Consider the following 70,019-nt stretch of genomic DNA (forward strand, 5'->3'; position numbering starts at 1 on the left):
TATTTCCTTTTCCATTTCTCTCACACAGGGCAGTTCAATTCTTCCATCAGAAAGCTTGCTAGCCACTTGCACCTCATTTCAAAACCATACAGATTTGAGAGTCCCTCTGCAAATCCTATTATTACTACTTGTGGGATTCTAGCATGAAGTATCTTTCTGCAATGTTATAAGATATTCAAAATATGGTCAGGTTTAGATTTTATGTCTTTGCTTAGTGCTTATTTAAGAATCTATCTGTGAAGGATAAGTTGTCAAACCTGTACAATGGAACTGAGGAAGTAGCTGAGGGGGTGATGAGATTTTGGAATATTGGTGATTTGAATATATTTCTGAGCTTTTGATCACCTTTGAACCCTGTAGCAAGAATCACCACATCTGTCTCTAATGGTTTTGATTCTCCATCAATGATTAAACCTTCTTTGCAGAACCTAAAGCCCTGTGATCTCTTTAGAATGATGCTTCCTTCTTCCACTTTGTCATAAAAATGTTGAGGAAGCATTCCAATCTGACATGAAGAAACATCTTGGAGAAAGCTTTGATTAGGTACCGATCGAAACTTATGCAGAGGTAGCTTCCATCTTAAGTTTGATTCAACAAACTTTGAGACTGCCTATCTCTGAAAATGCATAGAGGAATAATAAGCATTAAAATGATTGTTTGTGAGTATATCTGCATAGGGATATATGATGTTCTGGATTTACCAATGGTGAGAACAAAGCAGCCACAAGGCCAAGGAAAAATGATTCACCAGGCTTGTGAACTAAAAGCTCTGAGGAGCGATTGAAGTACAAGTAGCCAAGACTAATTCCCCAGATATTAGCATGTGGGAGCAACCAGTGTGCTGTCCTTTGAATCATTGTGCAGGGTTGTTCTATTCCTGCAAAGAAAGCATTGAAAGATATAAGTTTTATTCGTGATTTGTGAAAGCAAGGAGAAAACGGTATTAGTATTACCATTTGCAGATGCACACTCAGCTGTTATATCATAAGCAGATTTCTGAGAGCCTATTACTGTAACTCTCTTTGATTTGATCAATTTGGCAGCATCCTCATTTGCCATTGAAGAGAAGTCCATGGAGTGCATAACCTGGCCTTTGAACACTTCTGGGCCTTGTCCTGGAGAGAACTCAGGTATGTTTGGCAGACCATTATATTTTCCAATGCACAGAGCCACAAACTCAACTTCACACACCTGTACAAAATACCCAATATTGTAGGTAAACAGGACAACTCATTTTTCAGATTCTGTATTTGTTTGTAAATTACCTTACCTACCTTAATGGAAAGACTCTTGGTGTATTGCACTTGAAGAAGCCATTTTCCTTAGAGCCAAAGGGCTTGCCAGTTCCACCCCACAGATCCCAAGACTCGGTAATTTCTTCAGTAATCTCGCCAACATATTCAATATCAATGACTTTAGAGTTGAATCTGATGTAAGATAGGATCCCAAACTTTTTAGATAGGAATCCAGATACTGCAAAACCTGGATGCTACTTGGATACTCTTCTTTGACAGAAGAATCCCGTGGAAAACCAGAAAACCTGTAAGATTCTTTGCTGTTCTGAAGCTTGGTAGACACAATGGTGTGCCTCCAGAGTCCTCCTGTAGTCCTGTGCCATCTTGAGCTTCAAAGACGATGGGACGAAAGCCCTTCTCTGTTATGTATTTACAGGCAAGAAGACCACTGATTCCTGCTCCTATAATCCCCACTCTTCTTTCCATTCTTGGCTGTCAATACTTTGTTCTCTTTCTGATTTGAGCATAATAATAATAATAGTAAGCTTTAGATTTATTATATTGGTGCTTCAAAACGGTCAATACAAGTTGTTACTTTTTTCTTTGGGTTGTGTTTGTTTATCCTTATAACATAGAGCTTCGAGATTTCCGGGTCTTAGTTGAGCTTGATTTTTGGGAATTCATCATGACTATTTAATTGTTTTTGTATTGAAAGTTCAACTAGTGAGAATTTTAAACGGAAGTGACTCTTGTTATGAGCAGAACCTTTTTGGCCATTTTATTTTCGTTAACCAAACGTAATATTTTCGCTGATGAAAATCGAAACCAAATATTACTTGTCCAGTTTTAAATATAGGATCTATTTTGTAGGATAATTTACACTATAAAATAGATCTTATATTTATATTTAGAATCGAAGGAGTAGATGATTTGATAAATTGAACAATTTGAAAATGTATTAAAGTTAATTGTAATTGATTAAGCGCGTGTCTCTCTATATGTATGATTTGATGATGGTCCCGTTGATCATTTTGCTGATGGGTCAAATTATATTCTTTATTCACCTTAGGAGAATAATACATTATTCATAGAAAGTGAATTATATTTGGCAATATATTACAAATTTCAGGATATTTATAGACAAGTAAATCCAAAGATTTTAAGTATAAAAATATAATTACACCCACCCGAACTTATATATGTATTTTCTCTTTACCAGTCTTCATATGGTTACGGAAGGATATACATATTATATACATTAGTTGAACTTTAATTCAAAAATATTATGATTTCTTACACGTAAATCTGGTTAGATAAATATTTGAACATGTGAGCATCTATATAATGATTTTTTTAATATTTGCCTCACAATATTTAATATTTCTGAAGATCCAATAAAAATTTTAGTTTCGGTCAACCCTCCGTAATTAGGGAAAATTGAAAGGAAAAAAAGTCTCCTATTAAAAATTATATTGATGAGAATGACTCAATAAACCCTATAGGATTGATTTAACAGAACACCGATACTCTGATTAGATTATCTTTACGCATAAAATTTTTAATGGAGAATTTTTTTTCGCCCTATTTTTCTTTTTAATCAAGCAGGGTCTGTTTAGCTTTGAGTTTGGAAAAATAAATTTAGCACAACTGATTTATAAGATTGATTTTAATATTTGTACCAAAAAAAGATTGATTTTAATAAAATTAAAAAATAGAATTAAAAACCGTCCTTTTGGGTCTTAAAAAAGATTTAAGGTACATTTAAACAGGGACTAAAACTTTTTGTTTTGGAGGAAAAAATTGGACGGCAACGATGGCGGCAAGCCTGAGTTGAAAGAGCGGATAGAATCATTAAGAAACACAAGGCCCTGAGAAATTCATGGATAAAGAAAGAAACTGTATTAACTACTTCACTGCACTTTGAGAAGCTGCAACAATGGCGACTGCCATCAAACCTTGCCTTCCACTCTCTCCTTTACTCAAACGTAGCGTTTCCCCTCCACCTAATTCCTGGGTTTCCTGCAAGCCCAATTTCGACTCCCTCCAAGTCTCTCGCCTTGGCCATTATCATCGACCTCAATTCGCTGCCTCAGTTGCATTCAACCCTCAGGGGAATTTCGACATCTCTATGTTCGAAGAAGATGGTAACCGCTGAGCTTTTGCTCTCTCTTTTTTGTCTCTTCAATTATTTCTACCCTAATTGTTGTTGCGTTGTGTACCTTTCAAATGGGATTTTCTTCATACTTATTTACTGCTCGGAGCTGTCGTTGCAATTTGACTATCTATGCACTGATATGAAAATAATAAGAATTTCTTTACTTTTAGAGAAAACCGAGTTATTGTTTGACAGAAGTTTTTCCACCTGAAATAGACATAGGTAGAATCAGGATAACGCAGGGAGCTTGATGAAATCGTTTAGGACATGAAAAGAATTTTCTGGTCTTGGAGCTACGTATGAAATGTTGAATTGAGAATCCTAATGTGCACCACATGGTACAATTTGTTTGAACTTCCATAAGTTTGAAGGTTTTCACTACTGATCCAAAGTGTAATGTCAAGAATCCTATTGGGCCATACATGCTTAGGTGAGGAATGATCATTGATATGAGCTTGTGTGGGTGTGTGTGCGGTTTTCATTTCTTACCATTGTTGGCTTGCCATGAGATGATCCACACCTTTGGGTGCTATAGAGAAGCATGAAATTTCAGTAAATCACCTGCAGAGGATGCAGATAGTCTAGAAATTAATTTCCCCAGTTATCTATTTACACTATAATATCGTGAAGTTGTAGTGCTTGATATAGTTAATGGAATCTGTTAAACTATACTTCAACAGATTTTGGTTGACAGATACTGCTAAGGTTGAACCTCCTATGCCCCCAACTGAAGGAAGATTTGAAGTAGTTGTTGACAATAATGCTATTAGTAGCCTTGACTTGACCCCCTTTCAAGCTGCTACTGGCATGAAGTCTCCTTTATCGGGTATGATTCAGAAAACTTTGAAAGAAACCACAGATAGGCTATATACAAGTTGATACTTCATGATGGCAATTGGTTTTACAGTTAGTCCTAAAGAATATCTTGAACGAACAATTGGCTTTACCATCAACTACACTAGAGAAGATCCGGGCGATCCTCGGGAACTGTCGGAGTTTCCTGACAATAGACTCTGGTTTGTGAGGCTCGATGCTACTTATCCATGGCTGCCTGTCTTGCTGGATTGGAGAGCTGGAGAATTGGCCCGTTATGCTGCCATGTTGGTTCCTCATCAGGTGACTAAGAAACATTAATTTTGTGCTGTTATAGATCATAATAGAATTTGTCACATACATTCACTTCAACAATTTAATGTTTTGGTCATTTGACATTGTGGCGAATGGTCCAGATTCTTTTGACCCTCATCATTTCGTTTCTCTTTATTTTTCTTTAAATATATTAGACTACATACAGTCATTAATATAAAAGCTAGTTGACTGGTAGATTAAAGAAATTAGTTAAATCAATCATTTGTAATAAATAAATGTAGTCTTCCCTAAAATATCTTTTCTAATTACATATATTAGCTAGAACTATTATTTGATGAAACTTTAACATGTGCAAGTGTGCAACTACTAGGATTACTTTAGAAAAATATAGACAAATATGAGAGCCAAAGTGAATTAATATATTATGTTTATAACCTAATTGAATGTCAAACTAACTCTTTTATTAAAAACAGGAGGTAATATATACACTCACTTTTACGAATGTAGAAGATTTGAATGGTACACTTATATCTGGTATATATGCTACAGATGAATATGAGAATGGGAGTTGTGTTCAATCCCGAGGCACTGGAACTGTTTGTGATGAAGAAGGTGTTCATCGTGTACTCCTGGTTGAAGCATCACAACATTCCAAAACCAGAATTGAAGACAAATGACATGGCCAGGATGCTTGGATTTGGAATTGGGAATGAACTATATGACCTCATTGAGAGCCACCCACTTGATCTTTCATAAGAATTCATGACAAGCCCATATGGGTTTAGCTAAAGCGGCAGCTATGGATAATACCTCTCGCCTTTTAAAAAAAAAAAAAAAAACTTTACCCACACTTTTTGTGTTCTGCCATACTGCATATCAGTAGAGAGGAAGAAGATAAGGAGAGGCATCTATAAGAATTGACATATATAACGAGTTATTTTCATTGATCCAACAATGAAATAAAGGTAATTGTCTTGTTGATCTTGTATAATGTATACTACCTCCGATCTTAATTATAAAAGCTAGTTGACTGATTTGAGGAGATTAAAAAAATAAGTTGAGTTAGTTATTTGTAATAAATAGATGTTATCTTTTCTAAAATATCCTTACTAATCAAGTTTTTTGGCTAAAACTACCATTATGAAAAGACTATCTTAGAAAAAAAAATGGACAAATATAAAAGATAAAGTGGATTGAATATTATAATTAGGACTAAAATAAAAGTTAAATAAGGTCTTATATTAAAGAGAGCATGTAGTACGAATCTAAGTGGGGAAATGGGCAACAATAAGTATGTTATCAAACATTGATTAGTGTGTTTGCATTTGAAAAAGTTATCTTATTGATAAGTTGTGAATAGTACGGTTCATCTTAAGCTGAGGTTTATACAAATACACAGGCCTACTCTAGTTTGCGCATAGGATAACGATACTCTTATACATCTTAGAGCATGTCTGGGGGTGTCGGGCCCCCTTTGTTATTTTTGATTAAACAAAAACATAATCAAAACGGGATTGGTGGTGCAAAACGCACACCCCAAACGCACCGGGTGCAGTTTGGACCGAACAAGAGCAAGCCAATCTTATTGCCAAAACAGAGCACTGTTTTCTGTCACAGCCTATGCCCTTGGGTTGGGCTTATCTTCTTTTACGAAAATGAAAAATCCAAATCCTTTTCTTTGGGAAAGAAAATGATGGTAACGGACAGTTATTGAGAGCCCTTTTTTTTTGTTAATTTTGTCATCGACAATTGTAGACCTTAAACTTTGCTTCATTTAATTCATTATAATGTCAATCAATCTCTGTCATGATTATATCTATAAAACTTGTAAGAAGTCGCACCTTTCACACTCAGTAAATAGATCGAGTAACTTCACTTTTTTATAAATCCACGTAACATGAGACAACAAAATAATAAAGGAAACTCAACAAAAAAAATCTTTGAATTTCAAAATTCTAAATCAGTCTTGTTTATTACACTCTACTAACAATTAATAATATTTAAAAAGTAACTAACAACACATTTTATAATCATTTTGATTTGAAATTTTAAAATTTTAAAGGCATCATTTTGAGATTTTTCTAAACAATAATAAGAATATTGATCATTATTTTTTTTTTTAAAAAAGCTATAAGAAGAAGAAATCTTTAGGGAAACAAGCACGTATATATGTACTATAGCCATGTAGGTTGCCTTTTCAGACGACAAAGAAAGAAGAGCATTATTTCAAAGGACGTTTGTCCCAGCTAAGCTATATACACTATGCTTCATCACATGCAAATTTAAAACATCATGTGCGTTTTTAATAGAGAGAAAGCGAAGACTTTTGTGGAAAAGACACTTACCTAATTGATCCCAACGTCTTGTCTTTCACATGATGACAATAACAAACCCTGCATGCATGCACAGGCTTTTAATTTTTGGAACTTACTACATATTGCATGGAAAGAGCGAACCTTGAAGCAACGATAAGACTGATATCATGCGGTTTGAAATCACGGACTCAAATCTTGAAAATAATCTCTCCGCTTGTGAGGGTAACAATACGTACACCTATCTCTCCGCTTGTGAGCCTTATACACTGGGTTACCGTTAGAATTATATAGTTGCGTGTGTGTGTGTGTGTGTCATTTTTCAAGTCAATATATTCAAGGTAGAGCTAACTGATGAGTTTGATATAATTTGGTTAATTTCGTCCCCACAAGGAGACGAAAACCCTAATAAAAGAGCACCAAGGTCGACATTAAAATCTGAACCATATATTTTGTGGGGCTTCTTCGACATGGGAGGGTAGAGCCATTGTTCTAATTAATAACTTGCCATGTGATATATATATACTGAGAGACAAGTCCATGTGACGTTTTTAAAGGTCACTACTCTTAGGTATGGGGAAAGGCTATAAGAAGATGGATATATATATATATATATATATATATCCCTATGTATGGATGCAACTTATTCACGTCTTCCACAATTGATTTGTGTGTGTGTGTGTGTGGTGAGAAACATATATATGACATCACGTTCTTTTTCTGTTTACCCAAATGAGTAATAATGTTATTATGTTCCCTGAAAACGTACTGTGTTTAAGATAAAAACAAACCACTTTATGTAGCTCATGTATTTTATTTATTTTAACAATTTTATAATTTATTTATTCATTATACAAAAATAAGTAATTATATTAATTACTTTACTAAATGTTGTGTACTCTAATAATTCAGCTGAAGAGATACACACACACACACACACACACATTTTTTAAGAAAATCATTTTTAGGTATACATAGATAAAGACTGGTTCCTGTTGTTGGTTGACAAATGAACACTTGGGAGTAGGGTATGGCGTTGGGAAAAAATATATGCTTGGACAATGGACCCTATATATGTTTTTCTTTTTCAAATTTGTTTCTTTTTATTGATAGTTTCCCAAATTTGTTGAAGCAAAAATAGAGGCCTCTTCTACCCCACCAATAATGTTATATATAGACACACACATACACATAACTGTTTCATTGATGACATATTAACATGGTCTGCTTCATATATATTGACAAAAAGAAAATATGGTGTACGTTTCAATATGGATTTGGGGATCAATTTCTTCTTCTTTGAAGTTCCTTTTAACCCCCCCTTTTTTCTTGATATGCCATATATGGCTGAATTTTTTTCCAGAAAAAGATTTCCTTTTAATTAAGAATCATTTTATATTAAGAGGTCATGTAAATTTAGATAAGTACATATTAATACAAATTTTTAAAAAATAAAATAAAAATAAATTAGGGTGATTCAAATTTCAGTGCTGATCACTTTTAAGGAGCATCAAAACCATTTCCAGGTATCATCAATAGCTAATGAAGTTAGGCTTGATAATCTGATATACGAGAGTCTCGTCAAAAAAATAATCTACAAGTACTAGTCTCAAAGATTAAGATTACCATAACTCTGGTAATTAAATGTGGGACTTGTATAAATGTTTTTATACGGAAAATATTAATATTAATATATCCAAACCAAAAATCAAGGGAACAATATCACTAAGATAGTAATTATTTATCATGAATTGTAAACGATAATTAATAATTAGATGTTCCTAAACTGGGAAGTCCAGAGAAGCTAAGCCAAGCTGGAGTGTTTGGTTAGGAAGTGACAGATAATCCCAAAACAAGAACCCTAATTTTCTATATTGAAGAAAAAGTTAATGGTACACCTTTTAAGTGTTTTATTTTAGGGACTCCAAATTCTCACTTTGAGAAACATATGTCCCCATGTCGGACTCCTGTTCCTTATCGTAAATCCTAATTTTTTTCCTCTCATATATATATAATAATTAAAAGTTAGTAATAATTAACAACGTTTTATTATAATTTTAACTAGTGGTCATAAGAGTTCAAAATGATTGAGGGGGGGTGGCATAAATTATTAAAATAAGCGCACAATTAATTAAAATGAACTGTTGATCATCAAAACATGATGATGAGCCGATTCAGTGTTATTAGTTTATAAGGATTAATAATTTATTAATCTCGTGTTTAATTTCAATTTTTTTTAATTGATTGACCAGGCCATGATCCTTTTTTTCCTCATGAGTATTCTTTTGCTGGTACACCATTGTACAAACAGTATATGGTTGATGAGTTGTACGAAGATGATGATTAATTAGGTTATAAATAAATTATTTAGTATGAAAAGTGGTTAATTAATTAAGTGAAAGTATCGATTAATTAAGTGTGGCGTGTTCACTAGAACCAAAACGACAGTGTCCCCAAAAAACACATTCATAAAGCGCAATTCGTTTTGATAATGGCGACATATGCTCTGGACTTCCACCGGTTTCTAACTCTCGATCCCGATCTTTTCAACAGTGTACCAAACTACCAATACTGTTATGCATATTAATTAATTGTCATATTTAAATTTTAAAAAATGTATCAAAATTTTTCTCTATATACTTTCGAATATGTTGCAGAAAATATTTACAATATTTTATTTGGAAATAGAAATTTGATCGGTTAGCTTCATTGATCAAATATGAGATGTGAAACTTGCCAGGAAAATGGCAAAAAAAAAAAAAGACTGCCTAAATAGAAAAATTGCGTGCAGGAACCAGTTTATAAAAATTGCTATCAAAATTCGTATTCTTGTTGTCAAAACCCATATTAATATTATCACAAGTTTTTATTTGTAATTTTTCTACTTTGATGGTTTTTTTTTGTCATTTTTCTAATTTTTTATTAGCTACAACTTATGCAAAGAGCATATGCGTTGAAATGTAATTCAATACTACCCGGTCCTAATTATAAGACTTTGTTTGCTCAGGTCTTATAGTTAGGATTGGAGATAGTATAACATTTTCTAATGATTTTTCAAATATATAAATATATACTTGAAATATATACTTGCTTTCAAAATTCTTTTGGTTATTTAAATAATTGCAAACGAAAATTATTAGTATATGCATGCGTTTGCGTTTTAAACAAAAAGAAAGGAGCCTGAAGAATGAAGAATACCACATGACAGGTTCTGACAAAGTCGCCTCCCAGTGTTTCCCTGTTGCCCGGGGCGCTAGCATCCCTTGTGAAAGTGGCGGTGCCTACGTGTGCCTCTGTCTTCTTACATATACTATTCAATATTAATTCATGCACAAACCAAATTTTAAAACAATTAGTATCATTTTTTAAATTAATCCGAATTTAGTATTATCATTTAATCTAAAGTTAAATACTCCTTCCAAACTTTGATATAGGAGCTAGTTAGAAAAATGAGAGACACGTACACTAATACTCCCTCCGTTCCTTATTATAAGAGACATTTGATGCTTATAGCATGTTCCTAAATATAAGAGACACTTAAAAGTTGTCTCTAATTTTTTTGTTGATTTCCTATTTTACCCATATTTATTGTCTCCAACTCACACTCTCTCTCCTTCCCACTTCTCTTTCTTTTAAGAATTTACTATTGTTCTCTCTCATGCTCTCTCTCCTTATTAATGAGGGTATTTTTGGGGAAAAAATTATACTTTTTACACATTCATTGTCTTAACTAATTTTAACTGTTTTTTTATCAACGCAATCGGTTATTCGTCCCTATATAAGGAACAGAGGGAGTAACTTGAAGTTGAAAGTGGCGGCTTCATATTTACATGAGAACTTTCGTAACATCATCCTACTATGATGTCATTTATTTATATACTACCTCCGGTTCTAATTATAAGATCCAGTTGATTTATTGAAGAGATTAAGGAAGTAAGTTAAGTTAGTTATTTGTAATAAATAAGTATTGTCATTCCTAAAATATCCTTTGCTAATTAAGTGTATTGGCTAGAACTATCATTATTAGAAAGATTATTTTGGAAAAAATGCATAAATATAAGAGACAAAATGGATTGGGGTCTTATAATTAGGACAAACAAAAAGTCAAACGGGGTCTTATAATAAGGACCGGAGGTAGTATTATACTCCTCCGGTCCTATTATAAGACCCCATTGACTTTTATTTGGTCCTAATTATAAGACCCCAATCTATTTTGTCTCTTATATTTATGCATTTTTTCCCAAGATAATCCTTCTAATAATGATAGTTTTAGCCAATATACTTAATTAGCAAGGATATTTTAGGAATGACACCACTTATTTATTATAAATAACCAACTAACTTACTTCCTTAATCTCCTCAAATAAGTCAATTGGGTCTTATAATTAGGACCGGAGGAGTAATTTGCATGACTTAGTTTTAGAAGTTAATAATATAAATATAACTGCAAGATTATAAGGAAAATGCGGGCTGATAGTATGAGTATTAGACAAAAATTTCACCTTCACGGTTATGAAAAAAAGGAAATCTTTCATCATACTATCTCTTAACTTCGTTCTTAGTATAAGAATTAGATTAACATTCATTTAATTCTAAATATAAACCTCAATCAATTTTTTTATCATATTTATCCTTTTTTAAAAAAAATTCCTTATAGTAGTTGCAATTAAAGGTTTATTAAATGATAGTTTTAGCTAATATTTCCTCTATTTCTTATTATAAGATCCAATTTTTTTAATTAGTTTGTCCCTTTTTATAAGATCTCTTTTGGGTTTGTATAAACAATAAATGTATTTTTACCCACTTTACCCTTAGTTAATATACTCTCTCTTATTATCTTTTTCCAATACATTCTCTCCCATTTTTTTCTCATTCACACCTACCCACTTATAAATAAGGGCATATTCGGGAGAAAAAAGAGAGAGTACATTTTCAACATATTTATTACTTTTGATTAATTTTAAAAGTTTTTTAAAATCATAATATAGTTAAGTGGATCTTGTAATAAGGGATAGAGGGAGTAAACATGGTTAGTATGAGCATTTTAATAAAGACAACACCTATTTATTACAAATAACTAACTTAACTAATTTTTTTTAATCCCTTTAAATTAGTGAACAGGATCTTGTATTAAAAAAGATGGGAGCTAGCGTCTCATATTTTATAGATATGTTACCGTTTATATTATTTTCTCTCAGAAGCAACTAACGGACAAAATGACACGTAGGATGAAACGGCGATGCTCCTCCCATAAACGACGCCTTCCCCAATCAAAACGTTACCCATCGCCTTCACATTAACACCTCTCCTCTTCTACTCATTTCCCTTTCAATGAAGAAAATTATCCATAAATCCAGAAATTAAATACATATATACTCCTCCGGTCCTTAATATAGGACCCAATTTTTAAGTTGGTTTTGGTCCTAAATATAGGACCCATTTCTCATATTTATTAATTTTCTCTAAATTACCCCTATGGATACTCCCTCAACCATAATCAAGTAGAAGAAGGAGATGGAGTATTAAGAAAGATGATTGTGGTATTTTAGGAAAAATGTGTCACTTTTCTTATAATTAACTAACTTACCTAACTTCTTTAATCTAATCAAATTAATTAAATGGATCCTATATTAAGGACCAGAGGAGTATATCAAAAAATGATACTCCTCCAATCCTAATTATAAGACCCAATTGACTTATTTGAGGAGATTAAGGAAGTAAGTTAAGTTGGTTATTTATAATAAATAAGTGTTGTCATTCCTAAAATATCCTTACTAATTAAGTATATTGCTAAAACTATCATTATTAGAAGGATTATCTTGGAAAAAAATGCATAATATAAGAGACAAAATGGATTGGGTCTTATAATTAGGACCAAATAAAAGTCAAATTGGGTCTTATATAAGGACCGGAGGAGTATATTTGCAAGTTAAACTTATGTATATATAAGATAAACTTGCATGCTCACAATACATCTAAAATTTAATAATTTATGTTATAAATAAAATACTTTCATACTTTTAAGTGAAATAGTGTTATTTACCATTAAACTGGTAAAAAAAATGATTTTTTTGATCCCTCTCTAATGCTATATTCAACTTTCTTACATGAAACCTATGGATAATTTTCTCTTTCAATAATGCCGTGGAAGGCAAAACACAATACTACTTTCTCATCCCCTCTTCCTCTCTCTTCATAAATATGTTCGTTGAATCAATAATTCAGTTCTTCAAATCAGACAAATAAATAAGATAGAAGACCTAAGTATTTTCCTATTTAATACCCTTCCATGTCCAAAGAGATACTGCCACTTTTACATGAATAATATTTTTCTTTTTATACCAAAAAAAGTTTATTTCATTGATAGCAATAATAAATCTTTTTTGAGGTGATGAGAGTAAATTGGTAATAGTAGGCACCTCCCAACAAGATTTATTATGCGCGTAAGTATTAGAACGATTAGTGCCTTTTTTTCCCAAAAAAAAAATTGAATTGATCTAATGTTGCCGACTACCTGGTGATTCCTAAAAAACAATTGATTTGTAATTTATTATATTACTTGATGAAGTTACTATTACGGATCACAATTGTTTATTGTTCTTAAGAATGCAACAGAATTTAGATTTTATTCTCAGGGTTGTGCATGAGGATTGAGGATTGAGGATTGAGGAATGATCCAAAACTGGACTTATCATCAACCGGGCTCTCACAAGAGACATTTGTGTGAAACGAGGGAGGGAAAATTGGGAAAAAAAAAGACATGCTTTGTATTTTTGTTTCCCAAAAGTGAATGGGACAGAACATGAAGCTGGCATTATGGGAGCTTGCAAACACACGAACACATGTATTTGTGAAGAACAAAGCAAATCCACAGCCAAACTTACCGCCTAGGGTTCACAAAAAATTCTTCACTCCAAAACCCAAAAAAAGACTGCAATCAAACTTATCATTTCTCAAAACTTGATGTACCTCCCATGTTTCCTCTTCTTCTTGTACTTCCAGTTTTCCCAGCTTTCCTCTTGGCCTTTTCTGTCTTCACTTTCCAATAAAGAGAGCACCCTAATTGTAGTTTCTACACTAAACAAATTTCAATGCACAGTCTTCTTACTATTCTGTACCAGCTAAGCATGCACTTAAATGATGAGGAGTTCAAGTAAATTAGTAATTTAATTTCTATAGACATATAGTTGCACTTTAAGGAATGCCATAAGACAACAAACATAAACCCCATTCCCAGTTTAAGTTGAAGAATTTAAAATGTGGACCCCTCTGTCCTCTATATATATCTTCAGCGATCTATGCCCCTGCCAGTCAAGCTCTTCTTTGTGCCAAGATATATTCAAGCCACCACAAGAAAATCCTATCTATTTTCTTGCTATCCTTCAAACTGCTAGCTTCAAATGAGGCCTTCTTTCGTTTTTTTCTCTCCTGCTTGTGTCTCTCCTCCTTGCTAAGGTTCAAGGTAAATAATCACAAGATTCAGCAGTGAGAACTTCAGTTAAGACTTCTTTTTTCTGTTATTTAGCAGATGGGAGTTTCTGATTTTCCTTTATTTTTTCCATAGGGATTCGCTGGGACAGAGAGTCTCTAACAGTTCAGAAACAAGCACAACATGTAAGTTCTAATTACTTCTGAAGTTTGGTGCAGCTTTATGGGTCTGTTTCTTCATAAGTTTTAGCCTTCTTTTCAATCATACTTAAATGTAAAAGTTCACCTTTTCTGACTGCAGGATGAAGAAAGTACCTCGATGGAAAAAAGCAATGGAGAAGCTGAGGAGGTTATTCTCTGCAAAGACGACCAATGCACAGGTACCCTGAAGAGAAGACTCTCTAGAGTATCAAGAAAATCACTTAAATGGTTACCTCGAATTCATGAAGATTACTATGGACCCAGACACCATAGATCCAGACACCATTAGTTTTCTTTTTCTTTTCTTTTTCTTTTTATCCTTCGTCTTAACATAAGCATTCTTCATGACCTCAGAAACGATGCCTTGTAACTCTCGAGCAAAATTTGTCCCAACAAATCCTAATGACTTATTTTTTTTGGTTATACAGAACCATGCAAGACATTCTCGTTTCCTTCCCTTTTCCTGTCAAGCATCATTCAAGAAAATCAATTAGCACTAACCTGTACTCATGTATCTCATAATATTAAGCATCTTCTATATGTTCTTATTGCTGCAGGAAAGATAAAGAGTAGGAAACTTGTTACCACATCCATTTCATCTTCCAACGAACTTTCAAAGGTTGGTTTAGAGATGACAGAAGCTTTATTAACTTATTAGGCATTAACTCAGAATTAAAAAGATCCTCTTTATGATAGTATTACATGATCTATGGGCAGAATAAAGTGAAGAAGGAAGAGGATGAGGCTCACTCCTCTCTAAATGGCAATACTAGAAGGGTGAAACTTGATGGGGAACAAGAGGAAATAAAAGTTCAAACTTTGCCTACTTCAGAGCACCGGGGGCTCCATCATGAGCAGTATCCGGACCTTGTAGACATAACTGAGATGGACTATTCTCCAGCAAGGAGAAAGCCTCCAATACACAATTGAGTCTGGGGAAAAGGGAACAAGCAACTAGAGAAAGGGACAAAAGTTTTCAAGCTTAGCATATTAATAAAATATAGGCCAGAGAAGGTTGGACAGCATTACAGAAATGCTGCAGTTTTTCTAGGAATGATGACTTGTACATTATATAATATAATATTCTATTTTCATTATTGATTAATAATATCATTAGTATTTTAAGTGTTTGTCTATTTGATGATTAAGTTATCATGAGTATAATTAGGGTAGCTTTTCTTCTCTAGGTTCCTTAAACCCCGAGAAAGAAAGTGACATCAGTTTTCTTTCTTTATGCATCGTCAAAGCGTGCCTTTTGTCAGAACCTTCAAAGAACATAATCGGGGACCAAATTATTCAAAGATCTAAAAGTAAACATCTTTTAGTTTTGATCTTTGTTATACTATGAGAAGCCGAAAAGACACGTGCCCTTCTTTTGCTCCCTTAGAAAAAACTTTCCGCAACACACAGTTCATAAAGTAGATTTATATGACCCCTATTGAATATTTTCAAATGCACAATTAAATTCGGAGTGATCCATTTTCCCTTACTAGTTCATCATTCATTTCCAGTTTTATTTCATCTGATCTCAAATTATTTAATCAGCACGTCAGCCATCGAATCAGATAGAGCCCAGAGAGAAGCATATATGGCATATACAACGTGTATGTATTCTATTAAATAGGATATGTTTTTTCATGTTCAAAAAAGAATCATACAAGACGATGTGACTGTGTAAGACTCAACTCAACTCATTTTTACATTCATGTTTTTTTAATATAGCACATATTAAGAACAATATTAACATTTAGTTTAGATGCTTAGAGTTAAGGAAACACGAGACTAATTAAAAATGAATTAGTTGCGATTGTTTGAAGATTTGGTGGGAAATTAGCATGAACATTGCAAGGAAAGACCAAGTAGACAAAAACAGTCTCCGCTAAAAAACAAAAAGACATTTCCATGAAACAAGATTCAGTCATGGGATTTGAGGAGCACAAAGACAACCCATTGAGGCATTTTGTCAACCATGTGAAAGCCAAGAGTTAAAGGTATTAACATACATATTCTCATACCCTTTTAAGCTTCGGCAGAGGTAAGATTGAATTGGTTGATAAGCACAATCTCAGCATTAATTGTAGGAGCACCATGTGGGAAGAAAGAAGAAGCGGAGATGACTGGTGTGAAAACTTACCAAGACTCTCCCACAAAACTCCTCTCTGTGTGGGGGACCTATAGTCCATGAAAGAGAGATAATGAAGAAGGAAATTGGGAATAATGGAGCGAGAGAGATCAGGAAGAGAGAATGGCTTTGGGGTTGAAGAAAGTAGGTGGGGGTACATTAATTAAGTAATGGACTAATGTCTTGCTCCACAGAAACAAATGGGTCCACTATGTTTCAGCTATTGAATGCAACGACATGCATGAAAGGTCGTCGTTTTCATGTGTCAAAGGGGGCTCAAGTGGTGTGTGATGGGTCGTTTATACTGTTGGAGGTGGTCCATTTTGGTGGCCGAGATTGCGTTGGACCACATATTTTTCTTCTAAAAATGCATTTAGGTTGCTGCCATTGGGTTACTGTTGTCTGGTCACGATAACAAAACAATGGAATTCATTGTGCTTCACGTATGAGTCTATCCAGCAAAATAAAGATTGGTTTTTCAGGCTCAAAGTTTCAAAATTTTCATGCTGCATCTTATTGATTGTCGAAATCTGTTGTCGGGTAATTAGGATATTTTAATATCATAATTGAGTTATTGATCCCAATGGAAAAATGTTGTCCATTTAGGCCTTTTCTCTGGATATCGCATCAATTGCTGCGTCGCGGAGCTTATGAATATGCTTTTTGGACAGAAATGTTAATGTGTTGAGCTGGATAAGATCAATGGGGTGATTTCATGAACCCCATATCCTTGTTTTCGAACCGGCTTTCCGATTCTCTTGATGGTTCTCCAGTTGGTGATGGTATACATGACTCTTTTTTTCACTTGCTTTTTTTTTTTTTCCATACCACAAAAAAAGAAAAGTTCTTTTTTAATTAGAAGACTTAAAAGGCCAATGTATTGTTTCTAACTTTCTATATGCTTTTAATTTTTTACTACGTATTAGTCTTTTATTAAAAGAAATTTTATTCGAGATACTATTAAACATTAAATATAGACATATCTTTCAACATGAATTTAAGTTTTACTTTATTATGTTGTGAGAAACTAACCCTATACTTCTTTTTCATTAGAACCAATTCCCTTGGGAATACTCTTCTGCTCTTATTTATAAAGCGTTTCTAATATTTTTTACACGGACTAAGAAAAATCTTAAACTACATTAATTCTATTAAAATATAGTAACTTTCTAATTTTACCTCTATTTAATATATAAAAAAAGTAACTATTTATGTTATAATAAATGAAAGATAAAATAGTTCATTCATTGATTTATAAATAGAACAAAAAAATTTCTCTCTAACCTATAAATAAGACCAAAGGAGTATGTTTTTAATTTTAGACATGGCTAAAGTAGGGAAAAATATTTTATTTGCAGACGAAACTAACAAGCCAACCACCGCTCTTTGGTTCTCATGAGATCGTTAGAGGTTGCTTAGACCGGAGGAAGTATTCATTTTTGTACTCAAAGTTGTACACAAAAATACATTTTTAGCTCCTTGAGTTATGGTATTAAGAAAGGAACAAAAATATATATTTGGCCATGTTTTATGAGTTAAATGATTAGTTGGCAGGGAAAATTAAGAAGTTAAACGATTGAAAAAATAAACCTGAGATACCAAAACAAAACAGATTACACGTTCAAAGGATCAAAACTATACTTATTCCAAAGTATTTCTACCTCCAATCTTAATATAAGAGTTTGTTCAATAGTTGGATTTGATTGTAAATATAAAACCTCAATTCATTTTATTTTAAAAACTTATAATTTTTTTCTAAAAATTTTCTTTGATTGTAAAAATTTTCTAACAAATAATAGTTTTAACTTTCAATGCACATAATTAAATAAGATAGTTTAAAAACTCCACACATATTTATTATAAATAATTAATTTAATTAATTGCATTTAATATTTTTAAATTAATTATCTAAATCTTATACTAAGGAATGTAGGTAGTATTTAAATCAATTTTTTTTTCTTTAATTAGTGGACTAAATTCTATCTCTGTTTCTTTTTTTAACATAAATTCAAAGTTGTTCACTTTTTTAACCCTCCGCAAACATATCCGCTAAATGCGCTCTAGAAACTCAAGATAGACCCGAGCCCAGCACAGCTCAGCCCATTGGCCCACACATTGGTCCATCTCAATCCCATATTCGTGGGCTGCTGAAGCATAGCTGGATATTTGGGTTACACCAAAAGCAAGAAAAGAAACATAACGGTATAAATGGGAAGGTTCATGTTGGCGTTGTCATTTTAAAAAACTGATGTTTCTTATTCTTCTCGTATGAGACACCACTCCTTGTCTCCTCACGTTGTCTGGTTCTGTATATATGCAAAGTAGATACTCTTCCGGTCCTATATATAAAACCTAATTGTTGAGTTGGTTTTGATTTTAAATATAAGACATATTTCTCATATTTATTAATTTTCTCTAAATTACTCCTATGGATACTCCCTCAACCATAATCAAATAAAATAGGAAGATGGGGTATTAAGAAATATGATAATGGTATTTTAGGAAAAATGTGTCATATTTCTTACAATTAACTAACTTACCTAACTTTCTTAATTTAATTAAATTAGTTAAATGAATTTTATATTAAAGACCGGAGGAGTACTTTTTTTTTGCCCATCTTGTTCACATGTGATCCTTTTCTCCACAGTCCACAGAAGCAAACCAATAATTTCTCTTTATTAAAAAAAAAAAGCTGGGTCAGCATCTCTTGGAATCATTTAATTCATGTCCAAATGAACAGGGTTTATCAACAGAGATTGGATATAGTGAAATATGTTAATCTTTCACAATGTACTACTGTTAATAAATTAAAGTTTGGATTCTTATTAGAAAGTGTCCACATTTAGCATATATGGTTTTACAAAACTACCTCTCTACTCTAGATTTATAATCCCATTGTTAACTCCTCTCCCAATTTTTTTTTGGGTCCATGTTATCAAAACAATTTCTAAATTTTTTTTTTCTATTTATAAGACGTTTTGCCAAATCTAGGTTATGTTTGATATTTACTACTATTTTCTTTAAAAAACTGGCCCTAAAAAGTTCTTGAGGTTGCATTTGATTAATTAAGATAGAATGTGCGCGATTAAAAAATTGCAGTGAAAATAATTTGCGTAAAGATGCTGTCATTTTAGAAACAGTAATTGGTTTTTTTAATTTGTTACTACTAACTTTATTTTTTGGAATAGGGAAAAGCATGTTATTTAAGAACTAGTTGACTAATTTGAGTAGATTAACTAACTTATAATAAATAGGTGTTATCTTTCCTAAAATATTCTTACTAATTAAGTGTATTGGCTAGAACTAATATTATTGCAATGACTATTTTAAAAAAAATGGATAAATATGAAAGACAAAGTGAATTGAGATTTTATATTTAGAACCAAAATAAAAGTTAAATAAGCTCTTATATTAAGAATTGGAGGTAATAATTTTTTTAAAAATCTGTATGCATAAGTTTATTATACTTTTATTGTTGGCCCAAAAAACACTTATTGTACTTCTCTCTTATTTCAATTTTTAAGTAATTGCTTAATACTATCTCTCATCTTAAATATAAAAGATTGTAAAAATTTGATTTGGTACCAAAGATAAAATTTTAATTCATTTTCATGTCCCATATTTTTTTAAATTTTTTTTAGAGTAGTCTCTGATTATACATGTTGAATGGTTTTCATTTTACTACACATATGATTAACAAATATATTTTAAATAATACAACACTCATTTATTATAAATAACTAATTTAATTATTCATAAACTAATCATTTCATTTCATTATTATATTAACAATGAGAGATAATATTAAAGAACTACCACTCATTAGTTACTCACTAAAGGAAGACAACTAAAACAGTTAATTGAAACGAGTGAGAGTAATAAATAGTGTAATTTATCTTAAATAACGTGATCGAGCCATTTAATGCCGAATATTTTTTTTTGCCAGAAGAATAATTTGGGGATGATAAACTTTAACAGTTTAACTATCATGTTGGTCCCCTTTAAATCTTTGAAGTACGGAGTTGCTAGATACTCTTCTGGTCCTATTTATAGAGTAGAAAAAGAATTTTTTTGTTCTGTTTATAAGTTATTTTATTAAATTTTTAGTGTGAATGTACTATTTGTCCTTCATCTATTATAATGTAGGTAGCTATTTCTTTGAAAGTTACATGTATTAAATATGGGTAAAGTTAAAAAATTATTATATTTTAATAAAGAGTTAATACATTTTAAGATTTTTTTTGGTCCGTGTAAAATATATTAGAAGCAGTTTATAAATAGGATTAGAAAAGTAATCAATGAAGAAATATGCAATGATTGGTTAGGAAAAAACAACTGGTTGATACTACTAATTTATTATTAAGATTTTTTGATAAATTTTTTTGAAATCCCATAGTAAGTCTTCCTAATTATTTTTTTACGAAACTTTTTCCCAATTTTCTCTAAATATTACTTGCTCTGTCTATAAGTTTTAATTTTTTGAATGGATCTCATAATTTTTATAAGGTACATTTTTAAAATGTTTAAATATTTTATGTACTTTTTTATCTCTACTGATAATTAATCATATGTATCACTCATTTTTTTTCTTTTCATTCTCTTATGTATTTTTCCCCACCATTTTCTTTTCCACTCACATATTCATAAATTAGAATGTTTTTAAAAAATAAATTATATTTTTTGTATTTAGTATTTTTAATTAATTTTTTAATTTACATAACTTAGTTATTCTAAGCTAATAAAAATAACTGACAAACAGTTGTTTATAAAACAAGAACAAATGGAGAAACTATTGACAATTGATCAATCAAAATTTGAAAAAAAAAAAAGGAAAAAAATTGACGGCGACTGGGCCATAAGCATTTCATTATAGATTTGTTGTGGCGTGACTGTAATCATCAGTAAATGGTAGAAAGAGGAATGGGAGGGGCATATATAATCTAGCGTCCTCTAAAGTTGTATATTACCCCCCTGCGCTGTTGCGTGGCTTGATGCGCCCATTTCCTTTGGCCACTCTGGTGAATTTCTCTCCCCGAGCCCTGCAATAAAGCGCCAAGGTAAAGCTTCTACCTTGGCTCCATTTTTACCCCCTCTTCAATCCCGAATCCATCACCCACTTTCACTCCACCTCTCTGCGATACCACTCTGTATTCGTCCTCTGACGAAGCCTTTCAGGATACCCTTTGCTTTTGTTTCTAGGTAGTGTTCAAGTTTTCTCCGTTACTTTGGCCTTTGATTGCTAGCTTTGCGATTGATTTCGCTTCTAATCCCGTGATATGCCCTATGTGACCTATCATTCTCCTGGAATTTTCTTGGTGGTTGGTCTGTTGGAATTGTCTTGTTTCGATTAAGGGTTTAGGTATTGTGATTGAGTCTTCTCTTTTCACTTTTAATTTGCTAAACAGTAAGCCTCTGATTGTTGGGTATAGGTAATCGGCATCGGTGCTCTTATCAACGTTTTTTTTTTTGGATAAACAGATCAATGCATGCTGCGTAGATGTTTCAGTTATTGCAAGTTAGTGAAACAAAAACAAAAATTGTTATTTGCAAGTTCGTTTAATTTTATTCCCGTGAATTTGGCCTCTTCAGTTGTCATAGTTGGTCATAAAGAGGGGGGTACTCCAAATAATGTTGAAAGGTATTCAGAACATAATTGAAAAACAATAAACCACATTTGCTGATAGATACAGAGTACACACTAGAAATTCTTTCATCCATTGTTTAGAAAAGCCATCGTTACAATGGCAAAGAGGAGCCAAATTGATTTATTTTTATTATAATTATTTTTTTGTTCTTGTTTGTGCCTGAAGGTCTTCACGTGTTTAATTGCAGCCTGTTATTATTATACCATAGACTTGAAACACGAGCACAATGGACAATAAACACTGAGTTTACCTCTAAGTTTTGTCGAATTGTGATCTCTTCTTGTGGCTCGCAATGGTTACTTTTGGTATGCTTGGTTGCTGGTAACCATTAGTTACAATAGCAGGAAAGGTGGATACTGTGGTTTTCTTAATGCTGTCAATATAGGGTATTCGAGGGTGCGAATGAGCCAAAATTGTCTTTTGGCTGCATGTGCCAAATCATACGTGCATAGTTCCAATAATAGTATCTTTTTTGTGAAGTTATGGGAGCATATCATTATTTTCTACTTTCTTTATTTGGGACTAAACATACTCCTGGGTTGCGTCTTATGATTATGTTTATGCTGCATTCTATTGCCGGCATTTTCATTTGAAGCAATCGAGATTTAGTTCGTTGCAATTTTCTTTTTGCCATTATATCATTAAAATGACCAGCTCCATAAACACATACTGTTGTTGGAGTGTAATCAAAATCTTCATATTTCTATATTGTGGCCTCGTTTTCTCAATTGATTATAAGTTCTGATGTGGCTTTTTTCCCCCTATTTTTTTTAAGTCTTGGTTCAAGTGAGCCTCCAAAATGAGGCTATAGAAGGAGGAGGAGGGATGATTGAGGAATCGGACCAACCATGCATCAAGATCCCTCACTTGAGCCAAGGCTCGTGGGCTCCTTGCTAAAAATCCTTCTTAAACGAAAGTCGACTTAAATTTGTATTTGGGATACTCTGGACATGAACTAGGCTTGAAGTAAACGCATTGAACTCTTGTTCAGTTTGAGATGTTAGGTGTGCTTTCAAGTTAGCTTATTGTAATTTACTTAGGCATTGTATGCGTTACCATATTGGGTGGTGATAACTGTTTTTCTGTGAACTTCTATCTATTTTAGTATGTATTATGGCCTTAGACTGCGTATTGGTAATTTGGTATTGCATTCACATATACTGTCTATTGAGGTTGATGATCCAGTATTTCTGCTTGATTGTAAATTTTTTCAACCTTTTATAGATTTTTAAAAGGTTGAAATCTAGAGAGCATAGTGTCTGTGTACTTTTTCAAATTGGAGTATATATTTCTTTCTTTTTCTTTATGGGGTTAGCATGATTTGTTCAAAACCCTTCTGTCATTGAATGGAAGAAAAAGTAATAGTAAGGGACCACCAAGAGTTTCTGATATTTCCCTGTCTTTTCTCAGGTATCATTGTGGTCAGTGAGGGATGGCGAGTAATGGTACTGCAAAGATCCCTATCAATAATGATAATGAAGGTTCAGAAGCCGCCATTGAGATAAAGATTAAAACATTGGACTCACAAATTTATACTCTCAAAGTGGATAAACAGGTGGCTGTAAATCTTCACTCGTTTTGACTTTCTTTGTTATGCTTGTTGTAGAGTCTTGCACTTTGCTTCTCCGACTGTTGAAGTAAATATGTTTTTGGTGGTCAAAGAAATGAATTTGTTCAGATATTCAAATTTATGAACTCTTGGTGAAGAAATTTCCATTTCTAGAAAATGAACCATTCAAATCTTAAATTTAGTCAATTAAGGTCTGTACTTCAACCTTTTATATTGTTAATTTTCCTCCGTTTTAATATTTTTTGTTTTAAGTTGCTAAATCCTAATTCTGTTAATTTGTTTTTATGATAATGAGAGGCTTCCATCAATCCTATGTGTTATCTTTATCATCATTAAGCTAGCACGTAATGTTTAAAAAATGTGGTTGATATTTAACCATCTGACGCCACCTCTGTCTTCTCTGTTATGTAGATGCCAGTTCCTGCTTTGAAGGAACAAATTGCTTCTGTGACTGGAGTGTTGTCAGAGCGGCAGCGCTTAATTTGCCGAGGAAAAGTTTTGAAGGATGATCAACTCCTTTCTGCCTATCGTATCCCTTCTGTTTTCCTTTCTTCTGTGTTAAAGGAAATTTTAAAAAGAAAGACAGTGTGGCATTATGTTGATAATGGATTTGTAAACATGTGGAGTTTTTCTTTCTCAGACCTTATGTTACTATATCCACAGTATGCATGCCATGCATAAGGCTACCTCAAATGTAGTCGCCTATATATTGAACCATTTTTGTGATTGCACTAGTGGCCTATGTATTGAACCATTTAATCTGTTTGGTATTCTTACTGAATGCGTGGCTTGTCCTTCTACTTTGGTGGAGTTTCTCATATGTTTTAAGGGATTTGGAAGGACTTTAGTGACCAAATTATTGTGCCCGTGGGTAGTTGATGATATTCTCTGATTGCATGTGGCTGGGGCTGAATGCTTGCATGTTCAAGGGCGTTTTCTTCCCTGTATGGGTTATTAACCAGTTTTATAAACTTCTGATAAAATTTGCAGAGTGGAAACTTTTCAGAGGACTCATATCTTAATAGATAATAGATTCATATAGCTCTATTTTTGTGTTCTAATCCGCCTATTTTTTGTGGTTCTTTATTAATGTTAATCTAAAGAATGATGAGACCAACTCTATTTGTATTTATGTCTTGGGAAATAAGAAGCATGGAAAAATTGGTTCTGCCACCTAAATTCAATGGCATATTAGATAGTTTCTCCTCCTCTCATTTAATGCTGTTATAGCATGGTGAATTTGTGGCAGTTATTAAGTGATGGCTCATTGACTCTTTGGGCCTAGTTGACTGATAATGAGGGAAGATTGTCAAGGTTTCGTGCATTCTTTGCAGCTGGTCATTGTGCTAGAATTCAACGATCAAGCTAAATGTTTTAATTAGCAATAAATTATGGTTTCAGCAATACTCTTAGACGTGCTGAGCAGGGAACTTGTTTATTGCCAACGTAACACTTCTCAATTATGCCTCAGCTACAGTGAGATACTTTCAGCTTTTCTTTTCTCGCAGGATGCAGATCCTTAGAAATAATTGAGCATTTCAATATTTAACTGATTAACTAAAAATGAAGCTTTCTCTCTTATGGCTCAAGTTTTGCAAGTGAAAATCTTTCTATTAACACTGCAATGAAAATTAAATTCATATGCCATGACTTGTAACGGCTGACATTTGTTTGGCTGCCATTCTCAAGCTTTCTCACTGTACTTATTCCTTGTAATCATGTCCTTATTATTCCTTCAACATTGGTTTCTTTAAATGAGTATAGACGTTGAAGATGGTCATACCTTACATCTGGTTGTGAGGCAACCTGATCTACCTGGGAGTTTGCCCAATCAATCAGGTATGATTTAATAATGCATACTATCTTTTGTTTTGGTTATAATTAATGTGTTGCCAGCTTTTGCTTAACAGGATTTAATATAAAGCATGGTCCTATTTTCTTTTAGGAGCATACTTCTTTTTGGGTTTATGTTACTTGACCATTAGCAATGATCTTTTGTATCTTGCTGTTGACCCTTTATTATACTTGTCATTGCTTGATAAATGTGTGAGGCAAACTAGGGTGCTAGAGGGTCTTAAGAGACTTAGAGCCTATGCAAAAAGCTCAAACTTGAGCTTTTTTGTAATGTAAGGTTAATGTTGTAAAAAATATAAAAATAGGGTTTATGGTGCTTGAATATTGAAAATTAATGTAAGAATGATTTCCTCATATCTGTGTGTGTGGATTTGTGTTCATATGTGATCCAAAGATTTGGTCATCAATAGAGTACGTTGGCATTATGCAATCCTTGTAGCTCACTCCGCATAATGGGATAAGGATGCTTGTTGTTGCGTGGGGCATTAAGGCATAGCTTAATTAACAGAGACAGCATTATAACTACTTTCCAGTACTTTGTTTAATATGGTGTGATGTGTCATGTGTGTCACTTGTATGGCCCAGAAGTAATTTGATGTTGAATTAAACATGTATCACCACATAATGGCTGAAGTAACTCTAGCTGCCATGCAAATAAACACTTATAGCACTGAAGCTTGCTGGCTAATATATTCAAATTAACATCATCCGACATTGTCTGACAGAACTGTATGACAAGTTGGTACTAAGAGAATTAATTAATAACCTAATCACTTGTTGTCAGTAGGATACTAGCATGTATCATGTGCCACGAGAATTGGATGAGACAATCAGTTTTGTTCTTCACAATTGACAGATTTTACCTGGTAATAATATCTTATGAGTGGATCTAATTACTAAAATAAGGGTATCATTTAATTTATAATCTCATAATACACATGGTGCATTTAAAAGCATTTTTTTTTCCTGTGCTCAAAATTCTCTAGCGGGTCACTTTTTTTTTTTTTTTTTTTTTGTGGCTACTTAGTTCCCTCTAGAAGAAAATTTTTCTTCTCACTAGGAAGATATGGTATTTAGTATTTACTGCCGACTATCTTGTGTTGCAGCAACTGATCCACATTCAAGCACAAACAATAGTCACAGTAATCAAATAGCTCCTGGCGTTTTTATTGAAACTTTTAATGTGCCTGTTCAGGGAGATGGGGTTCCTCCAGAAGTTAATAGGGTAAGCTTATATTAGAAGAGACAAGGGGCATGCTTGAGCAGAGGGGATATTATTAATGTTGATTCATTATTGTGCATTCATAGTTTATCTTGTTTTATTCCTGCACAGATTATTTCTGCTATTCTAGGATCTATTGGAATTTCAAATTTTCCAAGTGGTGGTGAAGGGATTGATGTCAGGGTAATTTCAACCTATCTTGTTCTCCAATTTTTGATATCGTGGTACTATGGCATGTGATTTTGGCAAGCATGATAAATAGTAAAACCTCTCTCCCTCCCTTGTGGAATTTGGAGAATATACACCTGGTTTGCTTGACGCTCAAACTTAGTAAGGTTAAATTAAGGGAAATGAATATGTTCAATAATCTTAATCTTTGATCATAAAAGCGGCATTGATAAAAGACTACAAGAGGATTGGAGGGGAAGGAAGAAAGACAGACAGAAGAGATTGACGAATATTTTGCTTTTTCAAACATTTGTGAGTCTAGGAGATTTAAGCACTTTATAATGGTTGAAAAGTTCCTTCAATTCTGTAGATGTCTTGAAAACTTAACCACTTTGCCACATTTTGTTTCACCTTGTCTTATTGATTTTGTTTTCTATCAATGCTAAAGTCTATCTAGGAGTGTTTCTATATCATTATTCATTGAACATACTTCTGTCATGATGTCTCCATCCTATTCCAATATAAAACTTACATTATATGTTGTTGGGGTGCTGAATTGGCCAAAGGGACATGATTCCCGAGGGCTTGGGAGAACATCAGGTTCTAGTGGTATATCAGATTCATTTCATTCTCCACCTGAACAAGCTGGTTTGCGGAATTCATCTGATAGATTGCGTAATGCATTCGGACTTCCGACGGCAGCTTCCTCTTTGGGATCATTACAGCCTCCTGTATGTTTTAAGCTCTTGATTCCAAAATCTTTGACGATGTTTCTAGATTTGTGATTCGCTTTCCCTTAAACCTCTTTAGAATGTAAAGCATGTTTCTGTTTGGTGAGCAGAAAATAAGCATTTACTTCACTATTTATTTTTCTGATTTTGAAGGTCATTCCTGATTCTTTGACAACTTTATCTCAGTACGTGACTCATCTAAGGCATGAATTTGAAGCCATCGGTAAGTCAGCCATGTTAATTTTATACAACATGTTGGGTTCCAGCTATGTGCTAGTTCCTTGAGAATAATAGCACACCTTTTTATTGGCAGCGAGAGAAGGGGGAAATTGTGCCCAAGCAGCTGAAGCTCATAGGAATGAATCATCAATTTCTTCTTCACCTTCAGGTTCTACATCACAAGGGCTTTTGTCACCTGCGTACTTGGCAGAAGTGTTGCATTCTACCAGACGGATGTTCATTGAACAGGCTAATGAGTGCTTACTTGTAGGTTTTTCCTTTGCAGTGGATGTTGTGATCACTTAGCTGTACAAAAATGGAAAAAATTGTTCATTCTGGCTTTATCATGGTTTCCTTTCCCAAGTTTCTGTTTGTGAGCTATATTGTGCATGATAGAAAAATTAAACTTGATTCATTGTTGAATTTTACAGCAACTTGCAACACAACTTGAGAATCAAGCAAATGTAACTGATCCCCCGTTGCGGTCAAACACTCAGTCTAGGGCTTGGAGGACTGGAGTTCTGTTTTACAATCTTGGTGCGTTTTTACTCGAGCTTGGTCGTACGACCATGGCATTACGTTTGGGTCATGCACCGGTAGGCTTGGTTTCCAATCCTTGTTTCTCGATTAATTAATCTGCTTGTGCCACTGATTAACTTCCTTTGCAGTCTGAAGCTGTAGCTAATGGCGGACCAGCGGTTTTTATATCCTCATCTGGTCCTAACCATATTATGGTTCAGGTTGTTCTTTTCCTATTCTTTCACACATTTGCTTGCTGTGAGGACTATCCTTATGCTTATTGAAATGTTTGTATCCAGCCTCTTCCTTTTCAACCTGCGGCAAGCTTTGCCCCTGCCCCTGCCCCTGCCCCTGTTGGAGCCGTGCAGTCCCCTTCTGGTTTAGGTAGCGGACTTGGTTCAAGTTTCTACCCAAGGCGTATAGATATTCAAATACGGCGAGGTGATTCTCCATGTTCTAGGCTCATTTATTGTGCATTGTGTTCTCAAGTATCTTCTTTAACTTTCCTTTGTTTTTAGGTACATCAACATCCTCAGCTAATGTCAACAGAGAAGAAAATGGGGATGCACAATCTGCCACAGTACAAAGAAATCCTGTTGAAATTTCTGTTAATCAAACAAGCTCTAGACTTCCAGAGGATTTATCTTTTGGTGGGGAGTCAGGAGTACGGATAGTGCCAATTAGAACCATGGTTGCAGCAGTACCTAGCCACTTAGGTCGCAACCCTTCAGAATCTTCTGCTAATTCTATAGGTCTTTACTATCCTGTTATCGGGAGATTTCAGCATGCACCTTCTGGACATGGGAATAGTGACTCAGGATCTCAGTCTGCAGGTCAGCATCATGCTTCGGGTTTTCATGCAGTGCAACAGTCAACGCCTGAATCTACTGGGCAAAGGCAAAGCATGGATGATCCTGCAAGAAATGGTATCATAATGTATCTGACGTTTCAGCAATGATTGTTTCCTTGCATCTGCAGTTTGCAATTTGATCTTCCATCAACTTCCTGTCCTCTGTTGTTTGCGTGTTGTATATTTCCTGTCCTTCGTGGTATCTGTGAATTTACTTTAGTCTGGATGGTAAGTTTGTGGTCATGCTTTAGAAGCATTGTTTCTTTCCCCGTGTAAAAGGGCTGAAGTGAATGTGTCACTACATGCTGTAGACCTTATAAAGAAGTTACTTTAATAACTTCTTATAGATTTCAGCAGCATATAGACTTAGTCCTAATATCTTCAGGATATTTGACTTTTTTGTAATTTCTCATTGGACGATAATGCAGGATCTTCATCGATTCCTACCTTAAGACAGGAACCATCTAATACCCGCAGGGTGAACATCAATATTCTGACGGCTGGTGGACTCCAGAACAACCAAGAATCTGAGAGGCAGATACCCAATACTGTACTTCAATTTATAAGAACCCTTTTTCCTGGTGGTGAAGTTCATGTTGAAGATTCTAGTTCACAGGGAACGACTGGTGTTCCTACCTCAGATCATGCTGGACCATCAACAGGTGCTGCTCGTGCCCCAGAGTCAGAGCCCAGAGCTAGTGAGGAAGGCCTATTTTTGTCTAACTTGCTACGTGAGGTCATGCCTCTCATATCACAAGCAGGGTCTGGAACGCATGGAACTCCTCAAGGTGAAAATGCTTCAGACAATCAAACAGCTTCTGATTCTTCCACCCAGGTGAGCTTGCTTTATTGGCTGCCCTACTTATTTTAATGTTGCCAAATACATATGCAGCTGGCTTACTCTTATGCTTGTGGACTTTTACACTTAGTTTGAATTTCTCAATGGTTAGAATTGAATCCATGCTTTGCTTGTCCAAAAGTGATTACGATGGTTATGATGCTTGAATTTCTTGAAATGAACCCTAAAGGGACAAATAAGAAGCTGACAAGTGGATCTATTTGCAGGTTGGGATGTCACGCAGACAAAGTGATTCTGAGCCAAGCCCTCCAAATCCTAAACGCCAAAAGGTTAATTTCCTTCTGATTCAAAGACGATATTTGTTCTGTATAATTCTTTGAATTGATTGAACCCGGGAAGGGCTGAAGCTTCTCCGCCTCTTGGTTAGATTGTAGTGGCATGCCACGATACCCATAAAAAAGATCCAATGCTTTTTAAGATATGTTTACGTTGCATTTATAATGCAAGTCGTAAGATGTGGGGTATGCCTATCAGGGTTGCTAGAGAATTTTCTCATCCATTTCCAAAATATTGCAGAACTCTGGTTACCTCCTTAAGATGCATGGCTGCTCGCCCATTTTGGTGCCTGAAGTTATAAATTGCACCAACTGTTGTCTAGTTCTTAGTATTGGGTCCCAGTTAAATTATGGGATAACATTTTGAAGTAGATAATTTGTCAACAATTTTTAAATATATGCTAATTAAGTTTTACCAATCGTAAGGTGATTTCAACAAGTGCATCAGCTGGTTTTTTTTTTTTGCCCCCTTTCCACTGACTGACTATTTTGGATGACGGCATGGCTTCTTGATGCAGAGGGAGTGATATATATGATCAGTGATAAGGTGCAATCTGATTGTGGAAGATTTGGATCAAAGCAAGCAGGATTCATGGCTGATATATTAAATTGTCAAATTAAGATTATGTGCTTGTCCAGTTATTTCCTCAAGAATGATATGACTTTGTCCAGATGCAGGCAATCTTTAGGAAGTTTATGTTCCTTGATTGTGATGTCATCTTGTACAATATGGGGCATTGGATCTGAGCTTCACATAATTTTCTTTGAAAGCAATGGAATGTATAATTATGCTCAATCACACGAGTTTTCTGGGTCTGGCTGCTTATGCATATCCTTCAAATAATAAGGAAAACTTTAGATATCACTAGGTTAATTAAAAGGGACGAGAAATGTATTACTATTATTATATTTAAACAAGTATTCGGGCACTATATATTACACAAAAATGAGAATGTAGTATCAGAATTATCTTAATTTTAATTTCGATGAAGTTTTTATGATGCTAGTATGAAAATGCTATTAACCACGCGTGCTCCGCACCAAATGATCTGATTTTTGCGCTTAGTTTTATCCTATTTGTATAACAATATAGCAGCATCACATTTGACTTTCATTGGCATGGATTGGAGAGTCTAATAGCTATTATGTCGACAGCAAGTTGGCTCTCGGATGACTGAGAATACATATGTTGACCACAGCCACAGGTTCACTGATGTATTGATGCGTTTGAGACATAGGCATTATATTGGCTTAAGTGAGACCAAGCTCGCCCATTGATGTCACCCACTGTTTTCTTCAGAAACAACCTTGTTCATTGATATAGGTCCTAGGTTCAGGCTGGTCCAATAATGAAACTGTGAGCTACTGATTTTGTTTGCAAGTGGTAACTTAATGTTGTTGCCACATCATTGCGTGATGTATTGCGATCAAAAGATGCCAACAGCAGCACAAAGACAATGGCGCACCCTAAGTGTGCTTTAACTTTCTCATCCTTTGGGGGGAAAAGGTGAAATAGTTGCAGGAAATGTGATTCAGAGTGGGAAAACATGAAGGCAGCAAGGAGATCAGTTTGAAATTGGCTAAGCTGAATGCAGAGTACTAATATTTTGCCTTTTGCATTATACTATATAAATTTGTCTAGTATGCGAAAAAAAAAACAGAATAGAGTATCAAAAGTTTGCACATAGTTTCACGAACTTCAAAGATTCAACTTCTTATAGAATCAGAATTTTGAGAACCCCGTCATCCCCACAATTGTGAATTCGGGTGCTCTTCCTTACAGGTTGTGATTGCCCGGTTTCTATCCCTGTTTGGAATCTGGATCTTCAGAAGCTTGTACCATTGTTTGGCATTTAATTGAATGTATACTCATATTTCGTCTTTTCGGCCTAATGCATAAATTATTTGCAACAACTTTATAGCCCAGTAGCATAAAAACTTTACTATTAGTGGAAGGTCACATGCTTGGTTCCCGATTATTAGAAGTCACAGTTTAATCCCACTTATAACTTTAAATTATTAGTATATAAAGCACGTCTTTGGCATATAATTTCCCTATTTGGTAGAATCTGGATTAAGACAACCCCATCATCCACACCCCTTTGAACAGCTAAGGTTCCTTCATAAATAGGGATTGCCAAGTGCCAGTCCTTGTTTGGATCCATTCACTGTTATAAGGGACTCATTTTGCAGATATTACATGCTCCTCCGGTTCTTAATATCGGAGCTAATTAGAAAATTAATATTAGTCTTATATATAAGATTTATTTTATATATTTATCAATTTTTTTCTCAAATTAATCCTATTAATTTTTTCCTAACAATAATCAAGTAGAAGAATGAAAGAGGGAATTAAGAGAGATGCTTGGGATGTTTTACAACAAATATCATATTAATTAATTTAATTAGCATTTTTAATCTAGTCATATTAATTAACTAGGTTTTATATTAAACACGGGAGAACATAATGCTCAAGGAAAATGCACAGTTGCACTAATTAGAAGCCAAACACATGAATGGTGTTTGCTTTAAAGTACAACAATAACGATGTTGCAACTTCCACAAATTCTGGCAAATGTCAATGTGGGGGGAAATCTTTTGTTTTTGAGTGCTTTTATGATTCAACCAATTGGAACCTGTTTTGGTTGGTTATTGTGGCCAATAGAATGGAGAAGTGGGATGATGAAGCATCAAAGTGTGACCACATGTCCTTGTCGGAGACCATGAAAGGTCCTTTCTTTCTTAATGTGCTTCCATGTGATTCGTGTTAAGTCAGTCTCTGCCCATGTTTGTGATTCCAAGCGCTTAGCTTTTTGGTTGGTACAATTATGGTCTTTCCTTTGATGCGATATTTTTTCTTTCTCTTGTGGTACTCATTCGTTTTCTACTCTCTTCGTTTTTAAGCCATTCATTATTTCATCTCCTAAAGTCTATATTCCCTTTTTCTCTTTGACTCAATCTCCATTGTTCATCAACTTCATTCAAAGCTTACAAGACTAAGCAGATTCATCAGTTGTTGAGGAGGTCGATAGGTATTTAATTTTGATTATCTAAATTACTTTTTCCTTTTAAGAAAAAGTGTTCTTGAGGAGTTTTGCGGCTCTCTTATTGATCAATTTCAAAGTTAATTTAGTTGGTAGAGATATCGAATCACATCTATCCCATAATTATGTATATATTTGAATGTTACCATCGATATAATAACTTTGCAAATATTTTAAGAGTAAGCTACATGCAATACCCTGATTTTTTACGATGTATTCAACATCGTAATTTTATTTTTTAGTACATCTAACACCTTAAAGATTAGGATATTGTATGGAACTAAAAAAATAATATCAGAATACTGGATATATAACATAAAAAAAAAAGATAAAGTGTTAAACACTATAAAAAAAATTAGTGTTTTCATACACTTTAAAAATAAGATTAGGATGTTAGAAATATCTTTAACTGTATTTTTGTAATCGTTATTCTTTGAGAGTTGATGAATTTTCAAGAAAATGCAGATATGAAATCAAGTGTATGACAGCACTTAATAGGCAGAAACGTTGGAAAAACAGAGGCACAGGTGGATCCACCTCAGTTTGGTGCAATCTGTTATTTTTACCACTAAATCATACCAACATGTTGTGTCCTTGTCTCTCCATCATCCTTCCTTCTTTCTTTCTTCTTTCCTTCTTTGAAATGTCAATGTTGATGGGTCCCTAATCACTCTCTCAAATATCGGCGTGCATATGGCAAGCTCATAGATGCACATATACGCACATACAAAGGTGTGCGTAAAGTGCATGTATGTTTATATATATTTCTTGGTCCTATTATAAGACCGCTTTTAAAAAATCCTTATGAAAACACTTTGATAGTTTCAATAACTATTAAATATTTGTTTCATAGATGCTCATATTTAATACGGGTAATGACAGAATAGAAATTAATATGACATTAGAATTTATACGGTCAATGAAAGTAATACTACCTCCGGTCCTCAATATAAGACCCTGTTTGACTTTTATTTTGGTCCTAAATATAAGACCCCAATCCACTTTGTTTCTCATATTTATATACTCCTCTGATCCTTAATATAGGACCCAATTGTTAAGTTGGTTTTGGTCCTAAATATAAGACCCATTTCTCATATTTATCAATTTTCTCTAAATTACCCCTATAGATACTCCCTCAACCATATCAAGTAAAAGAGGAAAATAGAGTATTAAGAAAGATGATTGGTATTTTAGGAAAAACGTGTCACATTTCTTATAATAACTAATTTACCTAACTTCCTTAATCTAATCAAATTAGTTAAATGGGTCTTCTATTAAGGATCGGAGGAGTATTTTTTTCAAAGTAGCGCTTCTAACAATAATAGTTCTAGTCAATACATTTGATTAGCAAAAATATTTTAAGAAAGACAACACTTATTTAAGACAAATAACTAACTCAACTTACTTTCTTAATCTCCTCAAATTAGTCAACTGACTCTTATAATTAGGACCGGAAGTAGTATTAAAAATCACTTGAATTTTTTTAAAAATTTAATTTTTTTAATTTTTTATTGATATATACATAAATTAGTTGGAAGATTCTTATCATAAGAATAGGAGGGAAAGTGTGTGTGTGTATACATATATGTATGTATGAATATAGTGTTTGAGAGGGAAATGGAATGGAGAAGCATCATATCAAGCTTTATACATGTCTTTGTCAGACAATGCCATTCCAAGAGGTGTTGCCTATTGCAACGAAAAAATTGGGTGTAAACATACTTGATAAGTTTTGTTTTATCTCATTTATTTCTTTTCCATCCACCTCTCATTGCATTATACTAAATTGATAACATTTTCATGAAAGAGGTTTTATAATTGGGATTTTTTTGGGGGAAAATTCCAGAAAAGGTCCCTCGAATATATAAAATCCCAGATTGGGTCCTGGAATTTTCAAAATGACAGAAAGGGTCAGTGACCCAATCTGTCATTTGGCAAATCAAGAGGAATTGACAATTTTGCCCTCATTTGTATTCATTCACTACAATGATTTAAAGAATCACTATAAGGGTTTAAGCATTACCTAGATTCATGTAGCGAATAACTACTCGCTTTTTCATATTCAGGTGTCTTGTTATTAACTACAACTAATTTTGTAATCATTAGAACAATGTAAGTATTACATAGATTCGTGTAGAGAATAACTACTCACTTTTTTATAGTCAGGCACCTTATTATTAACTACAACTAATCTTGTAATTATTAATTACAACTAATCTTGTAATCACTAGAACAGTATAAGCATTATCTAGATTTGTGTAGAGAATAACTACTCACTTAGTCAGGAGTAAAATTGTCAATTGGTCTTAATTTCACAAATGACAGATTGGGTCACTGACTCTTTCTGTCATTTTAGAAATTCCAAGACCCAATCTGAGATTTCATATATTCAAGGGACCTTTTCTGAAATTTTTCCTTTTTTTGGGGCGTGAGATATTTAATAAAAAAAATTATTATAAGTGAAATATATTTATCTAGTTGAAATTTACCTATATTTAAAGAGGGAGGGGGTACTATAATATTAATATAGCATGTCGTTGAATATTTAAAAATAAAATAAAATAATACGCACGCACTTTATTGAGGGATTCTACAGGGTCAATAAAGTTAAGTGTGAGTCAGGCAAAAAAATAAAGTTGAGTGTGAGAACAGAACATTAATTCAACCAATAAGGCATCGACAAGATTCCTACATGTTAGGCCGTTCTCGCTGGTGGATTGACCATAAATAGCCGTCACCACTGCAATTTAATTATTGTCCTCATCGGAATCTTAATATGCATATAATTCTCAAATATATGATTGGAGGGATATAAATTTTATAAATTCTTATAAAATCATTTAAAAAATTTTAAATTTTCACTGTCAAGAATTTCATACATTTTTATCTAATTATTTAAAATCCAATACAATAATTTATCTAATTAGGTCAGATTATTGATTCATACTCGAATTTGCCTAAATTTAAATTGATTTTTTTTTCCTAGACGCGAGATAGAATTTAACTTACCTTTATTTGTATAGGTACAACAACAGCACATCGAAATAGAACATGAAAAGTGGTAAATAAAAGTTAGTTTTTAATTAAGATTGACTATTAGATATCAGATAATCATATAAAAAATAATTTGTGTGATCAAAATTAGGATTTGTGTTGGGTAAATAATAAGAATTTCATTGGATGAGAGAATTATAGAAAGGAGATTATATTTAGAAATATAGTTAGGATTGGCTTTTGAAAGATCCATAAAATAAAAAAGAGAAAGAAATCTAACATCATTATCCATTGAAAAGGTGCTTTCTTTTCGGCCCAATGAATCAAATTCATTCAAATCCCCCTGTACGCTCATTAATTATCCTTGCCAATAAAATAATTAAGTACAAAATCCCTCATAAATCAAATCAACTTGCCCTTTAATCTAATCACATCATCTTCCAATCCCTAATTTTTTTAATTAATTAAATCCTCCCACTTGCAATCAATGGTCACAATCCAAACAGTAAATTATTTGAAGCAACTTGAATTTGAAATGTGTGATATAACATGATATCATACGACAAAATAATAATTGAGACCCAAAAAGGTGAATGAATCCTCCCTTTTGTTTTGTATAATAACAACAATATGAACCTGTGAATGCCACGTTTCTCTATGATATTCCATTTTTTCATACATATGCGCAAAAATATCTTTTTGACTAATATATAAAGAATACATATTATTGCTGTATGAATCTCATGCCCTACCATCAATTTTCTTTTCCCTTTTTCTGTTTTCCTTTTTTAGATATGGATACTAACATGCTAGCCTGGTCATTACAAGTATTTCAAATTTATATTTATTAACAAGCTGTTAGTTAAGACAATAAGTAACCTCACCCACATAAAAAGAAAAACACAAATTAAAATTTTTGAAAGTGCACTTTGATGTGAGAAATAAAAGCCGAAAACTTTTTACGTTTATGCCTTAAAAAGGAATTAATCTCAAACTCAAAATATCTTGAAAGATACCTTTTTAAATTAAAAAAAATCAAATTCATATTTTACAAATAAAAAGTATCATGTTAGACCTAATATAGCTTTTAGAAATCAAATGACATTCATCAAAGACATTAGTTTTTTTTTTTCAAGAGAGCAGAGACTAAAAGGAAAACTTTGTAGCCGTTGTTACTCTTATGATAGATAGTACTCATTCGATTCTTAATATAAGACATAATTAACTAATTTAAATAAATTAAAAATATTAGTTAAATTAATTAATATGATATGTTTTTCTAAAACACTGTAAGCACTTTTTTAATTCCTTATCTCCTCCTCTTATTTGATTATTATTAAAAAAATATCAACAAGGTTAATTTTAAAAAATTTGATAAACATATGAAATAAATCTTATACATATAGTTAATGTCAACTCCATCGTCATGGAAGTCCTGCATTAAGCATAAGAAAAAGAATATTATGAAATGAAATTTTGTCTGTTATCTTAGATGCTAAAAAGACGATCTCTGGTCAAAAAAAAAAAGCTAAAAAGACGATAAACAGATAACGATGTAAATAATCCATTTCGCTGAGGGCATTAATGCAAATTAAAGGTTGTTCATGAGGGGGAGGATCACAAAATAAGAGTATCTGTCTATCTATCACTCTCTCTCCCTTGTTGTGTAATGCTGACGATCATTCTGAATTTTGATGAATGGGCTCAGATTCGCCTTCCCCCACCTGCAAGCAATCATTCAAAAGGCTCAAGTGAAACCAAGACAAAAAAACAAAAGATGACAATATTATTAATGATATGAAGATCATCTCCGAAACTTGCAAATGACAGAGAAGCAGAGTTTTTTTTTTTTTGCCCCAAATTTTTGTGGATGTCGCAAGCCGTGAGAATTAAGAGTCCCATCACCGAATTATTAGGATATGTCTAAAATTAGTCAAAATCAAGTTCATGACTTTCCCCGTCCTTCATGAAACTTCTCCATTGACAAGATGAGCCAACAAGAAGGAAGAGAAGACACAGTAGTTCAGGATCAAAATATCTGTCCTAAGATTTTCACGATAAAGTGTAAAGGGTTGTGATGAGAATATCTCGTAAGAATTTAGCCTTCGAATTTAATGCACACACATTAATTATTAATTCAAATTTAAATCTATTTTTTTCAGGGGAAAAAAACCATCATACGTGCACATTTTGCAAGATCGACCCTTCTCTGAGGATTTAAGTTCAGGTGAATTTCAAATTGAGATAATTAAAGCTGTTTTCCCTAATTATGATTTAATTATTTGTAAATAAATTAGAGTGATGCATGATTAATTAACACAAGGAAAGTTACAATTTTTCGAAAAAGAAATCCTGAAATGAGAGAATGAAAAGTAGAAGACGTGTATCGAACAAGTGTTTTGTTTCCTAACAGTACTGTGACTCAACTAACTAATTTTGAGCCACGCTTTCATAGAAAAATCTGGAACTTAACGGCTCCCGTTCTCCTCTCACTCTCTCCTCCATCCACTGACAAATAATACTATATTGACTATTTATATTTTATACTCAACGGCGTTTCATATCTTTCTTTCCAACATATTTTCAGAATCTTCTCTCTCTCCGCGAGCCACAAAATCCCATCAAAGTTTACTCTTTTGCGCCTCCAAGTTGCAGCTGAGCCGAGCCCCTACCCCCGTCACCGCCTGCTTGTTGCGTCACCATGTGTTTACAAGACGCCGAGCAACTTGGCGCCGATATGGAGAACCCAGACGATAGAAGGAGCTCTTGGCCTTTGCATTGTGACCTTCTTCATACCCACATGGAAAAGGAACCTCCTCTTAGAACTTGCGGCGATCAGAGTTTTGGTTTTGGGAATTCATTCCCGGTAAGTCGTGTTGGGTTTTCTTCTTTTATTTGCTGTGTAGAGACGGCTTCCTCTCAAGGTTTTCTTCATGTTTTTCCGTCCTACGAGGCCTGTTTCTTCTGCCTTTTACTGGTGTCTTCTTTGCCCTGAGCCTTCCTATCCTTGGGGATATTTTCTCTCTTCATTGTTTGTGTTTCTTCCTGTATTATTAAACGAGATTTTGTATCTACTCTGAAATTCGAAATTGTTCTGGATTCGCGGTCGTTATGACCCTGTAATCTTTGAACTTGGTCTCGAAATCATCTGCTGCTGCATCTTGGATGCAGAATTGTTCAGCTTTTGACACTTTACCGTTAGTTTGAATTGGACAGTGTGTATGGTGCTTTTCCTCGTCTTCAACAACATCCTTTTCATTAGCTTAGTTTTTTAGCTCCCTTTTTACGGGTCATGTTATAGACTATTTTCTAATTACTTTTTGAATTTTGCATTGCTTTTTTAACTCTGTTATATATTTCCGTCCATATATAGGACTATTCTTCCTAGTGGTTTATGCTTCTTTATGTCTCTTCCTTTAAAAATCCTTCCATGCAAATGAAATATGAATGAGTATCGTGATTTCTATCTTCTGCTTATAGTTCAAACGTCATAGAACTTTTGCAGTCTCCTATATTCGTGACAGAGTCATTTAATAATGGTTTGATCTAAGGCTTGTAGGGATCGTAAAAATCCTCAGATTTGATCGTCAAAGACTAGCTGATCCTATTGATTATTAATGATTAAAGCTAACTAGAGAAAGGTTGTTGAATGTGTTATTAATTCTTAATTGTTGGCATAATTTGTTGTTTCTCCTTGTAATTATGCCTTTTCGGAGAAGATTGATGCAAATTGCTTTTCAGCTGGAAAGCATAAGTGAGGACACGGTGATTGCAGACAAGAAACAGAACCACATAAACTTTGCCCCTGCTCTGCGATCTGGAGAGTGGTCAGATATCGGAGGTCGCCCTTATATGGAAGATACTCACATATGCATTGGAGACTTAGGAAAGAAGTTTGGTTATGATGTACTCAGTGAGGAAGTTATTTCCTTTTATGGGGTAAGCCATCTAACCCATTAGGCTTGTTTTCTGTTATGGCCATGAACTTCAATTTTAACTCTTCTGTTAATGTCCTGATTTTGTAACAAGTGTACGAAAAAGTTTCAACAATCCTTGATCCATCACTAAATATGGGACTGGCAAGCAAAACGGATCTTGCTTCAATTATGACTTGTGAAGGACTTTTTAAGTAATCAATAATGGAGTATTGAGTTGTAAAACGATATGTGCGTGTTAAATTTTATTGAGAAGAAATGTTTGTGATCACTGACCTTATATTGCCATTGTTAGTGGCTTATCTTGTGTGTTTAGTAATAAATATGGAAAAACTAGAGCTCTTCTTGATTAAGAATGTTATACAAAGCTTTTGAAGGGGGAAATAACGGGAATTACAACCCTTTTCCTGGATAAGAACCTAGATTCTGTGCTGTATTTTAATTTAATGTTAAGTTGAAAAACTACTGGGTATTCTTTATTTCTCATCCCAACACTATTAGAAATCTATAACCTCTGGAGTTGTAGTTGCACAGCCATTTGTAAGTATAGAGTGACACAATATGGAAAAATCAGCTGGATTTGTGCTTGTTTCATGATCTCAATGTGAGGAATCTTTATAAAGTAAATTACTATTTTTGTCCCCGAAAGATTATTAGCTAGTCTCAATTTCGTCCCTTGATAATTAATTTTCCAATCATTTCCCTCCATTGACAGGACTAAATGAATAAGTTCAGCTCATGCCTTTAAAAGATAGAGGTATGAAAGTGTGGAGAAAATATTATTGGGGGACTAAATTGAGAGGGTTACCCTTTAGAGACCCAAATTGAGAAGTTAGTCCATCTTTTAGGGATGGAAACAATAATTTACTTTATACACACACACACACACACACACAAACACGCACACGCACATCATGGCTGCTTTCTCTTGTAGCAGCTTTCATTGTATAGCAATGGTGAGGTCTTACTTGATGAATGAAGGTAAAGCGATGATGCAAAACACAAAATTTTAATCTTGAATGAAGAAGGGTATGCATCCCTTTGTTGAGATTTCAACATGCAAATTGAAAATGGTTTGATTTACAGGTATTTGATGGGCACGGAGGGAAGAGTGCTGCAGTATTTGTCCGTGATCATCTTCCAAGAGTTATTATTGAGGATGCTGATTTTCCTGTGGAGCTAGAAAAGGTGGTCACTAGGTCATTTTTACAGACAGATGCTGCATTTGCAGAGACATGCTCCCTTGAGTCTTCATTGTCTTCTGGTACAACTGCATTAACTGCAATTATTTTGGGGAGGTAAGAACATATATCCTTTCTTCTCACCCCTTCTAAACATGGCGGAAGTTTCCATCCCATATTTGTGGAACGAAATTTTCATGTGATGGGAGAACTAAACGTGTTAAATACCCGGTGGAGCATGTTATTCTGATTTAATTTGGGACTTCGTATCCCATACTGCCAAGTCTCCATAGCGTAGAAAATGCAAAGAACAGATGTCAAATGAGATACTATCATACACCCTCTCTGGTGTATCGTCTAACCGTTGTAACTAGATGAAGCGCCATACCTGGTGTCATCAGGGTGTTGAATGCATTGATCATTGTTTCCTACAGGTCTTTGCTAGTGGCCAACGCTGGAGACTGCAGGGCTGTTTTGTCCAGACGTGGAAGGGCTATAGAAATGTCAAAAGATCATAGGCCCTTGTGCATGAAAGAGAGGAAGCGAATTGAGTCTTTAGGCGGATTCATCGATGATGGTTATCTGAATGGCGAGTTAGCTGTCACGCGGGCTCTAGGCGACTGGCATCTCGAGGGCTTGAAGGAAGTGAGTGAAAGAGGAGGACCCTTATTAAGTGCTGAGCCAGAACTCAAACTAACCACACTGACCAAAGAGGATGAGTTTTTGATAATTGGAAGTGACGGAATCTGGGATGTGTTCAGCAGCCAAAATGCTGTAGATTTTGCAAGAAGGAGGCTTCAAGAACATAATGATGTGAAACTATGCTGTAAAGAGATGGTGGAGGAAGCCATAAAGAGAGACTCAGCAGATAACTTAACTGTTGTGATGGTTTGTTTTCACTCAGAACCACCACCACCTGTGGTGGCAGAGAGGCCAAGATTCGGAAGAAGCATATCTGCTGAGGGACTCCTGAATCTCAAGTCCTCCCTTGAAGGATAGAATATTTTTTTTGTCTGCGACATAGCTGATATTTTTTTTCCCCTGAGATGTGACTGTGTAAATATATTAATTTATCGCGCACAAAAATATGCCTCCCTGCATCTCTAATGAATGATGTTCAACCTTGTCATGGGGTTGGGAAAGGTACTGAGAATGTGATAAAATTTATACTGCATTATGATTATCCTTTCCTGTTAGTTAATGGGAAAGCTATATTTGAGACAGTGTACAGAAACAAGTACTGTTCTAATTTTTTTTCTTGGGTTCAGGATTAAATCATTGTAGGATAATTTTTTTGGAAATACCAAGATTGGATCGGATTGGATCACCAAGTCGTAATCTTTGATGTCTTTAATTTGATTTTCCTGGTAAAGTTGAACAGATTTTAATCCTCCTCTGTTTAATTTTACAGTATTGTTATCAGTCAAGGTGTTGATCCAGGATAGATCAGGCAAGAATCAGAAGAAATGGGCAGTTCTAAAATAAGCAGTTCAGTTATAATGTTGGAGCATCACAAACTGTCTTGTTATCCGATGCACAGAAAGGGCACAGAGAAATTAAAAAGAGAGTACTGGGGAGCTGGTGGGATCATCACTCTTAATCATATGAAAAATCAAATCAACTAAGTAAATGATAACTACTGAAAAAAGCATGTTAACATTTTACCCACACACTTCCGTAAAACATAAATGTTTTGAGTCTTAAAATTAACAAGGTCCATATAAACAAACCATTAGATTAACAATCCGGCAGGAGTATTTAACTAATTTAAATAGATTTACTTAAATAAATTACTTAATTTTAATAAAATTAGTATGATTTTTTAAAATATCTGTGTATAATAATTAGATTATATATCACTATATACTCCTCCGGTCCTTAATATAGGACCCAATTCTTGAGTTGGTTTTGGTCCTAAATATAAGACCTATTTCTTATATTTATCAATTTTCTCTAAATTATCCCTATGGATACCCCTTCAACTATAATCAAGTAGAAGAGGGGAATGAGGTATTAAGAAAGATGATTATGGTGTTTTAGGAAAAATGTGTCACTTTTCTTATAATTAACTAACTTACCTAACTTCCTTAATATAAACAAATTAGTTAAATGGGTCTTATATTAAGGACCGGAGGAGTATATATTTATCAATCAAACAAATTAGTTTGGAGAAAACCGATAGCTATAAAAGATAAAATAAAGTAAGGTTTTAATATTTGATGTCAAAATCAACTCTCTAATTATATTAGAGAATCATATACTAATAATAGATATTTTTCTAAATGTCGTTCATTCTTCTCAATGTAAATATATTTTTAAGCATTACTGTTTAAATATAAATTAAGAATATCAGCATACCTTTTTTGTGGACTGAATAAACATCAAGCAAAATAATCTCGAAGAATTTTTTTTTAAAAAAAATACTGCTATCTATTTTTAACTTTTTCATAAGCCATTTTAAATAACTTATTTTTTTTAACAACAAACACGTTTTATTAATGAAAATAAACATGCAACACAGCTGACAAGATCAGATACAAGAGTGTCAAATTATTCATGCCTACAGGTGATGCGCGTGGTTTAACTTAAATTCTCCCTCACAACTTTCTCATATTTACCTTAATTAAATGTATCCACATTTAATGCAGGATTAATTCCAATATAAGATACTTTTGCTTTTCCCCAAAAATATTACACTTGTTTAATCTTTAACAAATACGCATGGAGAGTAACATAAATGACCGATTTTTTTTTTTCTTGTTGGCTCAATAAAAATAAATATTACCTCTTATCCTAATTATAAAACTTCTTCTATAGACTATAAATGAGATCTTATACTTAAAAACAGAGTTAATAATTCTTAACCTTACAAATCACATTATATATATATATTAAACTGAAAAATTTTGGTGTTTGTTTTGACTTTGAAACTAGGATTTCAATACTTTCTCTTCCCCCCCCCCCCCCGGGACCAGCGATTTCAATACTTTCTCTACATGTATACATAGACGCACTGATACATATATACGTACCCACACTGATAAATGAAGACAAACTTATTTACTTCAATATAAGCCCGTGCCACCATATGACATGTGGCATGGTACATAACCAGAGTCTCAGATACACGCCGGAAAAGTGAAAAGACGCACAAATAAAGTTAAAAGCGGAAGAAACCTCTGCTGCCTACCGAAACAGAGCTAGGGCTTGGCCAGGCTACTGGCCACAGCGAATGCTTCCATGCTTATTTCATACATCATACTGCTTCGTGCCGTTCAACATGGGTGATGGTGTCCATGGGGGTGGTGGTGTGGCCCCGGACCTGGTCCGCCTGGTCCGCCGGGAGGAGGCCCGCCGGGGCCAGGAGGAGGAGGGCCGCCGGGGCCCGGTGGAGGAGGGCCACCAGGACCTGGTGGAGGAGGGCCGGGGTTGGGAGGTCCCGGTGGCCCTGGTGGGTGGTGGTGAGGGCCTGGACCGCCTGGCGGTGGAGGGTTGTGCATCTTCTTCTTCTTCCTGTTGCTGTGCTGAGATTGAAGATATGGATACGGAGAAGCCACGAATGTCTATTTATATAGATGTTGACAGTGACGAGGCATTTTAGACATGGTCTGTGGGGTTAGCTGGGTAGACTGGTAGTTGGGTAACTAAAATTCGTGGATGTCTCTAGATCACCCCAAAAAATCATTAAAAAGAATATTATCTAAGTTTACTTAGTGATGAAGAATACAGTCTATGAAGTGGCAAGGTTACCCTGGTCGGCAAGAAATAAAGGTCCAAGGCTGTCTTGTTCTTGTGGTGGTTTACATCATAAGAGAGATAATAGCAATAAATATCCATTTCTTTTACAAACCTCGCCTGCCGACATCATCTTCCTAGGCTATAGCAACCTACCTTCCCCCGTCTTGTTGTCACTGATTTGCCGGTCTCTTTCTGTCATCGCCATCATCATCATCTTCTTCTTCTTCTCGCTGACATATTGCTGAGCCTAACTCGTAAACAAACGCTCACGTTGAATCATGTATTATATCTACCACATTCTATATATATATGTTCGACATATTTTATATTTGGACTGGCCTTTTTAACTAATTAACTACTGGAAAATCTTCAGTTAACTGCTAGGAAAAACAAATAAAGAAAGCTTTAGGAATCGTGATCTATAGCCTGGCCTAGGCCTAGCCCGTTTAACAAACGGGCCAAGTCAACTGCGGAAATCAGTGCCATAAAAGCGGGCCTTGAGCTCTGCCAGCGTCTACAGTGCACTAACGCCAGGATATACACAGACTCTATAGAAGTAATCAACATATTGCTTAGGAATGGTGACCTCGCCCACCCGTTCCGAGAAGAGATAGCAGAGCCCAGAAATCTTTTGCTGAGCAGCGAGAATTTCAGGTTGTTCCACACTAGAAGAGAAAACATTGAACATGCTGACATCTTAGCAAGGGAAGTTCACGCAGAGGACCTTCAGATAAGGCTGCCACCCGAAGTCACCAATAGTTGCAGGGACCGTGTCTCTCTAGACAAGATTTTGATGAGCACAATGCTCACGTTGGATAATAGTCTCCTTCAACTTATTGTCTGCAATTAATTATTATAAATATATTACAAACTAAATTTTATATTTGGAATCAGAAGTAATCTTATTATTGTTTTCATGGTTCATTAAATAGTTCCATTCTGAAAGTTTCTCTTTGGCATTTGAAATGCCACTAATTAAATTATATTAAGCGCATTTCAATTGATAGATGAGGGCCTATGTTCATCATGCATACCTACCTACCTAGGAATTTTGAATGCCATTCATGTATGTGTATGAGCTGTGATGAACTTTGTAATTTTGTTTCTTTTGATTCCTCCAAACTGTCCCTCTCTTTACTCCTTTGCTTGCCCTGTTTTGTTGATAAGAATAAGACTATAGTGGGGCAAATCATACCAAATCCTTATTAATGTTAATGGTTTAGGCTTGTTGGTTTCAAATTTTTCATGGTCTTTTTTCTGTCGTCGTTATCTATTTATTAGACAAAATTCACGCATTCACTGTACCTATAAAAAGTCATATTCACAATCTTTTATTTAGACCAAGACTTAAGGAGGTGTTAATGTCAATTTTTTTGAATTTATCAAATTGGTTAGGCTCAGATAATTTGCAAATAATAATATAAATATATATTATGACAAATATTCTATGAACGCCTGAAATTAAACATTAAATTGATGTCTTTTTTATCTTTAAAATTTAAAGTTGGTAATTTTAGTCTTATTTCAGAGATAAAAACATTGTTTTATATTAAAGATAAAAAATCTCCAGACGGATTAAAATAATATTAAATTTTATAGACCAAAAACCACTAATTTTAAACTTTAGAAATTAAAACTAAAACGAGATCAAGTTTTAAGAATTAAAAAAATATATTAACCCTTAAATATTAAACGTAACGCAAACAAAAAATGTCAATTTCTTCATCTATTGCTCTTGTTTAACCCGAGAGAAAAGTTTGTTGCTTTTTCACTTGTCCTTTTGTAAGAATGTTTTGGAATACTACAAAGGATGTGTCTGAAACATGTCGACACTATGAAACGAATTTGATGAAGCCTCCAACGGACTAATGTTAGTATTCCTCCTATTCTTACTATAAAATCTATTTAATTAATTTAATCAGATTAAAAAAAATTAGATAAGTTAGTTAATTATAAAAAATGTGACACATTTTTCTTAAAATACCATAATCATCTTCTTAATACTCTATCTTCCTCTTCTACTTGATTATAATTGAAGGAGTATTCATAAGGATAATTTAGAAAAAATTAATAAATATGAAAAATGAGCCTTATATTCAGGATCAAAACCAATTCAACAATTATGTCATATATTAAGGACCAGAGGAGTACCTCATTTGTTGAAATTTTATTCTTAATAAATAATTATCATAATTATTGAAATATATATCTCACAATCAATTTCGTTTTTGGAAAATCATAAATGTATCAATTCAATTAAAACAATATTATTAGATCATTTTATGAATTTTGCTAGCCTCACGTTGATGGAGGTCTGTAAATATAAATAATTTTTTGCAATGTGAAATATCAATACATATATATATTAAAAAATTGTCAGATGTATATTGCTTACCAACCAGTTATGCTGTCAGTAAAAGACTAGGAAAAGAAAACTCAAATTGACACGTTTTTGAAGTTGATTTGATAGTAATTACTTTTTTAATGATTAGATTAATAGTACAAGTATTTAAAACAAATAATATAATAAAATAATATCTCCGGCCTTTAATATAAAAATTAATTTGACATTTAATTTGATCCTAAATATAAAATATTAATTCATTTTATCTTTGATATTTAATTTTTTTTTAAAGTAGTCCTTATAATAGTTGCATATATTAAATATTCAATCAAATAATAGTTCTAGCTAAGACATATGATTAGTAAAAATATTTTAAGAAAGATAACACATATTTAAAAAACTTTTTTATTTTACTTAAATTAGTCAACTAATTCTTATATTAAGTATTGGTACTTTAGTTGAAAGGATTTTTTGCATTCCTGGGTACAAGCAAAACATTTTTGGTTGACTCAATTCTGGAAGACCAAACCAGCTAATATTCTTTTTTTTTTTTAAATTAATACTACTATTATCATTATTGAAAGCGACAATTTGCATTTCACATGTATGCAAAGTCTAAAGTTATTAAAAAGCTTCCATTTTCTAAATTTTTCACGTTTATTCAGAAGTGTCCATTCATCAAGCAGCAGTCATTCACTCTTGCCTCGAAGAGTTCTGTAGCCGCTCAGGTCTGAAAGTTAACGTGCGTAAAACCCAAGTCTCTTTCTCCAGGAATGTGAACCATACCCGGAGGTCCGAAGTAAGCAACATCCTCGGTTTTCAACTTGCGGCAGATCTCGGCAAGTATTTGGGAGCCCCACTCCATCATAGAAGAGTCTCTAAAAGTAGTTATCAAGAGGTGGTAGACAAGGTGAAACAGAGACTGTCCAACTGGAAGGCTAACTCTCTTTCTTTAGCAGGCAGGATCACTCTGGCATCTTCCGTAACGTTAGCTATTCCAGAGTACTCGATGCAAACTGCCTCCCTGCCTATAACCACGTGTGAAGCGGTGGAGAAACATAATAGGTGTTTCATATGGGGGTCCTCCGAAGGTCACAGGAAACCGCATCTGGTAGCCTGGGATAAGGTTTGCACTCCGAAGAAGAACGGAGGTCTCGGTCTTAAGCATTTACGCCACCAGAACCAAGCCTACATGGCTAAACTGGGTTGGAACCTCATCAATCGTCGGGATGCTCTTTGGGTTAAGGTAATTAGAACCAAATATAGATGTGGGTCTGATTTGATACCCACTATAGATCACGAAAGACCTGGTTCGAACATCTGGAAAGGCATTAAAGACGCTTGGAAATATGTACAGGAGGGGGTTCAGGCAACTCAGGGCAATATTGAAGCACGTTGGCGATACGACAGGAACGATGTCTTTTCTATTAAGTCAGCTTATTCTCTCATTACACAGGACCAGCAGGTTCCGAACCCGATATGGAGTAAAATTTGGAAACTCCAAGTCCTTCAACGGTGCAAGACATTCATGTGGCTTTCCCTTCACAATAAACTTTTGACGAATCAAGCTCGAGCGGAAAGAGGTATGGTGACGACCCCAATTTGCACGTGGTGCGGCTCTCATTGCGAGAGTTTACTTCATGTTCTTCGGGACTGTGACGACACTAGATGCCTTTGGTCTTCCATGGTCAAATACCGCTTGTTGGACAGGTTCTTCTCCCTCGAGTTAACGGATTGGCTACAATTCAATATACGGAACCCCGGGGGCTCCTTCGGCGACGGTTGGAGTGAGTTTTTTGCCACTATTTGCTGGCTCCTTTGGTCACGTAGGAATGAGAGAATTTTCGAAGGCAAGTGGACCCCGAATGCAATGCTGATAGCCAAGGCAAGGCACATCCTCTCAAACCTGAAACAGGCTGCAACTAAACTCAGAGGCAGTAATCTCAATGGTCACCGTGTCACGGTACAGGGTATCAAATGGTCCCCCCTCCACCAGGCTGGGTTAAACTGAATGTTGATGGTGCCTTCTCCACGCTGCATGGAGCCAGCTGTGGAGGGATTTTGCGGAATCATGTGGGTTCCTTCATCAGCGGCTTTATGTTCCATCCTAAAGACGGTGATAGCCTGGCTGCCGAGCTATGGGCTCTGGTGTGTGGCCTGAAAATGACGTGGGACGTTGGTTTTAGGAAGGTTATCGTCGAAACTGATGCCTCTGAAGTGATTCGCTTGTTGTATCATTCTTCATATAAGGACCATCATCTTCTCCAGTTGATTTCTGAAGCTCGCTCTCTGGTTGATCGCTCTTGGGAGGTGGATCTGGGTCTCATTCCGAGATCAACTAACGAGGTAGCCGACCATCTAGCCAAGAAGGCGCTAAGGACTGCCCCTGGTTTGCATTTGTTCTCATTCATGACTGAGGAGTTGCGTGAGTTAGTAATGAAGGATTACACCGTGGAGGCTGCCACTTTTAGTTAGTTTTGTTTTGTCTCTTGTGTATCAAAAAAAAAAAAAGTTATTATGGGTGCTTTCTTAAAATAATGCTTATTTTAAAATTTTTAATACAGTCAAAGCACAATCGCACATAAGCAAATCAATTCAAATTCAAGATCTCATCTAAATGTGACAAACAATGTTACTGGCAGGACAAATTCTGGACCTAATCTACACATGGTGATGTATAGCATTATTATTAGGGCAACTTAATATTGATTTGTTTTAAAATTATAATTTTCATTCCTATTATTATATAATTATATGAATAATAATTATTTTTTATTTGATTATTTGACTGATTGTCGGGCCTAATTGAAAGTAATTCTATAAAAGGCAATTTTTTTTGCACTCACAATTTGAAACTTTATACTTAAGTATGCACTTTGTAGGTTATCCTCATTAGTGATAATCTGATTAATTATAATTTAACATGAATTTGAATTTTTAAATCTTGGTACACACACAGTATATATATATTGACTTTCGAATTTTTAGGTATGATTTATTCATGTTATACTAATAATTTTGTTATAAAGAAAAAGCTAATAATTAAATTAGATTTGATTTGAAAGATAAAAGAAAATGGTTTAGTACTCCTCCGGTCCTAATTATAAGACCCAATTGACTTATTTGAGGAGATTAAAGAAGTAAGTTAAGTTGGCTATTTATAATAAATAAGTGTTGTTATTCTTAAAATATCCTTACTAATTAAGTGTATTGGCTAAAACTATCATTATTAGAAGGATTATCTTAGAAAAAAATGCATAAATATAAGAGAGAAAATGGATTGGGTCTTATAATTAGGACCAAATAAAAAGTCAAATTGGGTCTTATAATAAGGACCGGAGGAGTATTATGTTACTTGCCCCATATGCAAGAAAGTAGGAAAATAATTGTAAGTGAAGGAAAGCTCGTCGCAGGTCAGCTTCCATCATCATCATCATCCTTTTCTCTCCTCCTTCATCATCACGAGAATCAACTTCTCTGGCCCTCTCCTTTCCACCTCCTCTGTCTCTCGCCACCTTCCCTCTCCTTTCTCTTTCTTTCTTTCTCTCTCTCTCGTTCTTCTCACAATGGGTTCGACCAATAGTAGACTTCGGTCTCGCCCCTCCACCTCACGAGTCAATGGCACTAACCGCTTCAGATTCTCCTCCCTTCTCTGCGGTGGCTCCGCCGCTCGTTCCACTTATGAGGTATTTCATCGTTGTCCCAATCCTCACGATACCTATCTCCTCATACCATTTCGTTTCTGCCTTTAATGATAATGATTTTCATTTGCAATTGGGCATACACGAGCCGGGGCAGATTTGGGATTGATCAGTCCGATCCATTTTTTTCAATAATCTGAGCGGGGAAACATAGTTGGTGTTCTAATCTAGTAGATTCTTTGGGTGTATGAAAAGATGATTGATAGGCAAGTTCTGTTTGTCATGCAAATGGCGAATCGATTATCGATGATGCAACTTTGTGATTGTCTCTCCCTTTTCCCTAATTCTTAGTGGTAGAAGAGATTTCCCCTTTTTTTTCTTTTTTTTTTTGAGAAAAAGAATGATTGCGTGACACTGTCCGTGCACGAATTTATTCGTAGCGTCTTGATTGTATTGGTTACCATGGTTACTTGACACGATAATGAAGTGTTAAGATTCTGTTAGTATGCCAGTGGGTTGGCTCTACGGGTATAATCGTTCTGCTGATAATATAGTCATGCTGTGACAAGATAAAGAGAGCAGGTAGAGTTTCTCAATGATATTCTGTTGTAATATGATAGAGTATCTCTCGATTTGTACTCTTCCGTTCCTGGGTGGAAACGGTGTCTAGTCAGTGTAAAGAATTAAAATTTAGGATATTACTAATGAATCCGACTTTTGCTCCACGTATATATAGAAGTTGTAATATTCCCATAACTTTTCGATAGATTTGAAGAACCATCGTAGGGGCAGGTTGGTCACGACCTCATTATGCATCAATGTTGGGACAATGATGCTTGTTTCCAGCGAAACAAAGCTTTGGATTAAGGATTAAAATTTAGGCATGAAACTTATTCTATTGGTCTCGTACATGCAATAATTTGACAATGGCCTTTAGCGATGCTTAAAGAGAGTGACTAATAACATACGTGACATGCTTATGTTGTCTTTTTAGATGGAAGATCAACCAAGTGAACTTCAGAGAGATTCTGCAACAGAATTTAATGATGAAAATCAGAAAGTTGTTGAAGAGTCATCTATATCATGTACAGAAGCTAGAATTGGTTGCAGGCCCCATACCGAAACTGCAAGCTCATCAGATACTAGAACTGAGTTGAGTGAGATTTCTACTGTTGAAGTTTCCTCGAGGAGTGTTTCTACTAGTTGTCAAACGAAGTACTTGTCTGAAAGTAAGGAGCTAGTTCCTCCTCACCAGGTAAGTGCTGTTCATAGTTATGATGAACCTTATAGGGATAGTAGCAACACAGCTAGTACTTCATTTGTAGAACAGCAGTCTTCAGATCCAGTCTCTGTAAATGTTTCTGCTAACAAAGATGCAGTCGGTTCAGTGGATAGTGGTGTTTCTCAAATATCTCGCGAGACAATGTATCCGAGGAGCTCAACCTCTCACGACCAAGGGGATTCCAATGCTGATAATATTTCTATTGAGAATCACACTCATTCAGCTGTACCTATCCATAATTCTGAATTGGATCATGTTGCTCAAGTTTCCAATTTGCCTGTAACTTCTGAGTTGCCGGAGAATGCAACCCATCAGGAGACAATACCTTCAGGTTTAGGTTTTCTTGTGTCCAATAGGGAAAGAGGACAAGGAAATGATAGCATGTTTCAGGTTGATGTTGTCGCAATATCTTCCAACGTTTTGTCTGATGGCAATGTTGGTGTCAGTGATCGCGATGCTAGAAGGGATAGTAGAAGACTATTTTGGGATGCTTTTTCAAGACGTAGTTCCAGAAGATTTGGTGATTCACGAACCTTTGTGTTCTCAGCTGGTGACGTTGATGATCCAAGTTCTCAAGATCAATGGCTTCTTGATTTGAGTAATAATTCCTCAAATGATGGGGTTGGAAATGATTCTGGATATTTGGGTAGTAGAATTCATAGATTGAATGAGCGGATGAGGCACTCAAGATCTGAGGTGATTTTCAATATTTTGATTATAGAATTCCTTATATCTTCTACTTGCATTTTGATAGTTATATTTGTGTTTTTTTAACTCTTTCACAGATCTGGGAAAGACTTCGTGGTGGCCTTGATGAGATTGGTCGGTTGAATCCTTCTTGTCCATTAGGACTCCACCCTGATGGCATGTGTTCATGCGAGTCTTTCCAGATGGCTGAGGAATCCAGTACTCGTGCAAGTATATCAAGAATAGCTATGCTTGCTGAAGCTCTATTTGAGGTCTATCCTTCTTTCAACTACAATGCTTTTTGTTCATGCCTAATTTTCCTTCACTTTAGTTTCCCACTTCTTATCTATGCTTTCTTGCACAGTAGAGCTCTTAAATTTTAGTTTTTCTTCTTTATATTTTCTACAATTAAGCTTTAATTTAATTTGTTAGATCAATGTTTTATGCTGATTGACCTTACCTGATTGGTCTCGTTTATTGGACCCAAAATGAATAACATTTTTTATATTTGCTGATGGCCTGTGGAAGTCTGATGTGAATCAAAACCAATTATTCTCTATAGGTTCTGGATGAAATCCATCGCCAACCTGTATCTCTTGCCCTCTCCATGGTCTCTCTTCCAGCACCAGAATCAATTGTAGATTCTTTCCCTCTTAAGTGTCACAAAAAAATTGACACCTCTGATAATGGCAATGATGCTGAACAGTAAGTCTTCTTGGTCCATTATATCGAGCAAATATATGTGAACAAAATTGTGGTCAAGCTGTGCTGCATGGGATAATTGTTTTTTGTATGTCTCTGGTTGTGGTTGTCATGGCTCTTAGGTTCTTATGCTTACTATAGCGTTATCTTTTTTCCCCCAAGATTATATTTGGTGATTATTTTTATTTTTCCTCCATAACCTCTTTGCTAGATGTTACATATGCCTGGCTGAGTATGAGGAAGGAGACAAAATACGCGTTCTTCCATGCAACCATGAGTACCACATGTCATGTGTTGATAAGTGGCTGAAAGAAATACATGGGTATTGCCATTTTAACCTTTTATTCTCCAAAAAAAAGTTCTTTGATAGATTTGATTTTGCAACGGAGGATAATGCTATGAATTCTACCGAGAGGTTGAGCTTTTTCACTGTGGGATTCTTGAAAAATTCTCACTCTACATTTAATTGTTAAAGATGATAATTTTGAAGTCCATCAAATAGTATTATTGTAAGCAAATGCAACCTTTTAAGAGGTAAAACTCTCAGTAGCATTACTTGCAAATCATCAAAGTATAAGGAAAATTTATAAAAGAGGTAAAAACATACTAATATTAAGAGTTGGGTTAATCTAGTAATATTTTTATAGACAAACTCTCACAATTGATCTGTTTCCCTTCATTATTTTTCATTATCCCCTCGTACCCAATATATAAATACTCATCTGTTTTTCTGCTTTCCTTTATTTTACAGTGTATGCCCTCTTTGTCGTGGGAATGTTTGTGGAGGGTCCAACGAGTCTCCTGCCTCTAACGCAGAAGTACCATCTCAATGACATTGTACATATATGAATGTAAATATGAGCATCATTTTGCTCCTCGTCAATGGCATGTATTATACAGTTGTAAGAGTAAGTTCACGTTACAAAGTGAGATCCTTATAGCTTAATCCTACTTCAATGGCCATTTACTGTCATGAGTGGACCAGCTTTTATATTGATTGTTGGCTAAAATGCGCATTCAATGGTTCTTAATTTCAGGTTGCCAGCCAGTGCTGGAGGCTTACAGTTAAAAGAAAAGGGAATGGTTGTCCATCACCCAGGGACAATAGTGCAATTTAGCCAAAGAGTAATTAGTAACAGATTACAATAAAAAGGAAGGAAAAATTGTTTCCAAAGAAGAGGCCATGTACATTTAGACATATTTGGCACAAGCCCAATTCACATTAGATTTAACGGATGATGCGCTATGGCATTCCTTTTCACAGATTTTGATGTGTTTTAGGCGTGTTTTCGGAATAAAATTCTTCATGTTCTTCATATCAATACATTATCAAATTCATACATATATATTACGAATAACACATATTTGGCACAAGCCCAATTCACATTAGATTTAACGGATGATGCGCTAGGGCATCCCTTATCACAGATTTTGATGTGTTTTAGGCGTGCTTTGGGAATAAAATTCTTCATGTTCTTCATATCAATACATTATGAAATTCATACATATATATTGCGAATAACTCAGTAATTACAAGGCCACATTTTAGAACAACTCTGCTGCTTTTTCAATACGTTTTGTGAAATTCATATATACGAACAGATCATTGAATTAAGTAATTGCATGCCTTCATTTTCTCTGAAACTCTTTTCCCTTCCCTTCACTGGCAAAATGGGTTGATGCTGCTTCTGCGAAATGAACCATCCTGATGAACAAAAAGATTTGGGTGGAGGTTTTCGCCATCTTCGAACGTTGTCCACTCCAATGAGTAGTTTTGTTTTCCGATGGGATTCTTGTTGGACGTATTTTCCATTTCTCGTACGTTGATTTTGGATTGTGTCCTCACATCCAGCACACCATCTCCATACTTGTCAGACCTTGGTCTTCAACACAAACACGTAGAAAAAGCACTGTAAGTAACATACTGTATTCTTGGAACTGACAAATATCTTTTTTCAACTCTTAGAGAAAATACGTACGAAATCTTCTGATTTGGGTTTGTGGCGCTTTGTCCTGTCTGGATCATTGCTAGCTCCTTCTTAATATTAGCACCGGAAACCTATTCATCATTTACGTCAATTGGTCTCAATGTCCAAAGAATCTCAATTTGGCTAAATGATAAATATGCTTGATTCATGCTGATGATATAATTAGAAATAGATAATGGATTGAAATTGAACGAGATGAGGAGAACGAATTCAAACCTTATCACTGAAAATATCAGAAGGAGAAGCATCAGAATGCAGAGTCTCTTTCATTATGTTGGTGTCAGGTTCTTCCCACGGCAACCTCGTAACAAGCTGTGAAGAACCCAGATAGTTGTCACCGTCGGATCTCTCATTCAGAGGCAACGGCGCTGTCTCATCGTCCGAATCATTGTTCTTCCATTTCTTAAACCATTGCTTTTTAGCTGATCTGGATGCTGGTTCTTCTCTTTCCTGGGCACTATGTCCCTCTCTATCCTCCCTTCGAAACAAAATCCTAAAGGGTTTCCTCTTCGACTTATCCCCACTTTTATGGTTCTCTGAGTCGCCATTCCAGAAGGGCTTCTCCTTGGCATACCCAAAGTCATTTTTGAAGACAGAAGAAGAGAATTTTGGTGGGGCTGAATTCAAATGCAAGGATGGTGAATCGAATATGCTCTTTCCTATCCTGTTCTTTCTGTGTTTGTGAGAAGAGCCAAAGCTAAAAACAGAGGCAGCTCCTTTAAATTTTGACCTGTTCTTAGAATCAGAATTCCCCTTCTTTATCAAGCACCGTTCATCCCTCAAGTCGATGATCGACCATTCTTGTTCTGAAGATTTCTCTTTTGCGTCTTTTGACCCTCCAACGATCACATCACTGCCTTCTATTTCAGCTCCTTGACCTGATAGTCTCTCCATTAATGGCCTCTTTGAAGCATGATAATCTTCTTCCGATATGCATTTGGCATAAAGCAGTTCCTGCATCCAAACACCAATCAAGTGAAAAACTTCAAATCCTTAATGACCTAATCAGCACGAGTAAGCTTCATAAGCTAAAATGAGCTGGGATTATCATAGTTTCAACTCTTAACAGAGACATTTACCTGTAAGAAAAGCAGCTTATCTCTGAGTATAAGGGGATGGTCTTGTTCAGGAGGAGAAGCAATGAGGGTCTCAAGCAAGTGATTTGAAAATGTGGACACTTCATTTTGAGCTAGAATGCCTTCTCTGTGAAGACCCATGAGGTTCAACATCTGATGGAAAGAGTCTTGCTGCCATTTGAGATTATCTGATTGCAGCCTCGACAGCCGGTGATCGGAGCAGGCCGGTAAACGCCGTCTCTTGAAGCTCGAAGGAAGAAGGTTCTTGCACAAAGAGGTGATTGAATCGTGGAGGGTGGAATAGTATGTGGGTGTGTAGGAGTAAACCATCTTGAAAGATTCAGACTTTGGGATTGCAGGGGACAGACTAAAAGTAATAGCGACAATAATATGAGAAATTTACGAGAATCGTGGGTGTCTGAATGTTGTATATGAATGATAGGTCGTTCTCTAGATCAATGGCGGGGTTGTTTTCCAGATGTTGAATTTTGGGGACTGCTCCAAACGGTCACTTGAGGCTGAAACTAGCCGTTGTGTGTGGCTTGTGGGGGCGCCCTTTCTCGGGGTATCTCCAGCGGCGTCGTTTTTACTCTATATTTCATCTCTTAAAAAGCATCAAAATTTAGTACAATTTCTTTCCTCCTATAATATTTATTTAACAAAACAAAAATTTCAAGAGAAGTCCCATGATAGCTTAACTTAAAAGAATAAATTATAAGAGGTACTAGCCTCTCTCATTAAGATTCCAGAATCAATTAAACATGGTGTGCTATTAAAAAAAAAATTGAGCTGTCTGTATTTTTATCAAAGAAAGAGTAATTTTTAACTATTCACTCAAAGATGTTAAGTGGACTAATTTTTTAAAATAAATAATCATGTGATTTGTATAATTTTTTTCTTTTAAGGAGAAATATCATTTACATAGCACATATAATTTAAAAAATCCAAAGCGTCTTGTCTCATTTGTTAAAATATGTATAAACATAAGATCCCACGTTAATTTAACCTTAAAAATTACAACAAATATGTAGAAATTATGTGTGATCTTGAAAAGTGAGAGTAGGACACATTAAGAAAATAGTTTCTTATTGCTTAATCTATGCATAGGCTTGGAATGAGTCATGAAATTTAAGAGGTGTTTGGCTAACCCAATAAGTACTTTTTCGCAAATCGAAGCAAACTCTTCCACATATTTACCTCGTATTCCGTAAAAGCACTTTTAAAATTATGGTTTTGATCTTACCCAAACACCCTCTTAAAATATATCATACTATTGAATACTGTATTTTTTTTCAATACTTTTTATGTCAATAAAATTAACATGATAAAATAAGTTGATAAAATCAACCTATATGGAATGTCCAGTATTAAAATTAAAAAAATAAAAAAAGAACTATTGATGAGCACAAAATCCAAGTCCAAATCTTTCTTTCTGATAACAAATTGAATTATCCTTTACCATATTGTGGTCCGTATTAGCACTTCCATTTTCATGATTGGACCAACGCACTACCCAGATTACCGCCCCACTTTCTCAAAAAACCAAACCAATTAATTAATGGAAAAATTACTGAAAACAATTCTCATCGCAAATTTTATTAGCCAAACGCAGCTAAAGACCCAACCCCTTCTTTTTTTGAATTAAAGACTTATGTTACAAGTAAGATTAGGGCCTCGACCTCTTACTTACAAGAGAGCGTTAGGCTATAAAGCTTTTGGCAATACATCTTATTTTTAATAGATACAACTCTTTTTCAACTATATGTAATACATATTTAAATATGTCCAAATTTTTCCATGATGTAAATAGTTGGAGATAAATTATATTGCATACAATTAAGAAAAGTAGCACTGCTTAAAAATAAGTTATACATAAATTTCAGACACTTTTGGGCAATAAATTTGGTAATGGAAGATTTTTCAATAATTTCCACTTTACTTGTTATAACATATTTAATGTCTTCTGAAAATGAAGATATTTTCGTTGAAAGTAGGGTCATATGGTCCATATAAGTTGTGGCTATCAAATCCCACGCCAGCAAAATGATTAAATGATTAATGACAATAGAAATCTTCCCAACATAATAATTTATTTACTTATTTAATTTTTTATAATTTTTTGACCTTAAATTCTTTTCTTTTTATTTGATCATTATAATATCCTGAATCACAATCATAAATATTGATCCATATACTCATAATTTATTAATTTGTGGTAGAAACGAAGTTAATAATTAATGATATATATGGCGCTCACTTATATTATATCAAAATCTACCATATTATATATCATACATAAAAGTAAGAAGAGGGTTATGAGTATAATACATTAATAATTTTTATTTTAATTTTGGTAATAGTTAAGTTTTATTCAATCATTTTATTTTTTTTGAAAAAAGCCCTTTACATATCGTTTATAGCATTCATACATATCAGTCTAACCATCAAATTATGACTATAAGAACGATATTTATAATTGAGGAAACTATAAGAATGTAGTAAAATTTAGAGAAAATTAATTAAAAATTAAGTCAAGCGGTCGAATCAAATGTTTTCTTCTAAATTTTAAAAATCAATTGGCGAAAAAAAAAACAATGATTTTATTTTGGCTCCACCATGCATCGGATGATTTGGTACGCAGGGGAAGCGTATCCACACAAAGAAAGAGAAAGAAAGGAGAGCGAAATGAGCGATAGGGACGGTTGGAACAACCAGAGTCACTTGCGTATGCTGCCTTCCTCTCCTCCTTTCATTGCCCTCTCATCCTTTCCCTCTCGCACCCTGACTCCTTCACATATATTTATTTATAAATCATTTTAATATGTTTTATATAAACTTTAAAAAACTTTAAAATTTAATAAGTTTTCAACTTTATTTCTTTTCAATATACATTATACCTCATATAAACAAAACCAACACAATAATAAAGAAAGGGTAAAATTATATGTCCATACAAAAAATTTCTCTTAGTACCTTATAAATAGGACTACAGGAGTACATATTTTGGTCTAAAATTTAGAAGGGAAAATCTTAATATTCAATAAAATTTTATTTTTATTTTTCTTTAATATATATAATATTATAATTTTTTAAAATGACATATATAATAATAAATAAAGAATAAAATAATATATATTACAATTTTAATGATGTGACTTATAAATAAAATGAAAAAAAAAATCCTCTCTCTGTGTTATAAATATGATAAAAGAAGCGTGTGTGTGTGTGTGATATTTATTACGTGTTGTTATGTTATTCTTATTTAACATTAATTTATTTTCTTGAAAGAACTATTACATTTTAATCTTCTTTTTAATTTCAGTCATAATATTAAAAATGTCTTATAAAATGTATTTTTAATATATATGTATATGTATATAAATGCTGGAAAATATATGCACACACATCTTATTCACTCATCTCTCGCATTTTCCAGCCTTCAGTCCACGTGTTTTCTCTTTTTTTAAATACAGTTACATTATTCATAAAATTAATTTGTGGCTGCTGAAAAGTTGAATTACTGTTTTAATGCGTGAAAGGTTTTGTGTTTTAAATAATAAAATTTTGTGCATTTTAGTGCACGCTTTTACTTAAAAAATAAATAATTAATGATATTAAATATGTACTATTCTTTCGATGGATGTTATTTAAAGAGGGAGCTTAATTAAAATTTTTAATTAATTCTCATAAATTCCTTTTGTTTCTGCTTAATTATGTTGATGAGTATGTTTTTAACAAAGAAATTAAATCATATTTTTGTTTATCACTCCCTTTCCTTTCAATGTTAATTTTGTTAGCTATTTAATATTTGAAATCACCTACTCATTTAGATTTGACGATTATTGAAATCAAATATGAATCATTTTTCTAACATTTCTTTGGGAAAATTATTACCACGTCCCAATAAAAGAATATACTTGTCAAATAATTCTAATAACAAGTACTCTTCTGGTCCTATTTATAAGTCACTTTCAATATATTTCACACAGACTAAGACAAATCTTAAATTTCGTTAACTTTCATTTAAAATTTAATAACTTTTCAATTTTATCTTTATTCAACAAAATAATAAATGAAGGTAAAAATTGTATATTCATATCAAAAGTTTCTCTTTCTGCTCTATAAATATAACAAAAAAAATTCATTCTCCCCTTGTTTTATAAATAAGATCACATGAGTAAATAATATGAATTTGTTAAACTTTTTAGTGATACTTTCCTTCTTTCTAGTCATAGAATTATTTTTTTTTTGTGGGGTCACATACGAAAAACAAACTTTTATGCTCAACCTGACCATCATCATTGTTTATCAACGGCCAGTTTTAATGCTCACACTTGACTACAAACACACATTGTCCAAAGAAACAAAGCCCTAAAAAAATTCCCAACATCCAACAAAATTAACAGTTCAGAAGGTTGCAGATATAGACAAAGTGATGAAAAGCTTGGGGGAAGACCCTAGTGAGAAAAGATAATGGTGGTTCTGCAACAAGGGCAGTGAGAATTATTTTGCAGCCATGGCTCCAAACACCTTGAATGGAACCTGTGTGCACATGGAAGATTTATGAGTGTGTCACCATTCTTGAATGATTCTAAGCACACTGCACACTCTTCTTGTTCTGTAGCCTTCCAGCTCAATTTTCCCCAACTGAATCTTCTGCTTCCATTTTTCTTTGACCCATATACCTCTATCTGCAACTCTGCTTCATTTCTCACCTTCTCTTTGCTGCTCTGCTTACTGTCACCAATTCATTCAGATTTGAGTTTGAAGAGAGAAATATGGATGATGACGATGAGTGAGAAAGTTGGAATGTTTTTTTATTTCAGATATGGTTAAATTAAATTAGAATGGATGAAAGAAAACACAGTTTCTGCAAAACTTTTTCTTTACGATACCTTTTATTCTCTGTTTTCCTCTGTGTTCCAAATCTCTCATCCAATCTCTGTTTGGCTTCTCTAGCTGCACCTCCCAGCACTTCTTGTGGGTATGCCTGGTAAATCAAGTTTCTTTGCTGCTTTCATTCAAAATCAGAAAGAAAGATCAATTAACAAGACTAAAATCTACAGGCACAGAGAGATAGAGAGATAGAAAGAGTACCAGTAAAGAGGAAGAAGAAAGAGATTCATGGTTGCTAGTGTACAAACAGAAAGAAGAGCGTCTAGTGGAAGTATGAGAAGCTATGGAGGAGGGTGAATCGGACCAAACTCCGCTCTGATGAAACCTTCTTCTTCGAGCACACTCTACTCCAGGAAGATTTCCGGCCATATCCCACAAAATTCTGGGAAACTAAACACCACGATGAACAACTCTGTTCCACAAACGGGTCACAGCTTGCAGAGTAAAAAGGATGGAAATATCATTTAGTTTTGTCTCAGTGATTACAAAAAGGAAAGGACAAAAATGGGCCCTTCGGAATTGACAGAAATTTCCACCTCCATGATTAGTTACATGTAGCTCTGCTTCTGTCTCTCTGTCTCTCTGTTTTTGTGTATAGAAACGTATGGTTTTGCAGAGAAGGAAAGGAAAACTCAAGAGAGAGAATTTATAAGGGGGAAAGTTCGGTGCCAGTCACAAGCAGGCCATCCACCCAAAAGCTGAAACAGTAAAAAAAAAAAACCTTAATATGTTCATTACATGTGAATGGATTTGATTAGAGTATACATAGGGGGACCAGATTTGGGTATTAAAATGGGGTTATGAGGATGAAAGGGAAATGCATAAATGAAATGGGGATAGTGAGAGGAACAGATAACTGAAGAAGGAAGGAAGAAGGTAGGTGCAAAGTGCAGAGATGGAAGAGAAACAAAAGTTGTTTGGGAAAGAAATTGACTTATAAACCATGTGTCACCTCACAATTATCGCAAATATTTGGTACATTCCTTTTTTTCCCCTACCTTCAGAGTCTTTTCAAGTCATTTTAAATGCAAGACTAATTTTTATTAATTAATGTTAAAACCTTTTCAATAAACATGTTTTTGAAAATTAGAACTTGTGTTCTCCTCATCAACTAATAGCTTATTGTAGGTATATTACCTTTTGAATAAGTTGAATGGTAAGCAAATCAATGTCCCATAAATAACGTTTTGAACAAGTTTAAAAAAGATTGGTCTAGGTGTCGAGGATACAACTCATATCTCATATATGATAGTCTTAAATCCTACTATTAAATACAAGGACATTGTTGATGAGCAGTTAATAAATATTTTTGCGAGTGTTTTTTTAATCTTGAGACATGTTTTAACCACAGCAAGCTATCAAGACAAAACCCATCAAAATTATTTTTTATTAAAAAAATTTAATTCGGATATAACCCCGTTGAATTTAAATTGGTTAATGGGCAGGATTTAATATACTGATCTGTCATTTCCAACTATGCGTTGTAAGATTATTAGAAACCCTATCAGTAAGCGTTTCTTATGAATTAGCTGGGGCTAATTTTTTTGGAAAAAAAATTAGAGGAATTTAACTTTTAATTAAGCTAGTATCTCATTTTACATTTTCAATCAACTGAACTAACATGAAGTGATTGGCTTTTTATTTACATATAATTATTAGGGATGGTTATAAGGCTCCACTAGTTGTTAAGGATGGGTATGAAGAAAAGGTGGATGGACAATGGAGATATGAGAAGAAAACAAAACTACTTTTGACATTATTGAAGATATTAAGCTTTTTGGGGTCTTTGGGGTTTATACTATTTTGTCAGCAGGCGAATGGACAAATCTTATACCGCTCATGTCCCACCAACTTGGAACGGTATAAAATGAATTCTTATACGGTGAATGATGTGGCCATTTTCTCCCTACCTAGTAGTTGTTTGTTTGTTTTATTTATATTGATTATATTATTATTAATAATATCATATCTGCAAAACTTAAAATTATATTTCAGGCCTCATTGACGTAAGGCCCGGATTGTTAATCCAGAATCACACTACTTGTTAAATGGGCCGACATTGATTTCTAGATTGGGCCACAATAAGCCATTACCCACCAAACTCATGTTTCATGTTGTTCCTGTTTGAATGCTTTAACTTATTTAGTAACCTACTAACAAATGTTGGTCAAAGTGGAAGGGACTTGAGTACTTTAAATATCATATCCTGAATTCGATACTTGAGGTAGTGTGTATGGAACAAATATTATTAAGAAGGGCTCCCGCTACGACACCTGACAGTATCCGAGAGATTAGTCTCTCACCGTTCGAGTGGGAGGATACTCTAAGTAACAAAAAAAAAACCTATTCAATAACCTTTGTTTAATATTTGATAATGTCTAAAACTCATTCAATAACTTTTGTTTAATATTTGATAATGTCTTGAACAGGGTTACTTCTAACAATATAAAAAGATAGTATAAAAAAATAAAATTTGTGTAGAGGAAAGATATATAAAACTATACCAAGGACAATTAATAAATACTTTTTCTTTTTTTTCTTTTTTTCTTTTTTTGGTGAAGATTAATAAATACTTTTTCTAAGCCTACACCAAGGTATTGACAACGACCCAAAGAACAGTTTACCCACTCTTAATGGTCAAAGTGACTCCTTTCATTTTAGTTATTTTTCATGTTTTCTTATTTGTTACTATTAAAAAACATGAATACTTGTAAATCATTTTACTCAGCATTTAGCGGAAGAAAGAACTTTTTAACGACTTAATCACATGTAAATTAAAAAAAATGTGTTTATAAAATTTTTTTGATAAAATTTTAAAAATTAGCATATCGTGGGGGGAAAGTAAAAACAGTAAAACACCTCAAACTCAAACGTTACAGACAGGGGAGAAGGTGAACATAAGAAGCCGCAGAAAATGCTAAAATAGCAGCAACAACTGATCGGACGATATTACCCCTCTGCAGAAACCACTGGTTCAGATGCACTCTGGGCCGCTCTTCTCCTGGACCCCACCCCGCAATCTTCGCGTCCTTTTCTGTTATTTGCCATTACGCTCTCGGTGCGAGGCTTCCCAGGGTTCTTCCAATTCTCGCATTCATGGCGGATCACGATCACGATCTCTCGCCTCTCTCTCGTAAGAACAAAGTCAGGTCCTCCTTTTGCTTGCCGCGTTATTGCTGCTTTCACCACAACACGGCCGCCAAGTCCAGGACGATTGGGAACTCGGCGCACTCCAAGGGCAAGTGCTGCGACTTCATCACGCGAATCGGGGCGCGCCACGGTCGCCGCCACTCCACCGATTTCCATTACGATGCTCTCAGCTACGCGATGAATTTTGAAGACGATTCCGCCAGTAACGACGGGAGGTACGTCGGTGACTTAATAAGGCGTGATTTCGCAGCGAGGTTGCCGTCGTCGCCATCATCCATGAGGATGTCGTCGAATTCATCGAGGTCCGGGGAACTCGCCGCATTTAGTTGATCTCGAATGAGGCAGTGGCGCATCGGAAAAATTAGCGAGAGGTTGGTGGCGGAGACCGCCGGAGCTAAGAAGACGTGAAGTTCTGCACACGGCGGGGATGGAATAATTTCTGTGATGCTTCGTCCTCTTGGTTTTTTTGTTGGTATGATTTTGTACAGAACATCAGACCGTAGCAAGATGCTCACTAATTCATGCAGCATGAAGGGTTTGATTTGGGCCAGCTAGCCTGGAGTTCCCCAGTTCTTTTATTCCTAAAAATTGGAGGAGGAATCAATAGAAAGCTGGTTTAGTTAATAAAAATCCATTTTAGGGCCATCGGATTTTTTATGGGCCCACTTATTCTGGTGAAATATCTTGTTCAAGCATGAAAAAATCATTAGATCATATTTGATTTACTATTACCAGAATTACTTTAAACTTAAATTGGTGAAATTGGAGGATACCTCTACGCAGGGGGAAAAAAATCATTGAAACCAATAAAGAGTGGATCTAGTAGGGGGGAAAAAAAACTAATCCTTTATGAGATGACAAACTAATGTTGATGCCCACATAAATTCTGTCCCATAAGAGAACATTTTTGTGTTAGAGAATTGAAGCTTTTTTTGGTAATTGATCAGGTTTAAATGATCAATCTTACTTAAGGAGAATTAATTAATTAATAAAAATAGATAGAGATGTAGATTGATTTTTTTATCATAACTTCGAATTCATTATATCTTTAGGGTTTGAATCAGGTAAAAAAAAAAAATTTAAGGAGAACACTAGTGTTATTTTTGTACTAGAAACTCGCAAAGATAACTGGATGTTGGGTCTTTCTTTTTTAATTGCACGCATACAAACATACTAACATCACAATCAAATCTCAAATCTTAAGCATGACAAGTCGTACTGTCATTAGAGCAACTTGATGTTGGGTCTTCAGGCAGAGAAGTAAATAGATGGTGGGTCTTGAGTCTACAAAGAACAGAATGAGAAATGTTGAGACCAAAGTCTTCGTCGTTGCAAGCATACCAGACAGCATTAAGTCACCGCGTACGAACAAATCCCAAATGGCTTGTCATTGTGTTGTGGGTACGTATCCCGCCTCTAAAGGTTACCGCGTTCCTCGTCAGCCGCCTTATTCCGGTTCAACATCTTCCAAGTCTCCAATCTTCATTCTACTCCCTCCATAATTATTTTATTTACCAAGCTATGAAAAGAGGGAAAAAAAATTGAAAAGATTGGGGGAATTATCAGTTCAAACAATTATAGACAATCAAACAGGTCAAGAATGATACGCCCAATAACACAAGATAAATAATTTCTATCCCTGTCATTTATCACACCCACATATAAATCACTTTAATATATATTGGCCTATATGTATATTTATATTTATATGTCGCGTACGAAGATAAGGTTGAATGTGGAACTTTCTTCTTCAACAAGCAGTGCCGTAGCACACGATATAATCCATAAAATTCAAAACAAGGCCCCTCTACGCATCTCCAGACTGTGAAGCCAAAGATCTTTCTTCGAACCCTTCCCCATTTCAACCAATTATTCAACTTCCATCCTTCTTCCTCATCACCTTTCATATTTCCACATAAGTGTTCCTTCTCTTATATATATAAACAATAATACAACCCTCCGGAAACCAGTCTCCTTCAATTCAATAATGATGCCTTCCATGGCTTCTCTCGAAGGCCAGCCCCTCGTGCAACACCACGACGACGACGTCCATCAGCATCTCCGGGAGCTCGACGATACAACAACCTCCTGGTGCGGCGGATGCTTTCGGATTTTCGGATTCGGACGGTCGCGGGGAAGCTCCGACGGCGGCTGCGGAGGAGATCAGAGTGAGTCTTGGGTTGGGGAGAAGTTGAAAAAGGTGAAGGAATTCTCAGAGGTGATCGCAGGTCCCAAGTGGAAGACATTCATAAGGAAGATAAGTATGTATTTCAATGGCAGGAGACAAAATCCCAGGTTTCATTACGATCAGCAGAGTTATGATCTCAACTTCAACAATAGTGACGATGATGATTTAGACATGCCTCCTAGTTTCTCTGCTAGGTTCACTGTTCCTCGTCCTCAACCTGAATCCTACTCCTCATGAATATGTTTCTCCTCTGTGATTTTGATGATCATGTTCCTCATTCATCGTCGTCCCCTACTTGATTTGCTGTCTTATCGCTTTTCTTTCAGAATACAGTCATTGTTTGATGTACAAAGTCTTAAGCTTTTCGCCATTTTCATGAGCTTATTAAGCGAGAGAGGGATTTTTATTAGGTTTCCAGAGGTTACGAAAATACCTTGATAAAGTCAAAGCTGATCAGGAAACTAAACATGACGTGCTCATTAAAAGAACATTATTTTAAAAAGTTAATAATTAAAATGGAATATTTATTTATACTGGGCAGTTAGTAGTGGTTGTATTCGAACATTATGAGAGGTATATTCTTATCTTATCATACGCCAAACAATAATCAAAGAAAAGTGGTGAGAAAAGTCATCAAGTATCTGGTGGGTTTTCGAGGATTCCAGATGGGGGCAAAAAAAAAAAAGGGTGTTCAAATCAATGGAAATTTGAAGTCAGAGTTGGCTTTGTTTGAATGAAAGAGATATATCAGTTGGAAAGTTTTTGCAAATTGCATCATTATTACAGGGTTATATATTCTTTTTCCTCTCTCAAACGACAACAAAGGAAACTTGGAAACAACTTGCTAAACTCTTGGTTTTATACCTTCTCTTCCAAATCTACCAAACATGACTTGCAAGTTAATCCTTAAAAATGTTAAAAATTATCACAGATGTACTAGTGATGATATATATATATGTAGAATAAGACATACCTTAATTATATATATAATGATCTTAGCTTTGTAATATTGTTATTGTAATATTTTTATAGCTCAATATAAAAACAGATTGTTAATTTGGGTAACGAATTAGTGTGAGCAATATATATAATATTGCAAAAGTATTGGCTGTTTACTACAAAACTTTAAAATGATGGGTTAGCCTTCACACCCTCTTTGGCGTTGCAGTGATTTTATTTATTTGAGTCATGAATTCAGATAAACCCATTAATTAATTGGAAAGAAAAATCATTTTCCTGTTTTCTGAAAGATTTAACATCCTCATTTATCATTTAATTCCCTAAAACTTTATTTCCCGTCTTCAAATGGCGATAATTATGAGAGTTAACAACTAATTAATTGGATGTGGATGGTTTTGGCAAGACAAGAATATCACTGTCAATCACTTCCATATATGACTATTGAAACGCAGTACGATCATTTTTAACACGAAATTAATTACAAATAGTTAAAATCTGTGGTGAACAATATCGCGCATTTATTTCCTTTCTCAGCACCAAATTAGTAAAATTGCCCTCTAACAATACAATATATAGGCGTAAATTGATGAAGTAAATTATAGTCTCTCTTTTCCTTTTTTTTTTTTTTTCAAATGTCACGTGTAATAATAATACAGTGAAAATATAGGCGTAAATTGATGAAGTAAATTATAGTCTCTCTTTTCCTTTTTTTTTTTTTTTTCAAATGTCACGTGTAATAATAATACAGTGAAAATATATAGGTATCAGCATGCTTCATAGATCGACTCGATACCCACTGAATGGAATAGAATGTGCAAGCTTCAAACCATATATATATCAGGTATCGACCATCAGCCTCATATACAACATCAATACTAAGTTTTAGTTCGATCGTTTCCAGAATCATGCCTCCATTGCTTCAGGTTCTTGCTGCTGACTGCTAAATCTTCGATCCTATGAATCCCATTGAAGAATCCCAATAGTTTTGTGCAGTGTTCAAAATATTCATATCATCAATCACTCCTTCACATAAAGCTCTGGTTACTGGTTTCTCCTGCATTACTACTATCCAGATAACACATTCAGAAAACTGAACACAAGAATCTGATATAGGTAACTTCAAGCTTTTGGATACTAGTAAGTTTACCTCTTGCGCTTGCTTTTAGAGGAGGTAGATGATGAAGGATTCGTATGCCAATTCCTTTTCCTTTGATTAATAAACCAGTTATTTATTTGCTTTAGTTGTAAGCCGGTTTCCTGCACCAGCCTTGCCTTGTCTTCCTCCTATATATGTATATATAACAAACAGTATGATCAAGCTCATTATTACTGACACACACACACACACACACATCATGCATGTGAAAGCGGATGAGAGCTTACAGTAGGATAAGGCCATTTAGAATGTGATTGCCACCAAGATTTCAAAAGCGAGGTTGTGTCACCCGGCAGCTTCCCCGCACGCCTCTTTCTCAGAATCTCTTCTCGTATATCCACAATCTTCTCCTTGTAACCCTAATTAGCGAAAATAAAGCATGTTCAGATAGATCTATCAAGTAAAGATTCTGTAATAAATATATCAGTTTGGCTATGTGTGTTATTTAAAGATAGAATCAAGCTCTGACACTGATTTTAATGAGACATTAATTCTGGAAGAGTGTGTGTGTGTGTGTATTACCTGCTTTAATTCATGCTTCAATTCTTGTCTCACACGCTCCATCAAAGATCTTTCACTTTCAGTGGGAACAAGAGGACCAAA

General features: G+C 34.5%; 8 protein-coding genes, 1 long non-coding RNA gene and 1 pseudogene across 15 annotated transcripts in view; 6 read left to right on the top strand and 4 right to left on the bottom strand.

The window, feature by feature from the left end:
- Positions 1-1,721, bottom strand: part of LOC114713501 (probable flavin-containing monooxygenase 1) — a 1,924-nt pseudogene extending 203 nt beyond the window's left edge.
- Positions 1,722-3,132: 1,411 nt separating this feature from the next.
- On the top strand, positions 3,133-5,458 carry LOC114713510 (protein CHLORORESPIRATORY REDUCTION 6, chloroplastic). The gene is made up of 4 exons (XM_028898180.1): positions 3,133-3,379; positions 4,085-4,216; positions 4,298-4,506; positions 5,029-5,458. The coding sequence occupies exons 1-4, from the start codon at positions 3,172-3,174 to the stop codon at positions 5,233-5,235; spliced, it is 756 nt and encodes a 251-aa protein (XP_028754013.1). The 5' UTR covers positions 3,133-3,171; the 3' UTR covers positions 5,236-5,458.
- Positions 5,459-14,193: 8,735 nt separating this feature from the next.
- On the top strand, positions 14,194-15,162 carry LOC114713511 (uncharacterized). Its single transcript, XR_003737345.1, has 5 exons — positions 14,194-14,253; positions 14,356-14,405; positions 14,521-14,599; positions 14,978-15,039; positions 15,138-15,162. It is a non-coding gene; the product is annotated as an uncharacterized LOC114713511 (long non-coding RNA).
- A 6,376-nt stretch (positions 15,163-21,538) lies between these two features.
- Positions 21,539-31,250, top strand: LOC114713503 (ubiquitin-like domain-containing protein CIP73). 4 transcript variants are annotated; one of them, XM_028898170.1, is made up of 17 exons: positions 21,560-21,741; positions 22,963-23,191; positions 23,598-23,742; positions 24,169-24,286; positions 25,522-25,596; positions 26,718-26,836; positions 26,945-27,016; positions 27,568-27,732; positions 27,886-27,955; positions 28,046-28,218; positions 28,383-28,547; positions 28,620-28,691; positions 28,770-28,911; positions 28,989-29,396; positions 29,749-30,155; positions 30,386-30,448; positions 30,973-31,250. In XM_028898170.1, exons 3-17 carry the CDS (start codon positions 23,620-23,622, stop codon positions 30,979-30,981), a joined length of 2,181 nt encoding a protein of 726 aa, XP_028754003.1. In that variant the 5' UTR covers positions 21,560-21,741; positions 22,963-23,191; positions 23,598-23,619; the 3' UTR covers positions 30,982-31,250. The 4 variants fall into 4 exon arrangements, with proteins under 4 accessions (XP_028754004.1, XP_028754003.1, XP_028754002.1 ...); XM_028898171.1 differs by lacking the exon at positions 22,963-23,191 and having other exon boundaries at positions 21,539-21,599; XM_028898169.1 differs by lacking the exon at positions 22,963-23,191.
- Positions 31,251-39,071: 7,821 nt separating this feature from the next.
- Positions 39,072-42,897, top strand: LOC114713504 (probable protein phosphatase 2C 27). The gene is made up of 4 exons (XM_028898173.1): positions 39,072-39,358; positions 40,234-40,431; positions 41,514-41,725; positions 42,043-42,897. Exons 1-4 carry the CDS (start codon positions 39,194-39,196, stop codon positions 42,605-42,607), a joined length of 1,140 nt encoding a protein of 379 aa, XP_028754006.1. The 5' UTR covers positions 39,072-39,193; the 3' UTR covers positions 42,608-42,897.
- Positions 42,898-51,115: 8,218 nt separating this feature from the next.
- On the top strand, positions 51,116-55,068 carry LOC114713506 (E3 ubiquitin ligase BIG BROTHER-related). 2 transcript variants are annotated; one of them, XR_003737344.1, is made up of 7 exons: positions 51,117-51,376; positions 52,326-53,309; positions 53,399-53,572; positions 53,863-54,005; positions 54,214-54,324; positions 54,754-54,910; positions 55,040-55,068. XR_003737344.1 is itself a non-coding variant. In XM_028898176.1 (6 exons), exons 1-6 carry the CDS (start codon positions 51,257-51,259, stop codon positions 54,833-54,835), a joined length of 1,614 nt encoding a protein of 537 aa, XP_028754009.1. In that variant the 5' UTR covers positions 51,116-51,256; the 3' UTR covers positions 54,836-54,975. The 2 variants fall into 2 exon arrangements, 1 of the variants encoding a protein (XP_028754009.1); XM_028898176.1 differs by lacking the exon at positions 55,040-55,068 and having other exon boundaries at positions 51,116-51,376; positions 54,754-54,975.
- Positions 55,069-55,314: 246 nt separating this feature from the next.
- Positions 55,315-57,482, bottom strand: LOC114713507 (uncharacterized). Its single transcript, XM_028898177.1, has 4 exons — positions 57,070-57,482; positions 56,207-56,944; positions 55,982-56,061; positions 55,315-55,885 (listed from the first exon to the last, which is right to left on the bottom strand). Exons 1-4 carry the CDS (start codon positions 57,394-57,396, stop codon positions 55,663-55,665), a joined length of 1,368 nt encoding a protein of 455 aa, XP_028754010.1. The 5' UTR covers positions 57,397-57,482; the 3' UTR covers positions 55,315-55,662.
- A 3,850-nt stretch (positions 57,483-61,332) lies between these two features.
- Positions 61,333-62,883, bottom strand: LOC114713502 (probable E3 ubiquitin-protein ligase RHY1A). 2 transcript variants are annotated; one of them, XM_028898168.1, is made up of 3 exons: positions 62,164-62,883; positions 61,961-62,077; positions 61,333-61,787 (listed from the first exon to the last, which is right to left on the bottom strand). In XM_028898168.1, exons 1-3 carry the CDS (start codon positions 62,329-62,331, stop codon positions 61,524-61,526), a joined length of 549 nt encoding a protein of 182 aa, XP_028754001.1. In that variant the 5' UTR covers positions 62,332-62,883; the 3' UTR covers positions 61,333-61,523. The 2 variants fall into 2 exon arrangements, with proteins under 2 accessions (XP_028754001.1, XP_028754000.1); XM_028898167.1 differs by having other exon boundaries at positions 61,333-61,803; positions 61,962-62,077; positions 62,164-62,858.
- A 3,293-nt stretch (positions 62,884-66,176) lies between these two features.
- On the top strand, positions 66,177-67,670 carry LOC114713508 (uncharacterized). Its single transcript, XM_028898178.1, has one exon. It carries the CDS (start codon positions 67,100-67,102, stop codon positions 67,535-67,537), a length of 438 nt encoding a protein of 145 aa, XP_028754011.1. The 5' UTR covers positions 66,177-67,099; the 3' UTR covers positions 67,538-67,670.
- Positions 67,671-68,924: 1,254 nt separating this feature from the next.
- Positions 68,925-70,019, bottom strand: part of LOC114713505 (homeobox protein knotted-1-like 13) — a 4,100-nt gene continuing 3,005 nt past the window's right edge. The window contains exons 3-6 of one of the 2 annotated variants that reach the window (XM_028898174.1): positions 69,939-70,019; positions 69,644-69,775; positions 69,408-69,544; positions 68,925-69,325 (exon numbers count right to left, since the gene is read on the bottom strand). The exon at positions 69,939-70,019 is cut by the window's right edge and continues 113 nt beyond it. In XM_028898174.1, coding sequence (XP_028754007.1) covers positions 69,286-69,325; positions 69,408-69,544; positions 69,644-69,775; positions 69,939-70,019 — 390 coding nt within the window. In that variant the 3' untranslated portion in view covers positions 68,925-69,285. The remainder of the gene's footprint in view (positions 69,326-69,407; positions 69,545-69,643; positions 69,776-69,938) is intronic. The other variant, XM_028898175.1, reaches the window with a different exon arrangement.

This window comes from Neltuma alba, unplaced genomic scaffold (assembly GCF_004799145.2).
Source record: "Neltuma alba isolate B1F8T4 unplaced genomic scaffold, ASM479914v2 tig00011429_pilon, whole genome shotgun sequence".
NCBI lineage: Eukaryota > Viridiplantae > Streptophyta > Magnoliopsida > Fabales > Fabaceae > Neltuma > Neltuma alba.

Bases quoted from the DNA above. Each gene is read 5' to 3' on its own strand.
- LOC114713510 (XM_028898180.1), top strand. From the start codon at position 3,172: ATGGCGACTGCCATCAAACCTTGCCTTCCACTCTCTCCTTTACTCAAA. The intron at 4,217-4,297 runs GTATGATTCAGA...TTGGTTTTACAG, and splicing joins CATGAAGTCTCCTTTATCGG to TTAGTCCTAAAGAATATCTT. The intron at 4,507-5,028 runs GTGACTAAGAAA...TATATGCTACAG, and splicing joins CCATGTTGGTTCCTCATCAG to ATGAATATGAGAATGGGAGT.
- LOC114713503 (XM_028898171.1), top strand. From the start codon at position 23,620: ATGGCGAGTAATGGTACTGCAAAGATCCCTATCAATAATGATAATGAA. The intron at 27,017-27,567 runs GTAATTTCAACC...AATTGGCCAAAG, and splicing joins GTGAAGGGATTGATGTCAGG to GGACATGATTCCCGAGGGCT. The intron at 29,397-29,748 runs GTATCATAATGT...ACGATAATGCAG, and splicing joins GGATGATCCTGCAAGAAATG to GATCTTCATCGATTCCTACC.
- LOC114713504 (XM_028898173.1), top strand. From the start codon at position 39,194: ATGTGTTTACAAGACGCCGAGCAACTTGGCGCCGATATGGAGAACCCA. The intron at 39,359-40,233 runs GTAAGTCGTGTT...ATTGCTTTTCAG, and splicing joins GTTTTGGGAATTCATTCCCG to CTGGAAAGCATAAGTGAGGA. The intron at 41,726-42,042 runs GTAAGAACATAT...TGTTTCCTACAG, and splicing joins ACTGCAATTATTTTGGGGAG to GTCTTTGCTAGTGGCCAACG.
- LOC114713506 (XM_028898176.1), top strand. From the start codon at position 51,257: ATGGGTTCGACCAATAGTAGACTTCGGTCTCGCCCCTCCACCTCACGA. The intron at 51,377-52,325 runs GTATTTCATCGT...TTGTCTTTTTAG, and splicing joins CCGCTCGTTCCACTTATGAG to ATGGAAGATCAACCAAGTGA. The intron at 54,006-54,213 runs GTAAGTCTTCTT...CCTCTTTGCTAG, and splicing joins AATGGCAATGATGCTGAACA to ATGTTACATATGCCTGGCTG.
- LOC114713507 (XM_028898177.1), bottom strand. From the start codon at position 57,396: ATGGTTTACTCCTACACACCCACATACTATTCCACCCTCCACGATTCA. The intron at 56,945-57,069 runs GTAAATGTCTCT...GTTTGGATGCAG, and splicing joins ATAAGCTGCTTTTCTTACAG to GAACTGCTTTATGCCAAATG. The intron at 56,062-56,206 runs GTTTGAATTCGT...AATGATGAATAG, and splicing joins CTGATATTTTCAGTGATAAG to GTTTCCGGTGCTAATATTAA.
- LOC114713502 (XM_028898167.1), bottom strand. From the start codon at position 62,331: ATGGCCGGAAATCTTCCTGGAGTAGAGTGTGCTCGAAGAAGAAGGTTT. The intron at 62,078-62,163 runs GTACTCTTTCTA...GAATGAAAGCAG, and splicing joins TTTCTTCTTCCTCTTTACTG to CAAAGAAACTTGATTTACCA. The intron at 61,804-61,961 runs GTATCGTAAAGA...AATTGGTGACAG, and splicing joins AGGAAAACAGAGAATAAAAG to TAAGCAGAGCAGCAAAGAGA.
- LOC114713508 (XM_028898178.1), top strand. From the start codon at position 67,100: ATGATGCCTTCCATGGCTTCTCTCGAAGGCCAGCCCCTCGTGCAACAC.